The sequence below is a fragment of the Plecotus auritus genome (assembly GCF_963455305.1).
Source record: "Plecotus auritus genome assembly, chromosome: 3".
NCBI classification, from domain to species: Eukaryota; Metazoa; Chordata; class Mammalia; order Chiroptera; family Vespertilionidae; genus Plecotus; species Plecotus auritus.
The window spans coordinates 200,380,080-200,452,168 of NC_137772.1; the positions used below are offsets into that span (position 1 = coordinate 200,380,080).

The 72,089-nt window shown below is 41.6% G+C and overlaps 2 protein-coding genes across 2 annotated transcripts; both read left to right on the plus strand.

Annotated features, from left to right (window-relative positions):
• Window positions 1–12,816: 12,816 nt before the first annotated feature.
• Window positions 12,817–32,789, plus strand: ARHGDIB (Rho GDP dissociation inhibitor beta). The gene is made up of 6 exons (XM_080659617.1): window positions 12,817–13,233; window positions 22,026–22,209; window positions 22,894–22,977; window positions 25,050–25,126; window positions 28,709–28,772; window positions 31,727–32,789. The coding sequence occupies exons 2-6, from the start codon at window positions 22,032–22,034 to the stop codon at window positions 31,924–31,926; spliced, it is 603 nt and encodes a 200-aa protein (XP_080515743.1). The 5' UTR covers window positions 12,817–13,233; window positions 22,026–22,031; the 3' UTR covers window positions 31,927–32,789.
• An 806-nt stretch (window positions 32,790–33,595) lies between these two features.
• Window positions 33,596–55,761, plus strand: ERP27 (endoplasmic reticulum protein 27; the record flags this gene model as incomplete). The annotated part of the gene is made up of 7 exons (XM_080659618.1): window positions 33,596–33,770; window positions 34,150–34,250; window positions 35,873–36,010; window positions 46,414–46,530; window positions 51,241–51,366; window positions 54,483–54,680; window positions 55,043–55,761. The coding sequence occupies 7 exons, from the start codon at window positions 33,596–33,598 to the stop codon at window positions 55,088–55,090; spliced, it is 903 nt and encodes a 300-aa protein (XP_080515744.1). The 3' UTR covers window positions 55,091–55,761.
• Between the last annotated feature and the right edge of the window lie 16,328 nt (window positions 55,762–72,089).

Below are 72,089 nucleotides of genomic sequence, written 5' to 3' on the forward strand. Positions count from 1 at the left end.
CTAATATCCTTAGCTTCAAATCTCCTGGACAATCTTTGGCTTGTGCTAGCCTTTTATATCTCTTTCTACCACACTGCACATCCCTCAAATATTATGTTGTATAACTTTATCAACTTTTTCTTATTACTTTCAAAATCATGTTAAATTATTATCCTTACCTCCAAGATATTTTTACTTATTTTTTTTTCCAACTCACTATTTTCATCCTGTCCTGCCAATTTTCAACTTGTTCAAAGAAACACATTGACTAATTTGTGAGCTGGAACTAGGGATGGTGAACCTGGCCAGACCTCTGGATGACCTACTCATGCCAAGGATTTGTCTTAATCCCCCATTGGAATATGGGCTGCTTTTCCAGTTTTTGATGATTTCTGTGGTCTCAGAACCTACAAAAGTACCTGGCCTTTACTAGGTATGCCATGTATACTTGTCAAATGGGTAAATAAACAAATGAAGAAATTGGACTAATACCCTGAACATGAGAGTCTGACCCTCTGACCTTCTCCATCAAACCATAGAGAAGGCATCAGCAGGTTTTCACTTTACAAACCCCCCAGTGGCTTAGGAAGTGCCCTGCCAGCTCCTCTGCTCACTGAATCCAGTTCTTGTGCTGTGGGTGCTCTCCTGTTCCAGTAAACAGGCAATGTTCATGCCTCTCTGAAGTGTGGTTCGGGACATGCGAATCACCGGTGGGCATCAGAGTGTGCCACCAGTAACTGGCACATCCCAGTTCTGCCAAAACCACAAAGATAAACTAGAGAATTTCTCACATATCAGGCTTTTATGACTTCCCAATTCTTTCACAGTAGTCAGAAACCACTAACTTTCCTTTCTCTCATCTGGAGAACCTACTAAAATTAGGATTGTCAGATTTAGCAAGTGAAAATATAGGGCACTCAGTTAAATTTAAATTTCAGATAAACAACAAATAATTTTTGGGTATAACTATGTACCATTAAATATTTGGGATATACTTACACTTAAAATTTTGTTGTTTATCTGAAATTCAAATTTAACTGGGAATCTTCTATTTCATCTGACAATGCTAACTAGAATCCTACTATGTTAGATCTAGAGCCTGTAATGTGAGGGCCTAAGATAAACCGAATTAGTCAAATTACCCTTTGGGGGCAACACAGTGCAAACAGTAGGTGCTTTAGAATTAAATAAACATAGTTTCAAATTCCTACTCTACAAAACTGGTTAAGTGACCTTGAATAAGTTGCATAACTTCTCTGAGCTTTATTCTATCTGTAAAACGAATTTAATAATACCTTCTTTTTTGGGTCATAGAGAAGATTAAATGACATAATGTAAATAGAGTATTTGGTGAAAAGTACCCAAAAAAGAGTAACTAAATACCAGACCTTCTGGGAGTCAAGGAAGCCATGCAAACAAATCTATGGTTGTGACACAGGGTCACCTTTTCTTGGGCCAGCTGCGGAAGAACCCTGGTCATGCACCCGAGAGGTGATTATCATCTGCTCTTACTGAGCAATCCTCTGTGTCCCTCAAATGCCCCAACTATTAACTTAGAAGGAATTCTGCCCTCCTTGGATACTTTTACCCCCTAACGTTAATGCCAAAGAATTTTAAAACCACACTTGACTGCTATCTTCCCCTGATTAGACTTACTTTTTCTTCTAAGTTTCTTTTGCATATTTATATAATTTTGAAGTTGCGACTCTAAGCTTGGACAGAGTTCATGTCTAACTCAAAGTGTGATGCATTATATAAAGAACTAGAGGCCCAGTGCACAAATTAGTGCATGGGTGAGGACTCTAGGCCTGGCTGGCAATCAGGGCCGATCAGGACTGTCTCGCCCAGTCCCAATCAGGCCTGGCCAATCGGGTCCAGGCTGATCGGGGCTTGCTGGCCAGGGGGAGGCACAGGGGAAGGGACCACGGGAGGTTGGCCATCCCTGATAGGGGCAGATCAGGACCAGCCAGCTAAGGGAGGGATCAGCTGAGGGGAAGGACCATGGGAAGTTGGCCTGCCATGGGGAGGGGTCACGGCAGGTTGGCCAGACAAGGTAGGTTGGCTGCGGGAGCACACTGACCAGCAGGAGGAAGCTCCTGTGTTGAGCATCTGACCCCTGGTGGTCAGTGCACGTCATAGCGACTGGTCGACCTGTCATTTTGGTCATTCTGGTTGTCTGATCATACCGCTCACTTAGGCTTTTATGTATATAAATTCTCACAAAAAGTTACATCACAGTTGCCTGGTTAATCCCTGGATCTCCATGGCCCTCAGGATTTGCATTATGGATCATAATTGTCATTATGTTTATTGTGTGTGCCTCATGTACAATATTACTTTTAAATATCTAGGACAATCACAACCCCTAGAGTGTTTCTGTCTGATATCTGCCCTCCAGCTCTCCCTGTAGAACCTTTGGGAGGAACAGAACAAATATGACCATTTCCTACATGGAAAGTCACTCCTGTCTGTCACAGGTATCACAGAAGGCTAAACTTATCCCGACCATGCTTTGCTATGAATTCCAAGGGCATCCCTGGAGCTAAATAATCCTGAATCTAGTATCAGACTTGATTTTAACAATAAAAGGACATTTCATATTTTTGCCTCTAAAAGTATCAAACAATCCATTCCTTTGTGAAGCAGAATATATTCCTGGTTTTTTTAAAAGCAATGTTAGCCCTTCCCCTTTTGAAACTTAAAAACTACTCTTCTGCAAAAAGAAGTAAATGCAATGATGTAATATTTCAAGGCAAAATTTTGTAGGGAAGCAGCTGGGATTACACCAAGGCAGCAGGAAGCTGTAGGAAGCTACAGAGCATGGTCCTCCATAAATTCCAGCTGAGGAAAACAGTTTTAGAAGCTTCTTGGGTTAACCTTTCTGATGCTGCTATTATCACCCCAGACTTCCAGTTTCCTCAGCAATGGGATGGACAGATAGGCAATTTTATTGTTGCTGGAGTAAAAAGGGGGATGCAGAAGTACTGTTTTCTCCAGGGGAGTTGGGCCCATAAATGTCACCCAGGGTCCCACTGAAGCAGAGAGAATCAAATAATTTGGAGCACCAAGGAAAACCCAACCGAAGCCATGAAAAAAACAAAAACAAAAACAAAAATCCAGCAAGTACCTTGCTTCACATTGGAACACACAAACACTTTGACCTCAGAGGGAGCAGGGTGAGCCACCCGCACTGCACTGTGGTCAGTCATTCCCACGATGGCTCTGGCTCGCTCTCTCCAGCCTCTGGGTGCCTGAGCCAAGTATTCAAGCACATCCTGGGAGTCAAGACCTGTTTGCTCTGTGGTCATTTAGTGCTCAGATCACTCCTTTCCCAGAAAACTGTTTTTTATGGAGCCACACAAAAAAAGGGGGGTGGTTCCTTCTAAATAAATTTTGTAATCAAGGTTTGCAGGGACCGTGTAATACTCAAGTTTCGTTTATTAGCTTATCACGTGGCATTATAAGGAAGTTTGGGTGCATTTCCGTAATGTTTTCATTCCCAGCACCAATCCAGGCCCACAGGTTCAGGGTGTTCTCTTCTTCCATTCTTTGTTTTAGAGCCGTATCAACCCCCAACCCACCCCCAAAGCCCTTTGGTTGTATACCATGCTTACACTTACCAGAAGTTGAGCTGAATGTTGCTCCAAGAAGCCGTCCAGTTGCCTTCTCCACAGTAGATGAAAAGATCTTTGCATCCTGATTTATCTCTCTGTAATACCCTCATGCCATCTAATCACACCTTCATCAGATTAGAGCCCCGCCCAGATGCAAAGAAATGGGGTGAGACTGGGAGAGGCTTAGGAGTTCTCTTGTCATTGGATACTCTTACAAAACTGGCTTGGGCTCTCTCTCTCATCAATAAATAGGTATCAAATTCACAAACACACACTCAGTGTTATATCCAAGAGTGGATTTGCAGTTTGTGATTCAATATATTTTGGCCTTCTCCAGTCCCACCTTTAGTCCTTGCACCTCTCCATGCCTTCCCTTTCCTGATATGTGCTCACCCATGTACAAGATGGGGCAAAAGTAGGTTTATGGTGGTTCATATGGAAAATAAGACAATAATTAATAAATAATAATACAAGAGTAAACTCTATGTTCCACATAATCAACTGTAAAGTACTTTTGCCCCACCCTATATATAATCTCTCCTTCTCCCTCTCTCTCCCTCTCTCTCTCTCTCTCTCTCTCTCTCTCTCTCTCTCTCTCTCTCTCTCACACACACACACACACACACACACAGACACACACACACACACTAGGACATAATTTTTGAGACTTTACTGAAAAGAGAGTGAACCACAGTGCCCCCTACTGCAGTAGAGATGCTGAACATGTGAGCAGTGACAGAAATGCACAATATCTTTTCCTAATTGGTATTGTATGCATTTCCCCAGGGAGGCAGGACCACTAAGCAGAAATGACATAAAACTTGACAGAGAAAGAGCCCAAGTGATCGTTGGGAACTGGTCACTGTTAACACATATTGGAGAATTGATTGCTGCATCTTCATACCCAAAAGCTTCAGAGCGTGAAACTCGGGTTATAATCCAGTTCAGCGGACACCTGGCTCAGTCCTCCATTTGCATTAAGCCACTAGAATTAATTTGTACATCATTTTATACAGTTTTTAAATGGACCTAGCCCATATGCCAGTATCATTAAGGTCTGAAAATGTTGTCATACAGAAATTAAGTGACTTATTCAAGACTGCATATCAAGTTAATAGTATAGCTAGAAGCAAGGCCCAAGTCTGGGATCACCTTTCTACTATACAACAGCAAAGCAGACGTGGGCCAAGAAGCATGTGCTACTGGTCACTCTGGTGCCTTGCCAGTGATCTGCAGTGTGCCTTCTCTAAATTGTTACTACTTGTCAGAGAATTGCACTCCAGAAGACTACAGAGAAAGAAGGTCAATTTATCCTTTCTGGGTAGGGAAATATTCTTAACATGCAGCCCCAAGCAGATTACATGAGCATTTAAACAGCTTACTAGTTTTTTATAAGCTTTCCCCGTGTTTGGCTCTGGGTGGGTCCTTCCATGTCCTCCTCTGTGTCTCCATTCCCATTCCCATCTTCCTCTGCTCCTTCCTACACACCAGGCATATGGATATTTACATGCTTACCTGTCAAATCCTCACACATTCTTCATCCCTTTGAGAATGAAGGACTGAAATTCACAAAGGCAATGGAAACAGCAATAATGTTACACTCAAAGTGTAATAGGATCAGCACCACCTGGGCTCTGGTAAGAAATGCAGGATATCAGACCCTCCTCCAGACTTACTACATCAGAATCTGCACTTTCATACGGTACCAAGGTGATTTGTTTGCACATTGATGTTTGAGAAGTGCCATTCTAGACCCTTGTGTAGGCTTAGTTTTACCATATCTCTGCTCTGTGAAAACATTGCCACCTCTTTGAGTCTCAGCCTCCTCATATGTAAGATGAATGATTTAGCATGCCAGCATTCTCAATTTTTTTGCTGTCCTGACACTCCTGAGAGAGATAAACCATATTTATTTGTAACCGGATTTGTAGCCCAGTGATTCTCAATAAGGGGTGGAGGTGGCAGTACTTTGCCACAACTCTTGTTCCTCCAAGGGAGATCCAGGAGCGTGGAGACTGAGGGGTAGCCGGTGTATGAAAAGGCCAAGAAGTTCATTTGAAAAACTATCCTAAAGTGAATGATACAAAAAGTTCTTGAAACAGAAAGGAAATGATAACAGAAGGAATTTTTGAACATCTAGAAACAAAGAACAGTGGAAAGAGCAAAAGTATGTGATACAAGGGGAAGTATGAAAGCAGGACCTCCACCACCCTTTCAGGGCTTTGTGGAGAATGAAACATTGCTCAGACCACTGTGAAGTTCTAAAGATCTGGTCATCTTGTACCTTCAGAGGATGCCACCACTGTTCCCAGTTCCAAGTGGCTGCTCATTCTGACATTACTTAGAGGATTTGAGTAGGCTGGCCAATCAGCAGTCACTTTATACTGACTCTGTTAGAGCTCTTCTACCAGGCTATTTCATTTGTTGCTGGCTAGTAGGTGGCTGGCTTTTGGTCAGTTGTCTATCTTCAGTCTCATCAACCAAGTAATGTGGTCATATTGCTGGAAACAAGGTGATGAATCACCAAGGAACTTCTCTGGTAAAACTTTGGGTGTGCTGGACACAAAGATTTCACAGACATGAGAAGTAAACTTGCTCAGAAAACTTGCTGAGCCAAAATAAATAAATAACTAGGAAGAAGAAAAATAAATTGATAGATATAATGACATAGATAAATATTAAACAGATTTTATTAAGTGAAAGAATCCAGTCAAAAGTCTCTATACTGTCTGTTTTCATTTATGACCTTTGGAAAAGGCAGAACTATAGGGTTAGAGAACAGATTAGTGGTGGGGTTGACTATAAAGGGAAAATACAAGGGGTTTTTGAAGGGTGATGGGACTATTTGGTATCTTGCAGTGGTTGATATACAACTCTATGCATTTGTCAAAACTCATAGAATGGTACGCCACAGAGAGTGCGTTTTACTGTTTGTAAAATTTGGAGCTAAATATAAATGCTTTTTAAAAAAATTAATCTATATTCCTTAGCTCTATCATTTTTGGTTTTTGATCCCTTCTGGCAGATGGGAAAGTATTATTAGTTATATACAGAAAAAGAGTTAAAAGGCAGGTACTAAGTAACTAGAAAGTGATTAAAATTTTATCTGTCCTGTAAGCTGATTACCCAAGTGCTAATCTCTAATCTCTCTTTAGTGTTGCTTAAAATACCAGTGAGGGGAAAGATACACATCAAAGTCACATTTCCTCCACATTTGGAACCTCCTGAACTGAGCTTGCAACTCTAACTAAAGCACAGTGGACTCCAGAGGGGAAGGCACTAATGTGAAGGGAGAATGCACAAGGCTGGCCCCTCTTCCCTTCATATGCTACTGCGATAATGGATTCTCCAGAGCAAATTGTTAATCTTGAAAAAATAACATGAATTAAAAATACAGTCTTCTCTTTGAGAACATAGAGAGGAGGGAGCATTTCCTAACTCATTGCATGAGGTCAGTTTTACCAACATGAAAATTTTTGACACCAAAACAAGACAAAAACTATAATAATACTCATAATACTCTACAGTATTGCACATTTGAAAGTTGCTATGAGAAAAAAGCAACTTTCAAAAACTAAAAGTTTTCATAACAAAAAAATTGTATGTATGGTGACAGTTGATAACTAGATTTATTGTAGTGATCATTTTGCAATATATGCAAATATTGAATTATTAATGATGTTGTATACCTGAAATTAATATAATGTTATAATGTCAATTATACCTCAGTTTTTAAAAAATGAAAGAAAAAGGTGATTGAAATGGGCAAATAGCCTCCACATATGACAAGTTTGAAGGGGAAACATTTGTTCTCATGTGTAAATAAATTCTAATATATCCTTTTTAAAGTAAAAAGAATAATAATAAAAGTAGTGCCATTTATAATTGCTCTAAATAAAATAAAATACTTAGGTGTAAATCTAACAAAACATGTACAGAATTTATATAATTAAAAACTACAACGAGATGATTAAAGAGATCAAAGAAGACCTAAATAATTGTAGAGCTATACTATGTTTATTGATTAGAAGACTCTACATTACTAAAGATACCAATTCTCCTTTAATGCAATTTCTATAAAAATTTCAGCAAAGTTTTTGCAGGCAAAGATAAGTTTATTCTAAAATTTATTTAGAAGCAGAAACTAGAAATATCCAAAAGAAGAAAGTATAGTGGGAAGGAATCAGTCTTCCTAATATTAAGGCTTTCTACATAGCTACAGTAGTCAGGACAGTGTGGTATTGACAGAGGGATAGACACACAAACAATGAAACAGAATAGAGAACCTAGGTATAAACCCACACAAATGTACCGGATTAATTTTTGACAAAGGTATAAAATAAATTGACGGGACATGTAACAGCCTGTTCAACAACTGGAGCTAGAGAATGAATATCTAAACCTCACACCTCATGCACCTAAAACTCCACACCTAAATCTCACACTTGGTATAAAAACTAGCTCAAAATGTATCAGGCTTCTATGGAAAATGTGAAACTATAACCTTTTAGAAAAAAATAAGAGAAAATCTTCAGGGCCTTGAACTAAGCAAAGAGGTCTTAGATTTGCCAGCGAGAGTACAATTTGTAACAGGAAAAAGGGAATATTTTTGACTTGACCAAAATTAAAAACTTTTGCTATCTAAAAAACTCTAAAAAGAGAATGAAATCACAAATCACATACTGGAAGAAAATATTTGCAAGTCACATACCCAACAGGGGATTTGTATTTATGGCAAGGCTATGAAAACTTGCATAATGTAGTTTAATATGTCATCTATATGAAAAGTAAAGTTGGTGTCAGTAACCCCTGCAAACACATGACCATACTTCTTCTTCCCCAAGGCAATGGTATCACCAGAGGAAAGAGGTGGAGGGGGAGGGGAAGAAGGAAGAATGCGGGCAGAATTTTACTCAAATTCTGGCAGGATTCAGTCAAGCCACTCCCAGGAATTCAAGGTATGTAAGACAAAGCCCTTTCCTCATGCGCTTTATATTTGTGTGAACACATAAGCCTAATAATAATTACCTAATAATACAAGGCAGTGTTTACTAAAGTACTAAATTACATTGTATAAACAATGAACACTTTAGGAGTTCAGAAAAAACACACACACTCTTTTTTAATCAGCCGAGGGAAGCTTCAAAGAAGGAAGAAGCAATATTTGAGATTTATGCAGGCTGATTGTGAGTGCTTAAATGAAAGCAACTCGTCTTTTTCAGTTTACTATTTATGTATTTTTAAAGTTAAATTTATGAGGGTGACATTGATTAATGAGAATACATAAGTTTCAACTGATTATAACACAGCATCTGTATATTGTACTGTGTGCTGATCACCCAAAGTTTAGTCTCCTTCTGTCATCATGTATTTAACCCCCTTTACCCTCTTCAATCTCTCCCCAGCCCCCTTTCCATATGGTAACCACTATGCTGTTATCTGTATCAATGAGGGTTTTTTGTTTGTTGTGGGTTTTTGTTGTTGTTGTTGCTTTCTGGAAAACAACTCTTTTTTAGTCATGCTAAGAGTTGCTCTGCAGTAATAAAGAACAAAATGTGCTGAGAAAAATTCTATATAATAAAAGGCCAGCGACTGAAATGGTGGAATGACCAGAACGACCAGAGACCAGAACAACCACGGCCTCTCACCCTGGCTGGCTCCGCCCCCCAGTGAGCGGTTAGGTGCAATCAGGCAGAAAGGTGAGTGGTTAGGGGCAATCAGACAGGCAGGCAAGCAGTTAGGAGTGAGAGGGATGTCCAACTGCCAGTTTAGGCCTGATCCACAAGGATCCCTGCAGGATCGGGCCTAAACCGGCAGTTGGGCATCTCCCAAAAGGTCCCAGATTGTGAGAGGGTGCAGGCCAGGCTGAGGGACCCCCCCCCCCCCCGCCTCCCTCCCATGCACGAATTTCATGCACCGGGCCTCTAGTCATGAAGTAATGATGATGGGGATGATTTTCCTAGCCTGGACCATTTATTAAGCATTTGCTCTGAGGTCAGAACTCTGTCAGATGCTTCCTCATACATCTTTATGAGATGTGAAAACGCTAAAGGCTCATGCCACCCCTCTTTTGCAGATGTAAAAACTGAGGCTCAGAAATGAAAGCACTGGCCCACGGACACACTGACAATGAAAGACACAGCCAGGATGTCGGCCTGAACTGCAGCTCTTCCCTCCAGCCCAGACTGCTGTCTGTGCCTCAGGACACATGTCAGAACGACAGCTTGCAAGGCAGAAAGTCTTCTCTAAACGTTTATCGTCTGCACTTGCAGCTTGCAAGAAATACAGCCATGCAGAAAGGGGAAGACTCAGCAGTCCGCAGTCAATGTCACTTTTTCAGCCTCACGGTCAAGGTACCAACCCATGAAAGATCCGTATGAAAGATCCGTCTAGAATTTACCTTACTGTGGTATCCTTGTAACAGCAAAGAAAAGCTGAAAAATACATCAAAGGTTTGATTATTTTTCTGGAAATTCCTATTTTTCTGCAGATTTCCACATTCTGTTTATTTGCATTTGGTATTAGAGGGCTAAGGTCCTTCCTACCCTTCTTACTACCATGACAGGCATGTTCATGGTATATTGCAGAAGCTGGGTATGGGTAAGGGAGCCCCAGTCCACAGCGCACCTCAGTCAGTATGGGCTGGAAGAAGAGTGTCTGCCACTTAATCTTCTTTAAAGAGTTTCTTAATATGTTTCCCCACCTGATAAATCCATGTGAACAATGAACCACAACAGAAGAAAGTGAGAACCGGCGATTTCCTGAGAAATGGCAGGTAATCCCTGCCTTGACTGTGATGCTGGTAACTATTTTAGGAGAACATGGCAGTTGTCCTCCAATGTACTGAACCTCCATTGCTGTATCAGGAAGAGGCTCTAAATTAGCAATCCTGAATCCTTTCAAGGCCGTGGGCCTCTTTTAGAACTCAGTGAAACTTATGAATGCTCTCTTCTCCCCCAATAAACGCACACACACTCCACACATACATTCTGATTTTACAGGCATTTTTTAAGGGCTTCTGACCTTCCAACATTTGTGCCAAAAGCACTGCATTAAGAAAAATGGTGAGGAATATGGTGATTACCTGAGGGAAAGAAAGGTGGGGAAGGTTGAAGAGGATAAAGGGGGGATAAATGGTGATGGAAGGAGACTTGACTTGGGGATAGTGAATGCACAATCCAACGTACAGATGATATATTACAGAATTGTACACCTGAAACCTATATAATTTTATTAACCAGTGTTACCCCAATAAATTAAATTTTTAAAATTAATTTTTAAAAAAGAAAAATTGTGAGGACACATTGAGCTTAGCAAAAAAATAAAAAGAAATACTCCTGTTTAACTTTGTGAGATCTTTTCTCTAATCGCGTGAAAAATGACATGAGAAGCAGCACATAGATCACAAATCTCATTCCAATTTTTAAATCTCTCTTGTTTCAAATACTTTATTCCACCTGTGCTATTTGTTCATTGTCTGTCTCCTTCCACAAGAGCAGAGATTTTGTCTGTCGTCGACGGCTGTGTCACTGGTGCCGAGAACAGCAGTGCCTGGGAGAAAAGAGGAGCTCAACCAATGCTACCAAAAGAAGAAATGTGTCCCCTCTTGAGAGTACTGAGCTACAAAATTAACTGTCTTCTGTGTAAATCCAGATTTGCTCTGATCTATAATACAGTAGTCAAATGCTTTCTTTCAAGGGCTATCTTCCACCTATACCACTTTGAAATGCATTACTAAATTTGTATTTGGTTTTCAATGCTTTTACTAATTTTACTTACATACTGTTTTCCTTTTTATATTTTTACTAGAGGCCCAGTGCACAAAATTCATGAATGGGGAGAGGGGGGTATCCCTCAGCCCAGCCTGCACCCTCTCCAATCTGGGACCCCTTGAGCAATGTCTGACTGCCCACCGGGCCTAAATGAGCAGTTGGACATCCCTCTCACAATCCAGGACTGCTGGCTCCCAACTGCTTGCCTGTCTGCCTACCTGATAGCCCCTAACCACTTCTGCCTGCCAGCCTGATCACCCTCTAACCACTCCCCTGCCAGCCTGATTGACACCTAACTGCTCCCCTGCTGGCCTGGTCACCCCTAATGCCCTCCCCTGCCAGCCTGGTTGCCCCTAACTGCCCTCCCCTGAAGGCCTGGTCAGCCCAAATTGCTCACCCCTGCAGGTCTGGTTGCCCCTAACTGCCCTCCCCTGCAGGCCTGGTCACCCCAAACTGCCCACCCCTGCAGGTCTGGTTGCCCCGAACTGCCCTCCTCTGCCAGCCCAGTCACCCCTAACTGCCCGCCCCTGCAGGCCTGATCTCCCCCAACTGCCCTCCCTTGCAGGCCTGGTCCCTCCCAACTGCCCTCTGCTGCTAGCCTGATTGCCCACAACTGCTGGCCATCTTGTGGTGGCCATCTTGTGTGTTGGAGTGATGGTCAATTTGCATATTATCTCTTTATTATATAGGATCGATTAATCACCCTTGTCTCACCCAGTGATCACCTTCTCCTTGATTGTTTCTGTTCCATTGACTAAAGATAAGGTATATCAGGGGGCATCAATTTACAAAGCAAAGTGAACAAAATGCAATGCATTTAAATGACAACAAAATAAATGTCAGTCTCTCCAAATACGCCTGTTTGAGTAGTCAGCTTTAAACATGTTGAAACGATGCAAATACTGAATACTGAGATATTAGCATGAATAAGAATTTATCAATGGTGGCTGCTATGAAAATGTGTGGAGTCAATGTGGTTTGGGTGTTTAAAACCTGCTTGCTCCTTCCCATAGTTTAAATATGGCCCCTGCAACTTCTTCCCATTTAAATCACTTCACAAACCATTTCCTCAAATATGGTACAAAGTCAATTTTAGTACTTGTGAAATTCTCACAAATTCTGGGTTAGAAAAGTATGAATTAAAGAAGTTTTACTTTACTTTGTCTTCTGCATTCCTAGGTTTAATCAAAAGCAGTACTTTAGCATTTTTTTATTTAAAGGAAAAAATAGTGAAAATGACAACAAATGACATTTGGTTGCACTGCAATACAGAGCTACATCTTGAAACTATGTCCAACAAACCTCTAAAAATCTGCTTGAGGACACATTTTAAAATGTAGGGCCAAATATATGCAGTTAACGTTCATAATTTCTTAGCACCCTACATTCGTTGCCAGCAAACTCTCAACAAATCTGGCTGATAAAGGAACTGGCAGAGACCCCGCAGGAACAGACGTTAGTGATACAGAGTGAAGCCTGTGGGAATTATTGCTGCTGGTTTTAGACCAGGAGCCTCAGTAAGCGCCTGCACTGAAACGACTTGATTTGTAGCCGCATCGCTCAATTATTCATAGCACTCCCGGCTGCAGCCTCCACACCCTTGCATGAACATTCATGCATATCCATGTTCACATGGGCGGTCATGCTCCCACATGTGCCATTAAGGGACAAGAATGCTGCTCAGAGTTCGCTGATCAAGAGATATGCCGTGCAGAACAGGATTTGAGACAGCCCAGGGTTTCCTCTTCTAGTAGGTTTAAAATATTTTTTTTTTCTCAGTAACTTCCTTCCTGTTCTAACTGCCAGTAGTCAGAAGTCAGAGTTGAGAGACAGAGGCACCCCGGACAGAGACGTGAACCACATTGAATGTAAGTTGAAATCCTGGGGGGTTGGAGGAGACTCCAGGTGGGCACAGAGAACATGCTACCACCCTTTCCAGTGTATTCTCTTTTTAGAGGGGCAGTTCCTCTTTAAAACAAACTTTATGATAAGAATGCACTAAGAAGGCTGCTGGAACAGTTCTGCAGAGAAGGGGAAGTCAGAGCCAGGAATGGTAGCAATGACTCAGGAGGGACAGCGCGGTGAGGGAGGAGAGAGTGCGTGCAGCCCAGGAGACCAAATCCTGAATGTCCTGGACAAGGGCTGAGTGTACAACCCCTGGGGAGTGTCCGGAGGGGGTTTCACCAGGTGGGAGCAGGCATCTGGCCAGGCTCAGAGGCAAAAAGGCTATAGAGCCAAACTGAAACGGATGGTGCTGGAGGGTGGTGGGGTGGTGCCGGGGTGGAGATGTGTGGTTTCCTGTTTTTAAGTAGACTTAAAGAGACTGGTTGAAAAGGGGGAAAAAAGTGGTTCAAAGCTGTCAAACATTGAACTGCCTTCCACTAAAGAATGTTCTGGGGATACAAGAGAAATACATAGTGAAAGCCTCCCTTAGAGTCTGCAAGGGGATCTAACTATAAGGAGGAAGCACGGTGGATAGAATGCACTGTTATTTACTCGTCAGTCCTATAGGCATAGAATTTCTACCACTCACAAGCACCTCTTGTTAAATTCCTGCAGTGAGATGGGAAGAAAGGTAATTGCTGTTGTTGCCAAAAAAAAAAAAAAAAGAAAGAAAGAAAAAAAAATCTTTACATCTGAGAGAAACATTGAATATTAAAAGCTAGATTCTAGAAAAAATCCAAGTGGACCCAGCTAGGACACCTGGTCCATGGGCTTTCAGAATGAACTGGTCTGTCTGAGCTTGGCCAACATTAGAAGTGCTTGAAGCATGACCTGAAATACTTGTTTCCTTTTTCAAGGATGTCCCCATCGGCATGTTTTCTAAACAGAGCCTGTAATTAAACTCTAACTGTAGGATAGCTTGTGAGATGGGATGGATAAACCCTGAGCTGGTCTCCTGTTCAAGGTGGGGAAAGGCGGGCTGTTCTCACAGGAAGTTCCTAAAGTCACCCCTTCCCACAGAGCCCAAGAGCCCCTGAAATCAGGGTTAGCCTGTGGGTTCTCACTGCAGGCATGACCACGCAAGGGACATTGAGGGGTCAGCCACAGGCAGGTATCATTCTTGTTTGCCATTGCTTTGCTTTGTTCAATTTACAAGAAAACATCCCTCCCGATCCAGATATGACACAAGCACAGGAAGGAGACCATCTTACCCTTTGGTGAGATGTGTAAAATTCTCAGAGGACGGTTCAGTCTCCACCTGTGCTACACAGACCAATGCATGGGGAATGACCGTGTCACAGCCAAACCAAACCCGGCTGGCACCTTCCAGGCACTGGAATTTGTCTCTTCCTTGTTTGGGAGAGCAGGAGTTTGCTCTTAGGGAAGCACGCTCCGAGCAACATCAAGGTTCTGCTTTCAGTGGAAGCTCGGACAGGCAAGGTCAATGTGGCAGAAAAATTGAAGGCCTGGGCCAGTTTGTGGGAGCACCGTAAGTGCCCCAACTTCAGCTGACAGGAAGAGAGCGGCTCTGGGGAGGAACAAATAGGCCCGCTGAGAAACAGAGCCAACCTGTGCGGAGTGCCTTCCATGTGTCGGGCCTGGTGTTAGAAATTTTACATCTGAATCCTGGACACAGGGAGGACAGCAAGCCTCGGAAGTGTTACGTGATCCGACTAAAGTCACATACTGTTATGTGTAGGGGGTGGGGGTGGAAGCACAGCTACAATGCCTCAGAAGGACATTTTAGGAAAGGTCCCATGAGATCAATTTTCTTTAACCCCACATTCTGAGCATCCTGTTCCTGGGTCAGTGGTATCACCCCCCAGGATTCTAGATTAGAGTCCACACTGGCAAACCCAGAGATGGGTCTCCTGTTGCTACTAAAACTTCAACATCGATTCATTCAATAAGCACTCGATTGCTCTGTGCTGTGCTCCACTCTCTGGTTTCCATAGCCAGAGCTGGTAAAAATTCACGTGGGTTTTCTTAAAGGGACATATTCTAAGTGCAAGTGGTCATTTAAAAAAAAAAAAGGGCTTTACTTCTGTCTAATTTTTCATGCTTCGTTTAAAACAGTAAATATGTTGAGTTACTACAGTATAGTCTTTTGCCTAATAGTGGCTTCCAATGCAATTTTCTTTAAAGATTGCTTAAAATAAATATTTGTGAAAATGCTTAGCACAGTGACTTCACACGGTAGACACTGAGAAAAGTTTAAGGAGAATTCAATTCTCCCTCCTTTTGCATATGAATCTGTGTCAGCAGAGTATATATTACTATGAATGCATGGGCAAGAAATAATGTACTATTTCTCCCACCAAAGGAAATGTTAAAGAATTCTGCTTCCAGTAATCTGGACCTTCCTCGGGATTTATTGTAGTGTTCGTTGTATCTAACCAGGCCTTGTCCTCTCAGGCACTGGGTTGGTTCTTTTCACACAGTTTTGCAGTTTCAGATGTTCTTCCTCGAGCTGAGGTGGTAGAGAGCACCCCTGAGGACCCCAGAAAGCACCAATTCCTCCGTGGCACTAGGGAATACAGAGACTCCAGGGAGGACTCCAAAGCGCAGACAGCTCTGAGGTCCCAAGGGTAGACTTGGATGCCCTGAATAAGCCCAATCACCAAGCAGGCAGCAAAGCAGACCCAAATCCCTGACTAGCTCTGAAATGTGGGCAGTCCTTCAGAGGGGGCCCAACCTGCCACGCCCTGCTCCAGAGCTGCAGCCCCAGATATGAGGAAACTAGGGCTGAATCAGTCATCGGGGAGTGGAGATGATGGGGATGGGAGGTGGCGGTGGGGGGAGGGAGAGGGATTGGGGGGCAGTTGGAGAATGCTGATGCTTACTTCCATAGGTACTTCTCTGATGGAAATCCCCTCTGTCTGGTACTTCCACATTTCTACGCTCCCCCCCCCCCACCCCGTCTCTACCTCTTTTATCTAATATCCGTGGTCTGTGCTTCTAGATGCGTGATCTGACAACTTTGGGACACGAGTCAAGTCCCCACAGTGTTTTGCTTCAGAGTCAGAGGGAATTCTCTCCATTAGCTGTGCCTTTCTCATCCTTGCAGAGTGACCTCTGGCTTCAATTATGATAGGGAGCAAAAAATAGAATCTAAAATTAAATTGTTCATGTGGAAGTTTTTTTTTAAAGAAATGAAATAGTGACAGTCCCATGTTAAGGTTGATTCCGTTAATAAACAATCTTTGTAATTCCCAGGACTTCTTGTCTCTTCTGTACCCCTCTAAGAAACAAAATCTATTTTTAAGGAGGAAGGAGTGGACATTGTCAACACTGCAGATGGAAACGAAAGCATTTGGTGCCTGGGCAGTTAGTTACCTCTTCATCGGAGTTGAGCAACAAAACAGACAGCATTGCAGGGAAGGGAGGAGAGGAAGGGAAAGGATAGTTATTGAACATCTACTATTGGTCAGTATTGTCCTAGAACTTTTCATATGTTTTCTCCTACTCTTCAACTCCATAAAGAAAGAGGAGTGCTCCCACTTACTGGTGGTAAAACTTGGACTCAGTGAGGTTAATAACTTGCTTAAATTCTATAATAATTCAAGAGCAAACTACAGTTTGAATCTTTGACCCATCAGACTCAAAGTCCATGCTCCAGGAGACATGAAACTTACCTTTCTCTGAATTTACCTGGTGATTTGTTTCCTCTAAACTCAGAGAGTTTCACCTTTCCTTGCCCTCATATTATTTGGAACTTCATTAATGAACAGTGTGCTCTATCCTGAGATTGTTGCCAGTTCGTAGTAAGTGTATTTCACTTTCAGTACCTTGGAAATTCCACTGAATCTGCAAGTGAAAACATTGATTTGTGTTATGTCATACTCATGCCATAAATAACCATCTTAATTTAATTAGGTGTTTTAATTGAGCCGGAGGAAATGATTAAGTCTCCACCTCAGCATATCTAATCTTTGTCATTGTTTCACTGAATAGCAGGCCTAGGAGTGTGAAGTTTCCACTGTGAAAATTCATCAGCGTATAGGATTAATTATACGGAATGTAGAAAGTAGAGATAACTCAAACAGTAAGCACATTTAAAAAGCCATAATGTGAAACAGTTCACCTTAACCTTGTTAATTTGCCATTTCACTTTTCTGTGTAAAGAACCAAAGTCAAAGACAATATCAGTGAAACAAGCAAACAAAACCCTGTTCTCTGTGAATCAGTGAGCAAGCTGGAAGGTGTGAAAAGCCCAGCCAGATGTTCTGCTGCTGGGCTGGGTGTTCCCCGACCCCACCTCCACTTCCTCTTTTGCTTTTTCATTTCATAGACTTCTTTACATTAGGGAGCATTAGAATCATTGGACTAAGAAGGGGCCTCTGAGACCTTCTAGTGCAAAGATTTCATTTTGCAGAGGAGGGGCAGAGTTGCACTGAAACCTTCCGTATTTGACAAGTCCTTGCATTGCTAAAGCCATCCCTGCAGAGTGGTGCAAAAAAGCATTTACCTCTGCCTGTGCACCCCGGATGGGTTCCCAAAATGACTGACATGCTTTATAATTTGATTGTTACTCCTTAATAAAGACAACGGAAGTAACAGAGCAAAGTAGATAAAAGTCAGACAACCCACACTCTGCCCCTTACATAATATGTCTTCTTGGGCAAGTTATGTACCTGAATCCATGGAAGAGTTTCCTGCTCTGTAGTGAGGACTACGTGAGGTAATCCTCATGAAAGCATTTAGCAATGTAAGATAGTTAGTATAATGTTCATCAACAATAAATTCAATTATTCTTTAGATGATGAGATTAGATAATGGTCTATAGAATTTCCATCAAATTTTTATTTAACTTTAATAAGCACCCGAAAGAAAACTGACATTTGTGGCTAAATATACACAAATACATAGTTTGGGAAATTGTCAGCAAACTATATAAACCATTTATGGCTGGGATTTTGGAGAATCCAACGTTCCCCAGAGGTAAACTGTGAAATTTAAAATGTAGCACCTTTGGAGAATTCACATAAGTTTGAAATACAACACAGCGATGTAGTCTCTTATATACTCAGAAATAAGGTAACCGAATGCCAACCTCACTGACACTGACTTCAAGTCAGGAGTAACATGCAGATAGAGGCCTTAGAAAAGGAAAGCGCCGAGAGATGGTTTGCTCTCACCCCTCACCTCCCAAGATGAGGAAAGAGAAATCCATAGTGGTTGGAACATTTGCTTGGTGGGGTCGCAGCTAGTTAGCAGCAATGCCAGAACCAAAACCCATACGTGATAAGCTTAATTCAGTGAAGAGATAAGAATCTAAAATCAAGTAGATGGACCACAGGACTCTTCTCCTGAAGACCTGCTCCCTGGGCACCTTTGCTCTCAGTCCAGGCTTTGCAGTCATGTTCCCTCAGATGAAGGGGCTTCCTGATATCTCTTCCTGCTTCTATACACCCAACATTTTGTGTTCATGAACTTGATCCTTAGCTTGAGGCCAAGTTGTATCTTTGATCTACCAGGTCTGAGAGAGAAGGAAACTTTCTCAACTTTTTATTTCATAGGTCATGTTCCTAATCTTGGACTCCAGTGAAGTCTATGAAGTACCTCAGGGGTCCATGAACCCCTGAATTGCATGCACAATTTCATTGGTTTATTCCTTCCTTTTATGAGGACCATGACTTTTATTATATGTTTAAAGATATCTGTAATCTCCAAAATTCAATCAAACCAGCTGGACCTTTTTTAGTATGATTAGATTGTTCATCCTCCAATTCCTTTTCCACTTTGTTTTCTTGTTTGTTTATTTGTTTGTTTGTTTGTTTTAAATATGTTTTTATTGATTTCAGAGCAGAAGGGAGAGGGAGAAAGAGATAGAAACATTAACGATGAATGACAATCATTGATTGGCTGCCTCCTGCATGCCTTCCACTGGGGGTCAAGTATGCCCTTGACCAGAATCGAACCTGGGACCACTTAGTCCACAGGCCAAGGCTCTAACCATTGATCAAAACCGGCTAGGTCTCCTTCACTTTGAGGAGTAACTTCAGCATTGGTATGTGCTAAAACAGTGTCTTGTAAACAGTAGGTGCTCACCAAATTTTTCTGACTTTAATTTTGCTACAAAGGGGCTTTTCCTGAGAACTACTTCTCCAGTTTGTTATTTGCTATAGTAAGACATTTTCATCTTTTTCTAATCAGCTTACCAGAGAGAGCTGGTTTTGGATTATCTCTTTTTCCTATGCTATATAATTAACTAAATTATTTTTGTGTGGTCCTGAATGTCCTCCTTTTGACTACAACAAATTCATACAGTAACCCCACATTATCCTCTGTTCTTCTATGTCTTTAAATAAATTGGTGTCTCATTTTTATAGAACTGATATAAGTCTCATATTTACTAATGAGAAGATCAAGATCTAGATGACAGATAGATTGGCTTGCCAATGATCATCATACTGAACTGAGGTTAGCAGTTCCTGTCCCAAATAAGATTTTTCTCTGTCTCCATCTCTCTGCTCCTCTCACTCTCTCTCTTATTCTCATTTCAAAATTGAGATTCTAGGGTATAGAATCTAGAGTATTGAGATAGCCTTGAGCTAGTTAGAGGCTGGGTGGGAAGTCTAATAGTTAAGGCTTCAAGCAAATGACTTGTTAGAAGCAAACAACAAATTCCAGAAAGACCTGTCCATGGGGGCTGAGATGCCCTCTTGTGCAGATAGCCTTCCTGATGCTTCATCCACAGGTTTGTTATGTGACCTCCACCCTGAGGATCTGGCCAGGCTTCTGAGTCAGAATAAGAGAATATGTCTCATCTGATTGGTATCTTCTGGGTTGCTCTTCATCTGCCCATTAATGGTTGTCCTTAAACTATCCACAACCTACAACCTCCATCCACTGCATCCTTCATTGTTTTTCCAATCAGTCCTTTCATTTTCACTAAGTGTTGTTTGGAACATGAGCTGAGTTGGTCACTGTGTTTATTGTGCTGTTCTCTAGAAGCTCAGCTTTGAGTGGTGCTGGCTCTTCAGCTGAAGCAAAAGTTGCCATAGGAACAGGCCTACGGGTTTCCTTCCTGTACAGGAAGTGGACCTGGGCATTGCAATACTGTTTGCAGAGTTGATCAAGGCTCGTCGTGTTTGGCTTGTTATTTTACTGGAAGAGAATCAGTGAGCCAAGAGATACCATTTTCTTTCTTTTTTTCTTTTAAAGTTACCTTTTTTTGGGGGGGGGAGTGGGAAGGGGGGCACTTTATTTCCAAATTATTTTTCTTCCTGTTGCCAAGGACAGTGACGTTGAAACCAAAAACCACAACTGATTTTGGCCAGAGGTAACTTTACTGTCAGGGCACCTTACAGGAGTTTGCAGAGTCACTCAGGGTGAGAGGTGACAAGTATTGTCTTACATTGTGCCATTTTGGAGCAATGACACCTTTACCCACAGGCAGAGAAGGAGTTACCCTCAGGGTAGAGCTGATAGAAATCAGAAAATGATCTCCTTTCCCAAATATCTCCCTTGTTTGCCCAAATAGCTCCAGCCACTGGCCTGTCATGGAACCTGAAATTCTTCCAGTAGACTTTTTCCCTCTTTATGAGGACACTGCATCTCATCCACCTATGTGAACTTGGGCAATTCTCTTACCCTCTTGGATTGAATTTTCTCAATGATTAAATGAGGGGTTGGAATATGTCATCTCTAAAGTTTATTTCAGCTCTAAAAAGCTCTGACTATACATGCCTTAAGAGGAATAAATTTTAAGCCTATTCTCCAGTCATTAACACTTAAGCATGAATACTTTTATTAGATCTTTCCTCCTGTTTTTAACACAACATGAGTAAATGTGGATGATGATGGAAGAAGACAGACTCCAGGGCATGCTCAGGAGAGGTCTTGGAGCATAAGGTCACTGGATATCTGGGGAGGGGTGGGAGGTACTAAAGGGGAAGTGGGTCCAGAAAAGGGAGATCAGTGGAGGGATACAAAAGTCATAGCTGCAGTTTTGTCTAGAAAAATTTAGTCCTTTGCTATTTTGTGTCATTTCAGAAGAACAGAAGATCTTTAGATATAGAACCTAGTAAATCAACTGATGAATGTTTATAAAATGCCTGAAGCAATCAAGTGTTATTGAAGATTCAAGAGAAACATAGAGCCTAATACCTGCTCAAGAAATTATTAGCTGTGTTGAGTGGGAACTACTCAGACACCTCAGGCAGGTATCATGGGAGGCCTGCAATTTCTCATGAGTTACCTTTGCAGTATGTATTGCGTGAGTTCAGGGGACGAGTCGGTTAATGGAAAGAAGCCAACTTCCTTTGGCAAGCTCTCTACCTATCTCTTGAAACCATCATATCTAGGATTATACATGCTGAGAGCTTCGACACTAGCAAGGCTGGCTGGATTTGGAGGACTATGATAATTTCTATAACTATTCAGACTGAGGCTATTGGCTCATTATTCAGACCTGCTTGTGCTATTTTGCTTCACTTGTAACATATAATTCACAAACAAACTTTTCTTTTGTCTGTTTAATTCAGTGAATAGGAGGTACTCATTATAATACCAACAAATTCAGGCTTGGCAGGAAAAAGACTGAATGCATTATATTCTTATTTCATGAAATATAATGAGGTGAAATTAGGGGAAAATCACAACTACGGAAGTCCATTAGAGCAAAGATAATGCTAACAGCACCCTCACAAATGTTGTTCAGATCCACTAACTTTTGGCTAATGGATTATCATTCTCTCTCTCTCTGAAATAGATCAAAATGACTGAAAAGGCACCAGAACCACAACTGGAGGAGGAGGAGGATGACCTGGACGGGAAGCTCAATTATAAGCCCCCACCTCAGAAGTCTCTAAAAGAGCTGCAGGAGATGGACAAAGATGACGAAAGTCTAACTAAGTACAAGAAAACGCTCCTGGGGGATGGCCCTGTGGTAGTAGGTGTGTGTATGGGGATGGGGGTCAGGTGGAGGGTCCCAGAGAAGACATACATTTCAGCTACTTGGCAGCAGGGCAAAGGAAAGCGTACCAAGTGCCTCCAGGTTTAAATGAATGAATCGCGATCTATATGTGAATAAAGTGATGGACTGCATAATTAAGTCTTCTTTGGAGAAGAGTTGCAAGTTAGCATTGAAACAAGAAAAGATAGCAAATGGGGAGGATTTAGAAAGAATTTCAGTTTACCATTTAGAATTGTATTCTCTCCATTCTCACATTTTCTATGTCTTCTCGTTCTCATTCATACTCCTTACCTAACCATTCATCACTTCCACATACGCTGTAGCAGACTAAGACATGGCCCAAAGAGATGAATGAACATTGCCCAACTAGCAGAGTACCTCACCCACAATTACTCAGAAAATATTTGCTGTTTATAATTAGGACCTACAAGTGCCCAAAGCAGAGAATAGCATCACTGTAATTTATAAGGCCATTGTGATGAAGCATGGTAAACCTACCATTTCCACTTCTATTTCTACTTCAGATCAAGTTCTCACCTTTCTTTTTATATTCTTCCTCTCCTATTTGAAATGCACACACACACACACACACACACACACACGAAACACACACACAGAATACATGTCTCTTCCCTATGCTTACATTTCCTTTTGAATCCTGCAGATCCCAAAGCCCCTAATGTCACTGTCACCCGCCTTACCCTGGTTTGTGAGAGTGCTCCAGGACCAATCACCATGGACCTCACTGGTAAGTGGACACATCTGTGTTGTTCAAAGGGAGCTAATGAAATCACTGGAAAAACTTGCTCTTTGTCCTCTATCCCAGAAAAAAGGAAACTTGTAAGGTGAACCCCTGAGATACATGTTCTGGGACCAGTTCACAAATCCCTGCTCTCAGGGAACACAGTATTGACCATGCTTCATGACAGCCAACCTCTGTCTCTAATTGAAGAGAGTGCAGGGATAGGTACTGGATATATTTACTTGAATCGGATTTACTTCAGATTTTTATCTGCACATGATAGCAAAATTCCTATGGAAATTACTAAAAGGATGGAAACATTAAGAAGCTGTATGCTTTTGGAATTGTAATATTTACACAATCTAAATGTCAGAGACAGTATTGATCTTATAGCAGCTATAACTTGCATGAAAGCAAGAAGCAATCTAAGACCTCCTGAATAATGCTAGGAATTCCACTGCCAAATACATATTATTTTAACTTAAAGCTCTGATTCTTTTAAATAAGCTACTCTCAACCCCTCAAAAATATGTACAAATTAAGATGTTATTTTCTTTCACTTTACTGTAAACCAGAATCAAGGCCTTTCCCGAGACTTGAGCAGAGGAGAGGCTGGGAAGGCGGGTATTAGAGCGGGGAGTGGGCATCTGAGAGAAATAAGGAAAGGGCCACAGAGCTAGGAGGTTGGATAAGTAAAGGCAGGTCTTTAATGAAAAGGAAAAAAGTATCACCAAATTTAAAAAGTGAACCCTTGAGACTGAGCAATGCATGGCTCTCGAACAGGGAGGCTTAGCAGCAAAGTAGTTCCCCTCTCACAGAACATACCCACTCTTTGCCTTATATGGGCTTTTTTGTCAGAGGGAGGAAATCAGAGGCTGAGTAGATACTTCCTCTTCAACTGAAATCGTTAGAGCAGACACACAAATTCAACTACCCCCACAGTCTAGCGTCTCTCCAGGAGAGACACACGTGTTCTCTCTCTCTCTCTCTCTCTCTCTCTCTCTCTCTCTCTCTCTCTCTCTCTCTCTCACTGAAACTCGGGCCTCTTCCTGTGTGCAGTTGTGTAATGTGACCAGGTACAACTGTCATTTTGTAAGATAAGGCCTGATTGAGTGCTAAGGAAACTTGTTCTTTTTTGAAGGTCTTGCTTGATGTTATTACAGGGAAGAGTTGGTCCCTGTCCCCTTTCCCAGCACCAGAAAACCCAAATTTGGTTTTCTGTCACCAAGAAGCTACTGAGGTGAATCACAGATATACTGTATATAGTGTGCTGGTACCAGCCTGTGCATGAAGCATGTGCACACAGCAGTGCAAAACACACACACGTTCACTCCTCAGTGTCCAAGGATATAGATCCACATCGGGAAAATTACAGACAATGATTATCTTCTGACTGGGGTGAAGGGATTAAGGGCAGATCCCAGTTTTATGGAGCCCGAAGCTTTTATGACTTAAGTGTCTCTCCTTAAGAAAACTATGAAATTGCAAATGCAAATGCAAAATTAAGTACAAAAGCAAACATGTATTTTTAATGATAAAACGGAATCAAAACAAGTACATCTTTAAAAGCTAGAAAATGCCACAAACATGACCAAATCTAAAAAAATACAAGTAGCTGGTATTCTTACACAATACTTTTCCTATATTTCTTTATTTGAGGTGTAGGGGCATATTCTTTAATCATTTTTTTGTTTGGTTACATGTATGCAATGTCATGTTCAATAGAGAGACTAGAGAGATAGTCCAGTCTGTCCTCTAGGGTGGTTGATTAAAACTTGTTTTCTATTATTGAGCAATTATAAAAGACATTTTTGTACATAACTCATTACTGGTAATGCTTTGTATCTTCTCAGGGCTGTTGTCAAACTAAAACACATTTCTTTCATATCTGCCTGTAAGATTTCAGGCATTTCAAGTGTGCATATGCACAGCCACTAATCTCAAATATCCTTAGAGCTGAGGGCCATGTAGACCATGTTGCTCTGATGGGCCCAGCAAATAGCTCTGGAGCTTGAACTTCATCAACTTTTGTACCTCCTTCTGAGGAGAATAAACTCTTTCTAAATCCACTTCTACAGGGGATCTCGAAGCCCTCAAAAAAGAAACTTTTGTGCTAAAGGAAGGAGTTGAATACAGAGTGAAAATTTGCTTCAAAGTAAGTATCTTGCCCTACATGTTTGACAAAGTTTAAATCCTTACTATAATCAAAGAAAGAAAAAAATCAAATTTCTTGCATTATCATGTTGGCAAACTTTGTGTTTTCTTTTTTTCCCTTGGAGATAGATTTTCTTCTCCCCAACTCTGGGCTCCACCTATTGAGACACACCCTTTCCTCCTGCCTTTTCCCAACCAGAACCTTCTCCATTGATTTCTTAAGCCAATGGGATCCCTCTCTCTGTGAACTCCTAATACTCCCATCCATAAGGCACACACCGCTTTGTATTGTACCATGTATGTCATTTCTCCCCTATACTGCCTAAGCACCTTGAGATAGGAAGAGATTTTATATCCCTTCTTTCCAACAATTCACACAAAACTTTGTAAATGGTAGATATTTAGTGAATATTTATTGAGAGACAAATGAGTGAATTAATTAATAGGAAAAGGAAATAGAACAGCTCTAATTGCTCAATAATTATATAAAGCCAGGGAGTATGGGCCCTGATAAGTAACTGGAAATTACAATTTAGTTGTGGAGCAGGTAAGCACAAAACTGAATAGGAGATAAACTGACATATAATGAATAAATGCATGTCCCAGTGAGCAGCCAAATCAAGGAGAAAAATAACCTTGACTTTGAAAACAAATAAGTCAGAAATTCATTGTTTGCTCTCAATTGCTTATATTTGCCTTGGTTGCCCTCATTCCCACTCAGTCATACTCTCCAGGGCCTGGGCTCCACCAAGGAAAGCCCCACCTCCTTCTTTATTTGCACACCAGGCCCTTCTTGCCCCTGGGTGCAGGGTGTGACTCGGGGGCCCATGAACAATCACTCTCCACCACAAATAAATATGCCTCAAAATAGTTTCATTCTGAAAATATGTGTCAATGCCTACTCTATAATAGGCACTAAGCTACGGTTCACTCCCTGGTTTCCTGTAGTACTATTTATTACTAATGCACCTGAGAGTTTGGTAAGGCATTGTATCTAAATGTGCCTAGAATAGGTTACACAGTAGTCCAATTTAAAATATATATACACATATTTTTTAATTGATTTCAGAGAGGAAGGGAGAGGGAGATAGAAATATCAATGATGAGAGAATCATTGATCAGCTGCCTCCTGCATGCCCCACTGGGGATCAAGCCCGAAACCTGGGCATGTGCCCTGACCTGGAATGAACTGTGACCTCCTGATTCAGAGGTCGATGCTCTACCACTGAGCAACACCGGCTGGGCAATCCAATTTTTAATCATTAACAGTACTGTCTTAATCTGTCAATTTAGTAAGCCAGTTTTTATCACATGAAATGAATCATGACAGGTAAATGGTGATGTGAATGAGATGAGAAAGAAAGGTGTGGAGCATGTGCTTCTGCTCTGTGGGGAGACCAAGGAGGAAATCGGTGGTGGGGGCCTCAGTAGTCAGGGCTACACATTAAGGTGATGGAGGAGGAGGACACAAAAAGAGGGTCTCAACTCCCATCCACCTCAGGGGTGTGGCCTTGTCTCTAGAGGAACCCCCATTAAGTTGAACCATCCTATGGCCATCCCAGCATGGAGCTCCAGTTAGAAGGAACACCAGTTCAAAATGAAAAATAATTGAAAAGCAATTTAAGCCCTAGCTGGTTTTGGCTCAGTGGATAGAGCGTTGGCCTGCAGACCAAAGGGTCCCGGGTTTGATTCTGCTCAAGGGCAGGTACCTTGGTTGCAGGTTCCTCCACTGCTCCGGCCAAGGTTGGGGCTCGTGCAGGAGTCAACTAATCCATGTGTTTCTCTCACATCGATGTTTCTCTCTGTCTGTCCCTCTCCCTTCCACTCTCCCTAAAAATCAATGGAAAAATTATCCTCAGGTGAGGATTAACAAAAAATATAAATAAATAAATAAATAAAAAGCAATTTAGTTCTATGCTGATGTCTCTTGAAGAATGTCCAAGAAAGTTTGCATGTATATATATAACACCAGCAACATTTCCTGAAACCCTCTTTTTTTATGTCTCTTAGTTGCTCTCGGTGTTCTTCTCTTTCTTCCCCAAAACTTTACAACACTCTTCCAAAATTTGGCCTGTAATGATTCTTTTTAGTTTTTGCTTTTCTTTCTTCTGTCTCTTAAGGAAATGTAGTATGTCTGACTTCCACAGCTCTCACTTCCATTCACATCCCCAAGGCTTCTTCGTCCTGGTATAGAGAGACATGGGGAAGGGAATCCAGGCAGAAGAAGAGAATACCAGGAATATTCATACTTTTTTATCCATATTAAACATTAAATGGAAATTTTATGAAGCAGTAGAAAAATATGCAACTCTTTGTTTTGAAGTCCTTATTCTTATGCCACCATCATTTTTAGGTCTTATTTCCACCAGATCTATTTCCCATGAGGCCTAAGGGACCAGCATAGAGGCTTCTAGAAAGATCCACTCATTTTCCCTATTCCTATGAGCCACATGTGGGAGTCAGAGTCATTAGAAAGGTTGGGTTTTGTTATATCACAATTTCTTCAGCATGTTTCCATTTTATCTGCTTTTGATAGATTTATACGACAGATTTTACTGAGTGACAGTCTAGAACCTAAGCTGACAGTAATCACTGCAATGCTACCTCATTACAAACAATGAAGCACTGAGAGATTGATTTAATTATCCTGTCCAAAACAAAAAGGGAGCCATAATTATTGTTGGGGAGAAATTATTCAAAGATGCTTAAATTCTTCATATTGATGAACAATTAACCAAGTCTTCCAGCTAATGACGCAATGACCAATTTAATTTGTTTGTATAAACATGATCACCATATAAAATTAACAGACAACCCAGTTCAGTCCGAGGTAAAATGACTAATGGAAAAACAAAGTAATTGGACTGTTTATATTTTCATTCCGCCTTAGTGAATTTTCTTTGAAAGGCTTGGGAAAGTATCACCACCTCAGACAACGTCTGAAAATGACAGACATCCAAAATACTTGCCAGACACCAGTGGCTTTTACCCATTATTTATCTATAGGGAGGATGCTTTCCTGTGGCCCATCTTTTCAGTTCAAGACCTCAAGTTATACTTACATTACAGGAACAACCACCCCCTAGACTTGATTTTCCATTACAGCTCTTCCCCTTGTTTTTTGGTTTTCATGGGCTAGGTGGATCATTTCTCAGGTTGGGATTTTCGGATATTTACATAATATTTTCCATTGGTAGCATTGTAACCTTTCCTAAGACAAGGACATTCTTCTGGCTAGTAGAATCAGGGAGAGGGAGCTCAAGACCATTCTTTGGACCATTGAGGAAGGAGAAATGTAATGAAGAATATTGAGACGGTGTTTAAATTAACCATCCCCCTTCACAAACCCCAAAATCACAGTCTTCAATGATTAAAACCAGATAGGCAACATTGAATCTTATGAACTCCTCTCTCCAACCTCTGCCACACCACCACACTAAATGATAATAGTAACACTTACTCTGAACTCAATCTTCAGTCTTCTTATGCTCAGAGAAGACAGCTAGGTAGGACCAGGCTAGATAATGAGGAAAAATGAAAGAGCCCCTTTAATCTGAATTGCTTGGGTCCTTCCTACCTACAGGTGAACAGAGATATTGTGTCAGGCCTGAAATATGTTCAGCACACCTACCGGACTGGGGTGAAAGGTAAGTGACCTACACTTTACACTGTCCCCAAATCGGCTTTTCACTGATACTTAAAGTTCTGGTTGTTAGCAAGTTTTAGGCATGGACTCATTTAAGAATCTGATAAAAAGCTGTGGAATCTCACCCTAGGCAAAGGCACACATATACCTTTGACCTAGATGTTAATGGCAAGACCTACGTTCAGGAGACATAGTTTAGACTGAGTCAGCCACTCACCTTCGGCATTCAGCTTCTGGAATTCAACTTTATTGCTCATAAATGGAAAGAGTAACCAAGATAAGAATGAATAAAATAAAGTACATAAAAGTACTCTCAAAAGTAAAAAGTAAATAAATAAATAAAGCAGTTCACAGGTATAAAACCTGAGTGTCAGAGAAATCCAAAACAGGAAAGATGGAAAGACCTATCCACTGGCATTTTGTGTTAAATCGGAATGAGAGTTGGTGGAGTGGTGGAGGGGTGAGGTGTGGGGGACAGTGGGGAGGGCAGTGCTTAATTTCCTAAACAAAGAAAGAAAAAAATTCTTTCTGGAATTGAGAAAAGCTGTCTAATCGAAACAACTAATATAGTATTACTTAATCGGCAGTCATTCTTGACAAGTTGTACCTAAACTGTACATGCCTTGGGAACCTGTCCTCAGGTCTCTTCCATGAGTATGGGCAGGGGGACATGAAGAGTGAAAACCTGATGGGAGCACACTGGCAGTCCTTTTCTACCTTAGGGCTCTCTTCCCAGAGGTGTGAAACAGTAATGCATCCATCCCACCAAGTCCATAAACAAGGGAGAGAGAGGAATTGTCTGCTAAATCTGCATACCATAGAGCACCACTCAGTTACTCAGATCCCACAGAACATTGTTGACCGGAAAGATTTTAATTGGTCTTTCCAATACCTAGTCTCATGAAAAATATAGTTCAGTTTCTCATTTTCTTTTGGGCATGGAGACTATGTTGTCTCACTGAGGGGAGAGGGCTAGGATGTGTCTGTAGCTGTTCCTTCAGACTTATTCACAACACTTAACAGTTAACTAAACGTTGCCTGCCTGCCTGCCTGCCTACCCACCTACCTACCTGTATTTACACTTTCTAATTCCCTACTTATTTCTTAATATACATTCCAGTTATTCACCTATTAATAATGCTGGTTAGGTATTTTTACCATTTGTCCCAATTCTTACTTTTTTAAAAATTTATCTTTGTTGTTGAAGTTATTGCAGATGTCCCTTTTTCCCTCCATTGACCCCCCTCTATTTGCTCCCATCCAAGAAATGTTAAAGGGACTGCTGTAATAAGCATAAAGAATAAAAATATCAATAAATAAATACCTATCAATAATAACCTTAAATGTAAATGGATTAAATGCTCCAATCAAAAGACATAGGGTACCTAAATGGATAAGAAAACCAATTCTTACTTTTTTAAATCAAATTATTGATTTTCCCCTTGTATTCAATTTATTCTACCCATGATTTCTGTTCATCCTGGTCACCAGCTGTTACCTTATCTGCCCCAATTGATGTGTTTATTAAATGATAGTCTATAGATAAAAGATCCTTGAAGTTCATTATATAAAAAAGAAATGGAGGCCCAAAATATTATGACTTAGAAAAGAACTTAGGTCTCAACTAGTTTGAATTTTTTGGGGTTGAGATATAATTGACATATAACAATGTATTAGTTTTAGTTGTACAGCATAATGACTTGATATATGTATATATTATAAAATGATTACCATAATAAGTTTAGTTAACATCCATCAACACACAAAGTAATAATTTTTTTCTTGTGATGAGATCTTCTTGAGATCTACTCTCTTAGCAACTTTCAAACATCAATATGATATTATTAACTACTAGAGGCCCGGTGCACGAAATTCGTGCATGGGGGTTGGGGGAGTCCTTTAGCCCAGCCTGCACACTTTCCAAATCTGGGACCCCTCAGGGGATGTCCAACTGCCTCTCCCAATCTGGGACTGCTGGCTCCTAACAGCTTGCCTGCTTGCCTGATCGCCCCTAACCACCTCTGCCTACCTGATTGCCCCTAACTGCTCCCCTACAGGCCTGATCATCCCTAACTGCTCCCCTGCTGGCCTGATTGCCCCTAACTGCCTCTGCCTCACCCCGTACTCAGGACCCAGGATTCCCTCCTCCGGCCAGTCGCAGGCACCCATGACCCAGGGTTCCCTCCCTCTGGCTGGCCACGAGCACCCAGGACCTGGGCCAGCTTTACCAGGGCTGGCCACAGCCACAGGGGACCATGGGTGGGTGGCTTTGCCAGGCCACAGCCATAGGTCCCTGGGACCACAGGGTGGGCAGCTTGTCCTTCTCCCAGGCTGCAACCTGGCTGGTCCCCATTCCTCTCTTGTGAGCTCATTTGTGCCTGGCTGGTTCCCATTTCTCTCTCCCCAGTGTTGAGTGTCTGAGCAGTTCCAGCGTGAGGGCGCGAGGGCGTGAGGTTGTGACAACCATTTGCGTATTAGCTTTTTATTATATAGGATAGTCACCATGCTGTACATTACATTCCCAGGACTTACTTACCTCATAAGTGGAATTTTATACCTTTTGACTACCTGGGACTTTTTTTATGGTATAATCTGCTACATCTCCATAAAAACATTCTTCATCTCCGTTGATTTAGGGCACTGATTCTGCAATTTTTCTGATACTCAGAATCAGCTATTTTTTTAAAATACCGATTCTAGGGACCCACAGCAGGTTACTGAACCATAGTCTTTGGGTCAAAGGAAACTATAGTATTAAAAGGCACTCATATAAAAAATGTTTTTTCAAGAAAAAAAAAACAAAAAAGGTGCCCAGGTAAACCTGATGTTTAGCCAGGCTTGGACACCATTGCTCTTGGCTTTGACCCCTGTAAGCAGTGCTCCAAGTTCTCTAGTCCACAGTGTTTGTTTTTCTCTCTCAGACTCTTGCCCTAACGAACTTTCCTTTCTTCCCAGTGGATAAAGCCACATTTATGGTTGGCAGCTACGGGCCTCGGCCAGAAGAGTATGAGTTCCTGACTCCGATTGAGGAGGCTCCCAAAGGCATGCTGGCCCGAGGCACCTACCACAACAAGTCCTTCTTCACCGATGATGACAAGCACGACCACCTCACCTGGGAGTGGAACCTGTCCATTAAGAAGGAGTGGACAGAATGAGCACATCTGCCCATCGCTGTCCCTGCCCTGCCACCTGGAAGAAGCCTCTACATCGTGTTCACTGCCCTGTCCTCCCCCCTCATCACAGCTGGGCCCCTTCCCCAACACCCCTCTCATCCTCTTGTTGATGCATCTCCTCCCGCTCTCTCTCTCTTAGAGTGATCCCTAACACTGGACGCTTAAAGCCCAGGCTTTAATCCTGCCCACTCTGATCCCCCATTATGGCCAGATCTTCGAAGTTCTGTTCCTCAATGCACCATCATGAAATATTTCTTCTCTTATTCCCATCTGAGGAGTGAGAGGCCAGGAATCACTAACCACCCTTTTGCCTTGGGTTCCAGTGCTCATTCCCACCCCTGGATTGTTCTGTGGTTGCTGCTGGCTCAGTGAACGTCCCTAGCCACATTCCCTGCCACGTGGGTTCTTTTTTTCTGGGAGACACTTAAACAGCACAAGAGAGTGAGAATAAAGCAATTATCTGACCTGACTGAGACTCTCATTTCCCTGCTTTCTTTGTTTGAACAAATATGATAACTGGCTGGTTCCTTGGAGGGGGTGGGGCAAGACATAGTAGAGGAGGCATTTACATCACTGGGAACAGTTTGGGTCCCCTGTTCCTGCAATGGGCAATGAACCTTCAAAGTATGAATAGAAGAAAATCTCAATTTGTTTTATTTTATGGTATTATCATAGGACAGTTGTTTTCTGATCTTGAGACCTATGTCTCCCACTGCCTGTGGGAGTCTCTTGGAATTCCACAGTCATCTTGGCCCAAATCAGACACTGTTTCTCTCCTGTTTAAGATCTTCCCGTGGATTCCAATCACCTATAAAATAAAATTGAAGCTCCTAGGCTTAGTTCATAAGCCCCTCTGTGATCTGGTCCCTGCATACCTTTCGGCCCGTAATGATCATTTCCTTCCCTTTGGAATACTCAATCACTAATAATTCTCTCTCACATTACCTTTGCATCACTGGGCTTTGTCTCATTACATGAAACTCAGATTCCATCTTTGTTGTCTGGCAAAATTACCTACTTAGGACTCTGGTTGGGCATCCCCTGCAGGGAAAAATGCCTTCGCTAACCCCACCACTGTCCTAAATATCCTTTGTCTGCCCTCTCACGGTGCTCTATGAGTTCCTTTTTTTTTTTTTTTTTTTTTCACTTTTCATTTTATATTTAAATGATCTGTTTATCTGTGCATTTCTCACATTAACAATTTAAGCTGGGAGAGGCTAGATCAGATCATAGTTATATTTGTATCCCTAGTGTTTAGGTCAGTGGTCGGCAAACTCATTAGTCAACGGAGCCAAATATCAACAGTACAACAATTGAAATTTCTTTTGAGAGCCAAATTTTTTAAACTTAAACTTCTTCTAATGCCATGTCTTCAAAATAGACTTGCCCAGGCCATGGTATTTTGTGGAAGAGCCACACTCAAGGGGCCAAAGAGCCGCATGTGGCTCGCGAGCCGCGGTTTGCTGACCACTGGCTTAGGTCAATATCTGGCATAGAACATTGTTTTCTTATTTAAATGAATTGACTTGACTTTCTTCTGGTTGGTTTTGTGCTGAGGCCCTGTCACTAAACTTGGTCCTTTATCTCAGAAGTTGAAGGTCTCCCTAGAGCCAGCTGCAAAGTTCCCAAAGCTCTAAGAACACCACAGCCCATGAACTGCAGAGTAGGCTGCCCTGAGTCCGTGTCCCAAAACACAAAGTCCAGGGGTTGGATCAGGAGCAGAAGAAGAGGAATGGAAGTGACAACATCCAGATGCCTGTTTCTATTATTTCTCTTCACGTGCAAGCTGTCCCCAGATGTTGCTGCAGAAATTCAAGAATCCTCAGGTAAACAAAGAAAAGCAAAAGGCACTTGGGTGACCACAGGGCAAAAGTGTTGTTAGGGGAAGGAAAGGGAACAGGGTCACACTCTGAGTACTTTTCCTCCAAACCTAGAATATTCCCCCAGGAAATGGCTGTGTTGCCTGGTGGAAAAGAGAGAAGTCTGGCATTATCCTTCAGAGAGTGGCCACAAGGTGGGGTCACCCTCCATATGTTGGCAAAAAATAAAAATAAATGAAGCTTTGGAATAATCATTGCACCCCTAGAGCTCCTTGCCTTGGTGTGGAGAGAAACAGTCTAGATGCCCCTATTATTTAGAGCTGCTACTTCTCTTAGGGTGTCATCACCCTAACACCTTCTGCTTCTCTCTCTCTCCTGTGTCTAGATGGTTCCAGTGCCCCCCAGGAACCTGTGCGGCTCACGGGTGTCCCAGCTGCCATGGAATTCATTGCTGCTGCTGAGGTGGCTGTCATAGGCTTCTTCCAGGTTTGTCAGATACCCTGCTTATTATGTCTCCAAAGAAGCAGGAATGCTGGGCCTCAAAGGAGCCATGACCGCTATTGGCTGGCCAGGCAGCACTACCTTAGAAGCCAAGGGGCTCAGAGTTTGCTTTCAGTTTTTTTATTCAAGAACTCTCCATTTTTAGGCATTTCCAGTTTCTGAATTACGTCTTTCTCAAAAGTTCTGAGACTGCTGAGGAGACTCTGGGTCTCCTCATCTATGGGTGCTTTAAAACCTAAGTCAGTATCTGATTGCTGAGTCAGGGGCAGAGTCAACCCAACTTCTATCATCCAGGCAATGCACAAGTCAATAGTGACTTTCGTCTAACTCCTTACCAAATAGGTAGTCCCCCCTTCTTCTATATCTTTGTTTGCTCTGAAATGTTGAAGAAGGGTGACATTTTATACATTGAAGGTGTTAGCCTCTGTCTTCCAGAGTGGCTGCCTGGCTAATGGAAGCAGCCATAAATGAGAAAGCATCATTCCAGTATTTTTATCTTTCTCTGGAGATAACATCTGGTGATTCTCACAGCTGATCAAGCCCCCTTCTCTCTCATTGCAGACCTTGTTGTCATTTTCCACTCATTAATTCCAACAGATCATCACCCTGTGGATTCTGTGTACACAGCTGGAAATAGCTGTGAGGAGATGTATGGGGTGGCGGGGGAGGGCGATGCTAAGAAGGGAGCACATTTTTCAGTGATGAGAGCTCTGAGCTGTAGGCAAAAGCAGCCACCCTTGGAAAGGCAGGGAGGGGCAAGTGGAACTGGAGGAGTGTGCAATAACTTAAACAGCCACCAGATGCCGTCATTTGATCTGTGAGCAATCGCATTTTAAGGGGAAGTCTAGATTAACAATTGTTCATAGCCTCAATGAACTCCACACATCCTTTCAGATGAGCAGAGTACCAGCCCCCTTGCTTGACCCTGGATGCCAGGCAAGCCATCTTCTTTTCTCCTTCAGACCAGAGAGATGTCAGGGAAGAATATGTTCACTGTTTATTACCTGGAGCTGTTGTGGGCAATGTTCTTGTGACAGCAGGGAAAACAGTGTCAGCTTACTATAGTAAGACTGGACTCTGCTCAAGTGGCTTCCCTGCCCCCTCCTGCAGGCCTGGGATCCGGAGTTGGAGCAATGCGTAAACAGTATCTTTCATGGGCAATACCTCGGGCTTGCACACAGTAGAAGGAGGACTATTCTTTCACACCCTGCACAGACCTTTGTTAACAAAATTTCTAAGCTTCCATATTTATTTTTTATTTTTGGCCCTTTTCATAACACTTTCTTATTTTTGCATTTCTTTTTGCTTCCACCAGTTGTTCCTAAAACATTTGCCTTCGCAGGTATATCAGTGACAATGCTGCCCACTTTTGCAGGGCCCTGTGATTTTGAGGCCCCTCTCAGCTACTAACAAACTGCAAGTTCTATGGTAAGACCAGGCAGGAGTCCCAGGCTTAGCCACAATTTTATAGTTATCAGTCAATCCACTAAGCTCAGACTCTAAATCAAGTCTCTGATTTCTGGTATGATAAGCACATTTCAATTCCATGTTCTGTTTCCATATCTCTCTCCTCCAAAATGACCTCTGTCATTTCTCCTTGCTTTTAGGATTTAGAAATACCTGCAGTGCCCGTATTCCATGGTGTGGTGCAAAAATTCCAAGATGTGTCATTTGGAATCAGCACTGATTCTGAGGTTCTGGCCCACTACAACATCACTGAGAACACCATTTCTCTCTTTCGTCTGGTAAGTTGGGTGGGTGGCTCAAGCCTTCTCTAGGTTTTTACTCACCTTAGGTTGTAAACGCACAAGCTTGTGAGACTAGAAAGAAGTCTATGTCTTTAACACTAATGATGATGCCAGCGTCAGGGACAATGGTGACAAGGATGATGGCTCAACTCAAGCTTCCCAAACAGATGCTGTCTTAAAATGGAAAGAGGTCTGGACTGAGAGTCAGGAGATGAGATTTGTTGCTGACCAGTCATGTGACACAGGCAGGTCCCTTAACATTTCTTAGCCCCAATTCTTTCATTTCTATAAGATAAAATGGTTCAACCATATCACCTCTAAGATCATTTTGAGCTCTAAAATGTATACTTTTATATTTTGGGGAGTTAACTTACATTTGTAAAAATGTATTAAACAACTACTGCATGTCTTATGCAAGATATTAACAATGAAAGCAAATTAACTGTATTCTCTTCTCTCATAGAACTTAAAATACAGTAGATTGTAAACATAATACACAAGTATCTATAATACAAAGAGCATCATATAGATAAAGTATTATAGGGGTTCAAAGGATAAAAGCAGTGTAGATATTCTGATTAAAAAATTATAAAAAAGAAAAGTGAACGGGTATTTAACAGATAGGTAAAATTTGGACAAGGTGGAAGAGAATTCATGGCCAAAGTGGGAACAAAAATGTAACTTAGAAAACAATGATCAGGTCAATTTGATTGGATCTCAGGGTACATGTTTTGGGGAAATAAATATAAGACAGAGAAGCTTGATTGGAATCATATTGTGGAGAAATTTGAATACTTGCTTAATGTGTTTTCACTTAATTTGGTTGGCACAGAAAAGACACTAAGGCCTTTAGATCAGGGGAGTAACATGAACAGAAATGTATTTGGGCAATGTTATTTTGGCATATGGGTAGGATGGATTTCCAGGCAAAAAAATAAATAAATAAGAGTGGAGAGAAATTTTCTTAGGCTGGCTAAACAGATCATGTACTAAGGGTCTGTAGTAGAGCAATCACATTAGAAAGTGAAGAAAAGGCAGGGCTTGCAAGGATGAGATAGCAAAATGATGGAAGGCAAAGGAGGCCAAGCTTAAAGTTAAGGTACCTAGGAATAGTGAGGGCCTATTCAGAAATAGGGGTTTCTGATGTTGTGGCTAGTTGCTGAGTTTGTATTATTGGCAGAGTATCAAAGTAGAGATGACCAGAGTCCACTGGAAATGAGAAATGGTGCAAAAGATAGTTTTAAGATTTCCTTCCCCTTCTCACCTCCATCCTATCTCTTTCGCTTCTCATCCAAACCTCTCCTTACATGCAGTTAATATTCACTATCTCCAACTTTCTTTAAGCTCTTAAATACACTGCTGTCTAGTTTATACCCTGCACTCCATTAAAACTGCTTTCGTCAGCACATTTCTGTATTTCCAAATCCAATGAACACTTTTTAGGTCTTATTGTCCTCAACATCTCTGCCATGTGTGACATGTTGACCACTTTTTTTCTCTTTACTCTCTCTTTCCTTAACTTCTAGAAGCCTACTTCTCCTGGCCCTCCTCTTCTTATCTTAGTCTCCATGAGGCCTTCTCTTCCTCCATCCATACTACTGCCTGACACAATGCTCTTCCCAAGCTAGGTTATAGAATCCAAGCTTTGTGGGGCACTACTTCAACCACAGAACCTAAAAGAGTGCCTGCCGTGTATCAGGTGCTCATTAAGTGTTCATTAAGTAAATAAATATGTGTATGAATGAATGTGCAATCCTTAGGTAATATAATTCTTTCTCATGTTAGACTATTAAGTGTTTGCTGAGGATTTGAAATGTTTGATCTCTAGCCTGGACCTCTGTTGTAATTCAAATGCTTGCTGGTTGAAGTCCTTCATAAGCACTACAGTCTCAACGTGTTCAAAACTGAATTTATCATTTGCACCTGCTGAATCATGTTCTTCCCTCTAAAACTTTTTTATTGAATGGCTATGTTCATTTTATCTCTAATTTTTTTCAAATTGGGCCTCCTTTCTTGCTGAACCTATATTTTTCCCCCCTATTTCCACTTATTTCTTCTATTTAGACTTTTAGCACTGTTGGCACAGACAATTCCATAGCTTCTTAATTGATCTCCCTTTACTACTTCATAAGTAATTTCTAGATTGGTATCACCATGATGAATTTAAAATGGAAATTTGACCATGGCACTCCTTTCTTTAAAACTTTTAAATATTTCCCATTTCTTACAAGGTAAAAATCAAGATATTTAAACATCTCGTCTTTTATGACATGGCCACTAGCTGCTTCTCTATTCCCTTTTCTAGCACATTCCTACCTTGGGCTGTACCCTCTCAACACCCAACTATCCTATATAATAAAGAGCTAATATGCAAATGGTCCTCGTGCCCTTGCGCCGGGCTGGGGAACCTGAGGCTGTGCCAGGTGACCTGAAGCTGTGCCCCCTGCCCAGCAGGGCTTAATGGGGGACCTGAGGCTGCACCCCCACCCTGCAGGGCTTGATGAGGGTGGGGCCTGCCAGGTCTGGGTCTCACACGATTTCGAGGCATGTGCAGGTGGGCAGGGACTTGACTCTGGGTCCTGCAGCGCGCCCCAGACTCTGACAGGAGGGAGATTTTCATATACATTTTACTAATTTTCTTTCATCTCTGACACTTCTATTATAGAGAAAGGGCAAATAGTAATATTAAAATATTTCCTCTAATTAATTCCCTTTTAATGTGCACAAATTTCATGCACTGGGTCACTAGTACATAGTATAATGATCCAAGTTCATCGTTTCACATGGCTATTCCTCTGCCTAGAAGGCCACTGCCCCCAAGCGCCCCCTTTCACTTAGGCTTCCCAGCTAACTCCTTCTCACATTCCAGTGAATCAGTCAGGCATCTTATCCTTCAGAAAGCCTCCCTGGAATCTCCAAATTGGCCTAACTATCCCTCCGTCTTAGCATATCTCTATTTTCATTTACCACTTTGTAGTGCAGGTCATATATTTCTGTGTCTGTCTCATCTTTTCCCCCATTACTCAAGGGCAGAAACCACGACTTCTAGTTTCCAGAAGACACAAAGTGTTTGAGGAACGAACTCACCTCCAAAAGTATATCTGTGGGTGCATGAGTACCTTCAGCAGCCCTCTTCCCACCTGGACAGCAGTTGTAGGTTTGCATTTTCACCATCTTGAAAAAAGATTAAACCGAGCTCTTCTGTGAAAAGTTTTGGTAAGAAAGAGATGGAAGGTTAGGTTAATGCCTTTCATGTTCTTGTTGAACCATTCATAGTAACCCTTCACTAGGAAAATTCTAATCAAAGACAGCTTCATAAAGTACTTCTTTGCCGGTTTGCTATTTTTAGATTTTATGAAGGCCTGATTTTAAAGTCAGTGCTACCAAGATGCACATGTGAGGAAGAAAAACAAGTGCTGTTACTTCCAACGTCTCTACAGGCTTTATGGCCTCTGCTGGGTGAATTAACTCTGCTTACAATTCATTCCTTATAAAGTCTTGATGGTGACTTCCCAGAGCTGTTCCCTCTTATTTAGCATGTTTTTTGTTTATCACTAGTGACAGACCTGCTCAGAATGAACTCTTGAGACCGCTGGGGACAGGATTACTTTGTGCCATCCCAAAAACAAACACACTGGTCCTTACCCTACTCCATTTGCCGGTCTGGGAGAGTTTCAACTTGTGCCATGCCAGCTTTTAGATAAACATTTTTTTCTCAGTTTACACTTTCAAAGTTGAGTCCATATTTTAGTAGAATTATTATTCAGGAGTTTGAGATACCTTAAAAGAGAGAGAGAGAGTATCAACCAAAACTAATCTACTTTACAATGGGAAATGGGAAATGCTACACATTTACTGGTACCTACTTTTACCTTAGATTTACGTTATTATTGTTTGTTTGTTTGTTTGTTTTAGTGCCTAATTTATGATAGGCACTATGCTAGATGTTTTCCATTGTTCTACCATTTAATTCTCACAAAATTAAATGAAATAATTACTGTTCTCCTTGCATTATCAATAAGGAAACTGAAGTTCCATGAGGTTGATACAGTTGTCCAAAGTCTCACAACTATAACACCACAGACATCTGATTCATACTCTGTGCTGCTGTCTCAAAGCACACCTCTGTATGATACTACAGCTACTTTCTAAAGCACTTATTCCTGAAGAAAACTTTTGGGAGTTTTTTTGTTTATCTTTATTGATTTCTGAGAGGAAGGGTGAAGGAGAGAGAGATTGAAACATGAATGACGAGAGAGAATCATTGATCAGCTGCCTCCTGTATACCCCCCACTGCAGATCGAGCCCGCAACCTGGACATGTGCCCTCGATGGGAATTGAACCCGGGACCCTTCAGTCTGCAGGCTGATGCTCTATTCACTGAGCAAAACAGGCTAGAGCAAGCACCGTTGTTTTTACTCCTAGACTCACCTCATTCAAAAGCCTGCTTTTTTAACCACTTTCTCCTAAACCATTTCTTTGTCCCACTGGCACTACTTATCAAACCCCAGGGTTATTTATCAAGATTTAATCTAGACATTACATATTTTGTCAATAAAATTTTAGAATTTAGACACATATTATTTTGAACTGCAAGAACATATGTAGAGGTAAATTAAAATAGTGATAAATGAAAACATGATAAGACCATAATGGTTAACATTACCAGATGCTTGAAATATTGGTGCATAAAAATGAGAGACCAGCAAATGCTATCTATATTCATGGAATGCATCACTTTCCAGAAATAATGCGAGCTGATTAGATAAATATCATCAGGAAAAAATTATGTAAAATGGGACAATAACAAGTCCTGTATGATAGCCTGTGAGTGATGTATGGCAGCTTGCCTTGTGTGAGTGTGACTGCAGGGCCTCCACACAGATAAGCTACCAGGCAGCGCAGGAGAATTAATCAGCCGGGCACTCAGAGAATATCAGAAAAGTCACCTTTATTGCAGATTGCATTAGTGCCATGACACAGGGGAGTCAGTCTCCAAATTCTGAGGGATGAATGTGGCTGAAGCTTTCCCTTTATACTCTTAATTCCTTTGTCCCCAAAATATGGATCAGGCTTCCCCCATGAATTGGCATGGGGGAAGTGAGATTACGCCCAGAGGCTTGCCAGCACTGGCACCAGCCCCTCCGGGATTGTATATGGTTCATAGTTTATGGTCTCTGTAAAATGGGAGTATTCTGGGAAACAGGTTCTGCAAGGCAGGACAGGCATCACAGATAAGAATGGAGTTCGATAAGAAAGGAGTTTATCGGTAAGCAAGAGTGTATGTCAGAAGGAAGGTTACTGGCACAGATTCAGATAGCTAGCCCCCCAAATGTCTTATTTTCCCCTTCACTCCCACAGAACGTATTGTTGTCCACACAAAGACATAGTCTTGGTACTAAGACGGAATTTCAGATATTATTTGAACATTTAACCTGCTTTGGATTTTCTCCATCACTTCTATTTTTAAAAAACATATTAGCCAAACTTTGCTCCTTTGGGATAGTAATAAAAAGACAGTTAGAGGCTTTCTGTTATTCCCTTTACAGTTATTTGTTGGATACTTATGATAAGAAATGCACCTTGCCAAATAATCAGAAGGAGCACTACATAAAAATAAAGTGATAATTAATGCAAGAAGTAATATATGCCAAATAATTAAATGTTTTTCCAAAGAATATATTTATTCAACATAATGTAAGCTAAGCAGCTTATAAAAAGAAACTGAGACATGAGAGCATTAGTTTAACAAGTGACTTCTCAGTGCGATGCAATTTAATACTCTAACTGTGGTGTAAACTAAGATGGCTTTAATACATTTTATGAAAAATTGGGTTGTTAACTAGAGAAATGCACAGCAATTGAAGGGAATATTGCTGAAATACTAATTAACAGAAAAGGAATGATTAAATCCACTGGTATAATACTAGTATAAGCAGTATCTAAAACATAAAATAATTCATTTCAAATACTCTTGGGGAAAACTCAGATTTTAAGGTGGCAATCCTCTGGTTTACTGTTTTTCTTCTGGTGTCTCTTTACTTGGAGAGAAAAAATAATATGATATCTCCAGTAAAATTCTTTCCAAAAACTGGAAAAATACATAAAAGGTGTTTAGTTCCAGGGTCAGATTTTTCTTTCCAGAACATTATGCAAATAATTTCCTTTACAGAAGGGAGATTTCCTGTTTGAATATTGTTTCCAAGACCCCTACACATGAATGCTCCAGAGTTTATTAGTTTAAGAAATAATGAAATAATCAAGCATGTTTCCTTAAAAGAAGTGCTACAAACTGGATAGACTTCAGGAGGGTTTTTATTAAAGCTCTTTGCTTCTTAGAGAATGTTATCATTTAATATCTTCTACCTCCAATATACTGTGCTCCTGAAGTCCAGAAATACCTAATGTAACTGGCGCTTCCTGTTTTCCCTGTTCTGGGAAATGTGAGGGGCTGACTGGAAGAGAGAGCCGGAGGGAGGGACTCCTGGCCCAGAGCACAGCCTGTGTCAGCTGAAGTGCAGGCACCAGATCTCCAAGTTCCTAGAAAAATAATCAGGAAGTATTTAGACATATTAAGTAGTAAAAAGGCCCCGATTATAATAATGATGATGATTTTGATGTTCGTAATTAGCCAACACTTAAGTAGGAAAGACATGCCAGCTGGCAAACCCAGCCTTAAGCAGCAAAGATCTATGCGCTCATTTAATTTCACTTCTCACTCTTACTGACGTGGGAAGGAGAATGGTAGTAGGGTGGGCAAGGACTCCACCTAAGAAGACTTTTTCTCTTGCTTGTATATTTCTGCCCCAAGCTTTCTACTCAGAACTTTATGGATTTTAAAGCAATTCAAATATCTTTGGTTTTGATGTTTGTTTGTTCTTCAAAATTCTGTTTTGAAATACATTTTCTGCACCTCAGCATTCATTTGATAAACTGAAGTTGTGAAAACAGTCCCCTCCCAAAATCAGTAAAATAAAGTGATTAAAGCAGTAAAATAAAGTGGTTAAAAAGCAGTGTTTAAACTGGTTTTGGACCTTTTTAGTTTAAATAAATAGAATAAAAATTAAATTAAATACGAAAAAACTGGAAAAAAACGTTGCAAAGGTAGGAAGGAAAGATCTCTTACACCCTCCATAAATTAAGTGATTAAATTGCTATTTGAGTGAATGTCAGCATGTCTGTGCCTCAGTGCCTAACATATACAAGGCGTTCAACAAATAATTTGTAAACAAATAGATTATAAAAGAATGACCAGATATTCCAAGAATTCATAAAATTGACCATAAAGAGTGCATTGAGCTTTTTGGAGGTCCATATTGCTTTTAACTAACTCAGTGGGAAAACAGCTTGAACAAAAGAAGTTAAAAAAACAAACAATGAAGTCATCATAGGGATGACAATAAAGAACAAACTTGGACACTTACTACTCAGTGACTTTAATTTACCTTTGCTTGAATTCCCTCATTCATAAACTAAAATGATACTTACCTTTGGCTTTGCTGGATAAACTGGGAAAACATATTTTGAGGTAAAGGATGATTCTGATCCTTGGCAAGATCTGATTGGGTAGAACCTATATAAGATAATAGATGTAAGGGAGAGAAGTAAAAGGGATTCCAAGGGTTGATAATAGCCCAAAGGAACTCAAAAGTGGCCCAAACTGTTTTAGGAAACAGAATTGTTCAGGACCTAGCCCTGATTATTTTTATTTGTAGACATAGTTGCTATGGGTGATGGAAGCATTACCTTCTGTTTTTATGTGCATGAATAGACTGGGGAAGATGAATGAGAAAATCTGGGAACAATGATTGGCCATATAAAGCTCCATCTTTTGATATATCTGAGTATGGTGGAAAGGTAGTTCTAAAATGTAAATCTGGGATACTAGATCAAGTAACTAGGCAATCCCTCTACCAAATCTGGGATAATAGATCCTGTAACTAGACAATCTCTTCCACCAAAGGCAATTTTTTAAAAAGCTGGGGCAGAAAATGAGGGCTTTAAAGAATTACCAAGAGAGGGGAAAATGTTAAGACTAAGATCTAGAAGATGGAAACTCAAGAGGTAAATCCTGTATTTGGGGTGCTTTTCATCTGGGAGGCTTTTGCAAGTTCTAGAAGAAGCAGCCAAGAGACTTCGAGCTTTATTAGCATTTTTGAGACTCAAAGAGCCCTAAAAGTAAATGTTGAAGTCCAGAGCACAGAAGAGGAAGTAGGAGGTAGATCTAGTAAAATACCCTTTGCTCCACTTAGATGCTAAAGAACAATACCCTAAAGACAATGATGAACCAAGGGGTGCAGCACAGATTCAAGTTATCTCAATTCCTGAAATTAGATTAGGATTATCAAATATGAATACAAAAATATACATACACTTGCAGACATACATATAGTATATATGGTATGGCTAATCTTCTCTTAGCCATACCATAAATAATGGCTGATACTCAAAGAAAAAAAAAGAAAGATCTTAAATCAGAGAAAAGAAATTATCTTCAAAGTAATCTCAAAGGAGTAGTATTAAGGTTCACAGATGACTTCTCAAAGGAAAGAGTGGGATGCAGAATATAAAGAACTATAACTTGCAAAAAACTGAAGGAAAATTGTCAACTTAGAATTCTACCCCCAGCTAAAATAGCTTTCAAAAATAGGGAGGGTGGGGGTAAGGGAGAGAGATCAACCAAAGGACTTGTTTGCATGCATAAAAGCCTAACCAATGGACACAGACAACAGGGGGGTGAGGTCATGAGTGGAGGGGGGTGCATAGGGGAGGTAACGGGGGAATAAGGACACATATGTAACACCTTAATCAATAAAAAAATTAAAAATAAATAAAATACAATAAAGGTGAATTAAAGATATTTGAAACAACCAAAACTGAGAGACTATGTCACCCAACAGAACCATTTCATGCTAAAGGAAATATCAAAATGTGTTCTAGGCAGAGGGGAAAAATTCTAAATAGAAGCAAAGTTCAAAAATGCAGGAAGAAATGAAAAGAAGCAAAATGTAAATACATGCATGAATGTAAATGTATGTTGACTATATAACAATGATGATAATGTCTTGTGAGATTTAAAATTAAAACACAACTGGAATGGAGTTGGAAAGAGATAAACTGTGCTAAAATGTTCTAATGTACATTGTCCAAGAAGAGGGTAAAATTTCCAATTAATATTAGTTTCAGGTAAGTAAAGAATGCATATTGTAGAATGCAAACTGGTAATCCCTAAAAGAATAATTAAAGCCTATGTAATTTCCAAACCCATAAAGGGAAAGAAGGAATAATACAAAGCCCTCAACCAATTCAAAATAGGCCAGAAATGAATCAAATGAATTTGGAACTGGGAGAGCCAATGGAAAATGAATATTTAATTAAATATAGTAATTACATTACAAAATAATCCAATTAAATACAGACTGGATTTTAAAATATAACTGTGCTTTTTATAAGGGATACATTATTTTTAAACATAATGACACAGTAATATAAGTAAAATATAAAGAAGATAGAAATATACTATGCAAACATTTCCAAAAGAAAGGTGGAATAAGTATATTAATATTAGACAAAGTAGCCATTGAGACAAGCATCTTTATAGATAAAGAATGACCTTCATAATGATAAAGTTTCAACTTCCCCAGAAAATTTAAGAATTCTAAATTTGCATTAATCTAATGCATCACCTGAGAATATACAGACAGCATAACTGGCAGAATTGTAAGGAAAATGGTTAAATCTATAATTATAGTGGAAGATTTTAACATTCCTCTCTGATAGAATAAACTGGTTTTAAAAAATCAGTAAGAATAGAGATAACTTGAACTATACAATTAACCATGTGACCACAGGTGCATATACAGAATAGTACACCCAAAAACTGTAGAATATACACAATTTTAAGGACATATATAATATATAGAGAAGTTGACAAAAGATATAAAATGTAAATCTTAAGCTAGAAACTAATAACAAATAAATAACCAGAAAATCTTACTTTCAAATTACAAAATACACTTCTAAATAACCAATAGTTTAGAGAAGAAATAAGAACAGAAATTTGAAAACATTTTGAACTGAATGATAAGATAATCTATATGTAACATTTATGGATGCCTTCTAAGGGAGCTGCCTCTTCCTGAAAGCATTTCTGCTCTTCCTCAGATGACATATGGGCCTGTGATTCCCTTGTCATGAAACTGGCTACCTCCTGTGGGACATGTCTGTTCACTGTGTATCCCACAGGACAGGGTGTTCTTCAAGGGCAGGGAACATTTCCTATTTACCTTTCTGGTTTTGGAGCTGTGTCAGTGCCTGTCACGTGGTAGATATTCCAGAAACATTTGTCAATGAACGAATAAAGACAGAACAGTGACAATTATTATTTCTGTGTTATGCAGGTGGATAATAAACAACTGAATTTAGAGAGTGAAGACATTGAAAGCATTGATGACACCAGATTAAGCCGTTTCATTGAGATCAACAGTCTCCATTTTGTGACAGAATATAACCCTGTGGTAAACAATAGTCCTAAGATCCCTGTGTGTGGGGGTAGAGAGGGGGGGGTGGACTTGTCTTCGTAGCAGAGATCTTTTCTTTCAGGAGTTCTGTCCTTTGACCAATAATAGCTGCAATTCATTGAACACCTAGTTGCTTATGTTGTCATCCTTACTACACCTTTCAGGTTGAGAGCCTTGACCCTTTTCAAGAAAGAAGCAGAGAAGTTAAATGACCTATCACATGATTAAGAAGGAAGAGAGCCATAATGCAAAGTTAAGATAACTGAATCACAAACCTCTGAATTTTGCCTGAGAGTGTTCCATGAAGGCAACTCTGATCCCAGCAACACTCTAGAGTCTGAGACCACACTCCCCAAACAAGATTGCAATCTGTGCTGAAGGTCTATTTTTTCCTCTGCCGCATCAGGAACCAATACTTTTGTAAAATGCAATAAAATAAATTAATAGGCAAAAAACTTTTAAAATAAAGCCTATTGGTCACATATTTGGATGCCACAGTTACATAAAATTCCTATAAAAGTTTTTATGCACTTCTTCCCCTTTTTTGTGCCTACCTCCTGGTGGGCCAGTAATTAACAGTTCCAGGTCTGGCCCCACCTGCACGAACCCAGAACCTCATGGGTTTGCGGGTACCTAGATCCTCATGGTGGCTCAGCTTTCTTTCTAGGTTTGTTTTCTCTTAGTGTTGCATGCTGTATATAGCCTGGGTAGAGGTGTTGGTCAACCTGTCCTGATTATCTTCTGGCTGGCCTTCTAACACTCTAAGCTTATAGAATTACTTTATATGACCTGACTTTTATTTTCCCTGACAGACATATTGGAGTGTGGAGTAATAATTTCTAGTGATCTACATCAGCTCAGAATTGCTGGACATTCTCTAATAACAGTATTTTATGTGCATGTCATGATTTTTAGAACTTACAATGCCCTTTCCCACCATTCTTATTTGATCCTTACATTGATTCTCATTTGATCCTTACATTGATTTTTTTGAGGTAGAAGAGAGGGAATTATTATGCCCATTTTATAGAGCAGAACATTCAAAATCCAACTGACTTATTCAAGATTACATAGTAAGTAGAAAAGGCATAATTAAAGGCAGAAACTATAATTCATGATGCATTAGTTCACATTGTCTATTTCCATTTTACAGGATAGGAAATGGGAGTTCAGAAAAGTGAAGTAATTTCCTCAAAGCCATATGCCTAGCAATTTGAGCTTCAGAGACTGCTCTCTGCACTTGCCCCTTCTTTTCTCATGACTGGTCTGTCTGACTGATTCCTGTGGTTTTTCCATTGCCCTACACAGCCTTCAATGGAAAACACCCCTTTTCCTGTTGACTAAATTCCTGCCCCCCTCTCACACCATATTTGTCTCCATGGAGTGGTGACTCCATTTCCACTTTTGCTAAGATTTCAAACACATGCACCCAGGGAGTGTTGGCAGCAATAATTAAAAGGGCTAACTAAGGCAGGGGCAAAAGACTAGCCTTCCTGAGTTCTTATGCCCAGTCCATCTCTTATCTTAGAGAATAATACCTTTTTTTTTCTAATTTTTACATTAGTAGTGAAGGCAATCCACATCAAGAAGATATTAAATAAGAATTTCTTTAGAGAAGCAAGTTTAACTTTTATTGTAAAGTCTTCATTTCCCAAAAGTAGTACTTTTCTCACTTAGAGACCCTGCCCATACTACATAGCTATTTCTTAGCTGTTTCCAGTGCAGAGGTTTGCATCAGTAGCAAATGGACAGAAACTCACAGCCACGTGTCTGGCCTGCCATGCACTTTTAATGCGCATACTCAATCCTTGGCTTCAAGGTGAAAAACCAGGTTGTGTCTATTAGAATTAAACTAATCACTTCTGATATGTCCAATCCTTCTGCTAAGACAATGGTACCTTTTAACTCCTTAGTTTTGATTTCTTGACTCTTCCCAAGAATCATCCTCTATGTATGCTCTAGGAGGGTAGATGCATGCTCTAAATTTAAATAGCAGAATCTAATCAAACAAAAGACAATTCTTTAACACCAAGTCTCCCCAATTTAAAATCTAAGAACTGGTTTTAAACTATAAAGAGAAATTTGGGGAAAAGAACTAATTGGGACTCCTTTGTCGATATGTTGTCCAAGAGAGCTAGAGAGTCTCTATGGAGCAATGTACAGCTTCCAGAAAGATCCTACCTAATTGCTCCCCCTCCCACCATCCTGGGATTCTGCCCAATGGTTCATAAACCCCATACTCTCTCTTCCTGTGTACATGCTGGTCTTACAGCAATGCTTTCTGTATTTTAAAGGAAGAGGTGGAAGGGAATGGGATTCATTTAAAAATAAAGACACCTGTAGCAGTACTTTAGGAAAGTGAAATGAAGGGAGGCAGTGCCCTGGTTTCACCCACTCCTCTCCTCACTCTGGCTCAGGGCTATCTAATCCCCTTCATCACTGACAGCTTCCTGGTGAGTCAGCCAAAAGGGGCCAACACCTCTGATCGCCTGAAAAGCTCATTGTATTGCTGACCCAAAGTAGACTGATTCAATCACACTGAGGGTTGAACTGGTTCAGATTGGGGTTTTGTAATCAGCTGTGTATAAGGCAATACATCCTGATGGTTAAGAGCACAGACTCTGGAGTCAGACGGCTTGGTATTAATCCCAGTCCACTTTATGTGACTTTGGGAGAGTTTTTGCTTCAATTTTCTCATTTATGAAACTGGGACTTAGAGGATTAAATAAGTTATTATATGGAGAAACCTGAAAACAATGCCCAGCAAATAATAGGCACTCAAAAGAATGCACTACTAATATGTAGTCTAAGTGACTAGTATAGTACATGGTATATTTGTTGTCTATCCTATCTAATAAAAGAGTAATATGCAAATTGACCATCACTCCAAGACACAAGATGGCCGCTCCAATGTGGTCAAAGATGGCTGCCCCCATGTGGACACAAGATGGCTGCGACAAGATGGCCAGCAGGGGAGGGCAGTTGTGGGCAGTTAGGGGTGACCAGGCCAGCAGAGGAGGGCAGTTGGGGAGGGGGGAACCAGGCCTGCAGTGGAGAACAGTTCGGGGGGACCCAAGCCTGCAGGAGAGGAGAGTTGGGGGGGACCAGGCCAGCAGAGGGGGGCAGTTGGGGGGACCAGGCCTACAGGAGTGGGCAGTTGTGGGTGATCAGGCAAGCAGGGAGGGCAGTTAGGGGTGACTGGGTCGGCAGAGGAGGGCAGTTGGGGGACACCAGAACTGCAAGGGAGGGAAGTTGGTGGGGGGGGCAGGCCTGCAGGGGAGAGCAGTTGGGGGGGGGGACCCAGGCCTGCAGGAAAGGGCAGTTGTGGGGTGACCAGGCCTGCAGTGGAGGGTAGTTGGGGGGCCCCAGGCCTGCAGGGGAGAGCAGTTGCGGGGAACCAGGCCTGAAGGTTAGGGCAGATGAGGGGGAACAGGCCTGCAGGTTAGGGCAGTTGGGGAAGACCAGGCCTGCAGAGGAGAACAGTTGGGGGGGGGGGACCAAGCCTGCAGGGGAGGACAGTTGAGGGGGACCCAGGACTACATGGAGGGCAGTTGGGGGGGACCAGGCCTGCAGGTTAGGGCAGTTGGGGGAGACCAGGCCTGCAGGGGAGGGCAGTTGGGGGGGACCAAGCCTGCAGGGGAGGATAATTGGGGGGGACCAGGACAGCAGGGGAGGGCAGTTGTGGGGGGACCAGGCCTGCAGGGGAGGGCAGTTGGAGGCTACCAGGCCTGCAGGGGAGGACAGTTAGGGGTGACCAGACTGGCAGGGGAGGGCAGTTAGGGGCAATCGGGCTGGCAGGGGAGCAGTTAGGCATCAATCAGGCTGGCAGGGGAGTGGTTAGGGGGTGATCAGGCTGGCAGGCAGAAGCAGTTAGGGGCAATCAGGCAGAGGCAGGGGAGCAGTTGGGAGCCAGCAGTCCTGGATTGTGAGAGGGATGTCCAACCGCCCGTTTAGGCCCGATCCCACCAGGATCAGGCCTAAATGGGCGGTCGGACATCCCTCAAGGGGTCACAGATTGGAGAGGGTGCCGGTTGGGCTGAGGGACACCCCCCCCCCATGCACGAATTTCATGCACCGAACCTCTAGTTGATACATAATAGATTATCCCAAAACTTGGCAGCTTAAACCAGTAAAAATTTATTACACGCAGTTTCTGTGGGTCAACAGTCTGGGAGTTGCTAAACTAAGTGCTTTTGATCTGGGTGTCTTGTGCAGTTATAGTCATTGACCAGGGAGGCAATGTCATCTGAAGGTGTGACTGGGGCTGGAGGATCTGCTTCCAAGATGGTTCAGTCACAAGGCTGGCAAATCAGTGCTGGCTGTTAATAGGAGTCCTCAGTCCCTTCCCCTGTGAATCTCTCCAATATTGGGGCTGGTTTTGCCCAGAGTGAGTAATAGAAGAGAGAGAAGGGAGAAACTATGATGTCTTTTATGACAACATTGGAAGTCACACTCCATCATTTCTGCAATATGCTATTAGTTACTCCACTCAGCCTTACGCAGTGTAGGGGAAAGGGATTAGCACAGTTGCATGAGAACCAGAGGGTAAACCTTACTAACAGGCATCTTAGAGGCTAGTTGCCATTTGTGTTATGGATGAACAACTCTCATTTATGTTGTAGTTTGCCTAGTCCCTGGGTGGCCAGTAATGGTTTTTTCTTTCTCCCTCTCTCTTTCATTTTACCATATTGCATTTCAATTTGCCAGACTGTGATTGGTCTATTTAATAGCATGGTTCAGATTCATCTTCTCCTGATGATAGACAAGGCCTCCCCAGTGTATGAAGAAAGCATGCACAGATACCACAAGGCCGCTAAGCTCTTCCAGGGGAAGGTAAGTCTGCTTTGGGAGATATTCTTTTGAAAACTCAGCACCAGGACAGTAGAAAAAGGCAGATGGGGTTAGGGAAGTGAGATAAATAAGGAAAACTAGTATGGTTAAGAGATAAAATAATAACTGGGACATAATAAATCACATTACTCTGATTTAAAATTAAAGATCTTATATTTTGTACTATTTAAGACCTGTATAATTATATCTTCCATTAGTGGTAAAGTCTATTGCTTTTTTTCTACATTGAGAAGTAAAAATAAAAATCATGTATTTATTACAATATTTTTCTCCTAGCCATAATCCCTTACATTTTTAGACCCCAGGGTTTATTTCTCATATCGAATATCTATCATATACTTGGTGCCTAATGAATGTCCAGTACCTGGTGCCTATTGGATAGTAAATATTTATTTTTTTACCCTTCCCTACTCTGTGCAATTCTATTTAATATCACTTAAAAGTAAAACTTCAACCCCTTCAAAGTTGCTATATTGAACTACATGACCTGTTCAATGATAAGAACTGTATGATGATTAAATAAGCTGACCTTCTGGTGGTTGTTTCTGTAAGACTTTAAGTTTTCAATGTTATTGAATACTAGGGGCCCGGTGCACAAAATTCGTGCACTGGGGTGGGGGGGTCCCTCAGCCCAGCCTGCCCTCTCTCACAGACAGGGAGCCCTCAGGGGATGTCCTACTGATGGCTTAGGCCCGCTCCCCATGGGCAGGCTCCCCTAAGCCGCAGTCTGGCCTCCCTCTGCGGGAGGCAACCAGGCTGATCAGGGGAAGGCACCAGCCCCATCACCCTGCTGCTGCAGCCACTGCCAGCCACCAGCAGCTGCCAAGGTGTTTTCATCAACATGGACTCCAGTCCCTTCACCATGAAAAAATGACAACTTTCTTTAGGCATTTTCAAGATGTGTCTTTCATAGGATAGATGTGTCTTTCATAGGATTTGCTTTCTTTTTTTTTAGCCTCACCTGAGGATATGTTTCCATTGATTTTTAGGGAGTGTGGAAGAGAGAGAGAGAGGGAGAGATAAAGAAACATCAGCGTGAGAGGGACATTTTGATTGGTTGCCTCCTACATGAGCCCTGACCTGGGCCCCGGCCAGGGAGGAACCTATAACCTAGGTACATGCCCTTGATCAGAATCGAACCCAGACCCTGTGGTCAGCAGGCTGAGGCTCTATCCACTGAGTCAAACTGGCTAGGGCAGGATATGACATTTCTTAGCCCCTCCAGCAGCAGATCTTGTGGAAAAACCCTAGATCACCTTCTTGGATTCTTATTACCCAAGTTATCAAGAACACTACAAGAGGAGGTGTACAAGGAGCTTAGCCAATGAGCGGTCAGAAAAGGTGTTTATGCTCAAACTGGTTTGGCTCAGTGGATAGAGCGTTGGCCTGCAGACTGAAGGGTCCTAGGTTTGATTCCTATTAAGGGCATGTACCTTGGTTGGGGGCACATCCCCAGTGGGGAGTGTGCAGGAGGCAGCTGATTGATGTTTCTCTCTCATCAGTGTTTCTGACAGTCAATCCCTCTTCTCTGTGAAAAAATCAATAAAATATATTTTTTTAAAAAAAGAAAAGAAAAGGTGTTTCCTCTGCAGCCCATGTGCAGAGGATCCCCTGCATTGTGCCCACTGGGCTAGGGGGTGTGTCCCCAGCCACTGGGGGCATGCCCCCAAGCCCAGCGGCCACGCATTCTCTGGACCCGGGCCATTTGGCGCAGAAGTTCCCACCCTGTGGCCGCTTGTGCTTGGCACCCCTGGCCGCTCATCCCGGGACTTGGACCACTTGGCACCAGCGCCTGTAGGCCACTCCTGGCCGGGGGCACTCTGGGACCCCAGCTGCTCAGGGTCTACACATGGGCCTACAGGCTCGGAGTGGCCTGGGTCCCAAGGATGTTCCCGGGTAACCCGCCATCTTTGTCAGGTTAATTTGCATACTCACTCCTGATTGGCTGGTGAGCATAGCGGAGTTATGGTCAATTTACATGTTTCTCTTTTATTATATAGGACTAGAGACCCAGTGCATGAAAATTCATGCACTGGAGGTGGGTTCCCTCAGCCCAGCCTGCCCCCTCTCACAGTCCGGGAGCCCTCAGGGGCGGGAGGCGACCCAGTGATCAGGGGAAGGCGATGCCCCATCACATCTCTGCTGCTGCCACTGCCAGAAGTGCAAGCCTCGGCTGGCCCTGGTTACCTGAGCCTCAGGTGGCCCTGGGTGGCTGGGCAGCCACCATCCAAGACATGCCTGAGCCTTGGGCCAGCCCTAGGCAGCTGGGCAGCTGACATCCAAGCCTTACCTACACCTCGGGCTGGCCCTAGGCGGCTGGGGGCCGAGGGGACTGGGGGACTCTGGAGGCAGGCTTGCGGAGCGGCCAGACCTGCCTGGGGGCAGGCCCAGCCTTGCCATGTTCCTGGCAACCTGGCAGGGCTGAGGGGACTGGGTGCCACCATCTTTGAGAGTGGCAGTCAATTAGCATATTCCCTCCTTATTGGCTGTGGGCACCTCCAGCTTTGTGAGGATGTGACAGTCAATTAGCATATTCCCTCTTTATTAGATAGGATAGATAATCCTCTAACCAAAATATTATTTAAAAGATTTCTACTTTAGGTAGAGGGTTTGATTTCATCATAAAAAAATAGTTAACATTTGTCAAGCACTTGCTATATGCCAAAAACTGTACTGGAAATGCTAAATGCATCCTCTCATTTAATCTCTTCCAACAAAAGCCCATTTTGCCCATGAAAGCGCTGAGTCTCAGAGAGGCCGAGTAATGTGCTCTGAGTCACACAGCTAAAAAGTACCAGAAGCAAAATTTAAAATTTACTCTCCACTTTTAATCTTTAGGCTCTAATTAGTTAATCACTAAAGTTAATCACTGAAATATCTTCAAAGGCTGTGTTCTTAAAATTGAATCAACCTGCTCAAAGGGGTAAAATACCTAAGCAATGCAAAGCCAGAACAAAGCCATCCTGATTCAATTGAGATGTAAATTGCGTGGCACAAACCATAAATTCAGTCAGAGTAAACTGCCACAATTATAAGGTACCTCTTTTCTCCTCAGGACCTCAGATAGATCTTTCTCTTTCAAACTTCTCCAACTGCAGATACTTTTTATTCTGGTGGACAGTGGTGTGAAGGAAAATGGGAAGGTGATATCCTTTTTCAAACTAAAGAAGTCTGAACTGCCTGCTTTGGCAATTTACCGGACTCTAGATGAGGAGTGGGATACACTGAATGTGGCAGAAGTTTCAATAGAGCGCGTGCAAAACTTTTGTGATGGATTCCTAAAAGGGAAAAGGCTGGTAAGTGAGAGACTACAGGGAAGGCAAGTTGAATTTTCTTCCTTTCTATGTATCTATTATTCCTCTTGAATAAAAACTCTTTGGGCTCCACTGGATTTGATTAAGAGCAAAGGTACATGAGGACACAGTAGACAGAGTTAGGATACTTTTTAGGAGATAGTCATGGAGATAGAACTACAAAAGCATTTTGGGGAAGGTCTTGCCTATTCAAAAGAGCCGAATTCTGGATTTCACCATTCTGTGTACAATATCAATAGTAAACAAATTCTATATAGAGAGTTCATAAGACAAAAATTGCAGGTAGATTTAGGACTTCCAGGGGTGGACTCCAAATCTAAATATCGTGTCTTGGCATTTTTCAGAGTGAAAATCATGACTCAGAAGAAAAGATTCAAAAGGTGGAACTCTGATTTCTCCCCAATACTTCTGCATTCCACCAAGCATCTATTTCATGCTGAATGAAGAGGGGCAACTCAAACCTCAGGGACACTAAACAACAAAATCACCACTACCACCCACACACACCCCCCCCCACACACACACACAGCTCCATTTTGTTCCTCAAAATTTCATTTATTCTCCTTGTCCTTTCTTTTAATTTGTCTATATTCTCTCTCACTGCCCATGCAATTTTCTCTTATGCATTCATACCATGTAGGCCCAAACGCTGTAGTACCACTACGATACCACTGGGTGGAGGCTTTAAGAGAAGTACATACTGTGATACCGGCATGAAGAGACATGGCTCAAAGGAAATTGTCCTGATTTGTCATTTAATATTGAATTTGGACACTGCACATGACCTACACACAACATAGTTTCTTCTCTATAAAGGTTACCTAGGGGTTGAAACTCTACTTTCCTCATAAGCACCTGTCCTCCTCTCTAACACAGGGCCCAAGAACAAAAGGGTTTTACACACCTTTGTGGAACTGTCTTTTTGCCAGAAGTCAAATGATGTTCCCAAGGTTCTGAACTCGGCAGAAACAGACCATGTAAAACTCTTTGCTTATTTTGCGTTCCCAACTCCCCATGTAAATCAACAACTGCATAATAAATAAAAGGCAATAATGTTATAGGAAAAGACTGGCATCTCTTTGCAAACCTTCTGTAAATACCCAGCTCCCCAACTAAGCAGTAGGTACCTCACCCTTCAGTGCCTACTGTTTAGTGTCAGGCTATGAGCCACTCCGTGGGTGGGATAGGAGGTAAGTAGAGACCATCCTCTGTGAGGATTAGTATAAATGTGGCCAAATTGCTCAGACTCAAATCAGGTAACAGGTTGGGGAAGGGGTAGGAGGAGGGGGGCAGTTGGCCCTGGGGCAGGCTAGTGCTGACTAAGCATGGATTATTGCAGGTGAGGTGTGCAATCCAGCCATGTGGGAGGGAGAGCTTGGCCAAGTGTCTCTGGCTCACAGGCTGTTACTGTCAACACACAGATGCTCCATTGTTCCCAGGAGGCCCTTGACTCAGAAGGAGAGCACCTAAGTGCTCAAGGGCTGAAAACCACAGAATACTCCTAAGGACTGGTCCAAGGGAGGAACAGAGAGTGAAAGACTTGGTTGTTCCTTCAGACTCTGAGCTGGGAGTCAGCAGCTGGCAAGGACACTGTGAAAGCAGCTGTGTTCGACAAGCCTCTCAGCAACATGAGACCTGCGGAGTCTGAGCAGGCTATCCAGTCTATCCACAGGCCTACAGAAAACCACCCAAACAGTCTCTTGCTTGAGGCTGAAAAATACTCCAAGGACAGGCACATCCCAGAAGCCTCCTTTTGATCCTGAAAACCAGAGCTCTTGACATTTACAGTCAGCAATTCTTCCTGATATCCAGCTGAGGTTCCCCAGGCACACAAGCTTGTTTCTTCTGAGCCACGCTCTGTGGAAATTCTGAACAGCTGCCAATCACCATCTCCAAATAGCAACTTCGACCTCTTGTTGGTTGCTCTTCAGCCCCCTTATCCAGTTCTCTTTTCTCCTCATTCACAATCCATCTTTCGGCAATATTTTTTAAAGTTCCAAATCATTTGTTTCACTTGATTATTTCTCTCTCTTCCTTTCCTCTTTCTTGTTTAAAACGGTGAAATGCCAAACTGTTATAGTAATTTGGAAAATGCTAACAAATAAATTTTCACAAACTATATTTTGTTCAATATTGGATTAATTTTTCAATTATTATACTTGAAGTTTTGCTCCTATTATCTTGTTAACACTGGCCACATTACGTAGGTTTTAACATCTTTTTTAAAAAAATATTTTTTTATTGATGTCAGAGAGGAAGGGAAAGGGGGAGAGAGGGAGAAACATCAATGATGAGAAACAATCATTGATAGGCTGCCTCCTATAAGCTCCACACGGGGGATTGGGCTCCAAACCCAGGCATGTGCTCTGACTGGGAATGGAACTGTGACCCCCTCGTTCATAGGTCAATGCTCAACCACTGAGCCACACTGGCTGGGCAGGTTTTAACATCTTTATGTGCATTTTGCTGCTTGATAGCATTCAATAGCACTTTTATTTTATATTATCTTTTGTATGCTTATTTTCATCTTTATGGTTGTGAATTTAAGTGTTTCTTTTCATTTTATGTTTATCCAAAACTGCAAGGTGTTTTTTCCTGTCTTCTTTTCACCCAATCCTGTTCTTTATAGCTCTGGGGACTCGTAACCAAAGAATGAAAGGTCTTCAGAAAGAAAATTTGTGAAGGTTCTAATTAATTCACTAAAGGTCAGACTTAGTATTATACACTCCTCTAATTTATAGATCATCTCTGTTTTTTGGTAATATCCTCTTAAAACTCTACATTCATCTCCCCAAGACTGTATTATTATTGAAAGATTTAGATATAGCTCAGCTATATTTTTTATTGTGGAATCATTTATTGGCCCAAGTTGGAAAGACTGCCATACTTTTTCTTTCAAGTCTGAAGGAAACAGTGATATTATGCAAGAGAACGTTGTAAAAGATATTGGAAGTCTTGGAAGACTATGCTAGAGGAAGGAGTGGGAGCAGAGCCTGAGTCAGAGGACTGCGGGGAGAGTTTGTGTTTGAGTCTCACCTCGTCTGTGTATGCGGCTCTGTGACCTTGAGAAAACCACTTTGTATCTTTGAACTTCAGTCATTGAGAAGAATACAATAATTCATAGGCTTTTCTGAGACCCCAGGGTGATAATGTATATTAAATAAAGTCTGTCATTATTTTTATGTTTTATTTAATACTACGCTGCCTTCTCTGAGTAAAAGCCATTTCTCTAATTTCAGAATTTATGGAAAGAAGAGGCTTTCTTCAGGTTCTTAAAAGAATCAGACCTCCCACTTGAGATTAGTGAAGTAGTTGAGGTAAGTTTTAAAAATGTAGGTTTTCTTATTATTCAGGTATGGCGAGGCCAACAGGTCAGGAGGAAAATGCCATTGAAAAGACAGTTTTTTGCCCTAACCGGTTTGGATCAGTGGATAGAGCGTCGGCCTGCAGATTGAAAGGTCCCAGGTTCGATTCCGGGCAAGGGCATGTACCTTGGTTGTGGGCACATCCCCAATAGGAGGTGTGCAGGAGGCAGCTGATCAATGTTTCTCTCTCATCGATGTATCTAACTCTCTCTTCCTCTCTGTAAAAAAAAAAAAAAAAAAAAAAAAAAAAAAAAAAAAATTGCAGTTCCCAAGATGGGGGAACATGTGATGTCCCCATGGCACCATGGTCGGTCAGGAGGCAGAAGGAGCAGAGAGAAAATATGGGCCTTTATCGTGGTTTCTGTAGAAGGAAACATGCAGGGCGGGGTAAGCAAGATTGGCTGGTTGAGTCCTTTCATCAGGCTCTGAGTCCTGAGAGCTGCCCTGAGCTGTCTGGCACCTGGTCCTGGTGCCCAGGGCAGGTGGATGCCGAACCAGTGTGCGAGCCCTGTGAGAGTAAAAACAGTGGGTGGAAGATGGGCTATGGATTGGTTGGTTTGCATTTGAAAGACACTCACAAGCATGTCAAACTCGTGGCCAGCGGGCCGCATGCCTGCCACTGTGAGTTTGACATGCTTGAGTTGTTTACTCTCTCTAGGAATTGGCTAGCTCTGGGAGGAACAATCTCTCCAGCATCAGCAAGGTCCCAGATGTGAAGCATCAGAAGTACATAGTTAATAGAATACTCTAGCAACCACCTGTCATGGAACTCCTCCTCCAACTCACCTAGTTTGGTCATGCTGCAAAGGAAGGTATGCTGTTTTTATCAGGCCCCTATTAGTGTATATATATATATATATATATATATATATATATATATATATATACACATACCTGGGGTGGTGGAGGTAAGAGGGATGCTAATGGTGTATTGAGAGAGCAGTTTATGTATTCATACACTCATTCATTCATTTAAATACTTACTAATCAACTACAAGAGTGCCAGGCAAAATTGTCTCCTAAGAGAGCAAAGTAGGCCTTGGGTGATGAGCAGGGACATTATATTATAGAACAGGGACATTTCTGTTCTAGTGACAATAGGCAGCATAGGAGCCATCAGACTGGTTCTGGGTCATGAACGGAGAACAGCAGAACAGGGAAAGCTGGATGAAGGAGAAGGGTGCCGAGGAGAGGGGTGGGCAGGAAGCTGGCAGTGGGATGAGGAAGAGAAAGCTGGCAGAGTTGGGGAAGAGAAACCACAAAGGGAAAGAGTCTACCACAAAAGGCTAGAGGTTCATCATGAACAAACTTTATTTCACAATTGAATTTGAAACTAGCCCTATTTATTTCACCTTTCTGAAAGTATGTGGTTTTCTCAACAGAGAAAAATAAGACAGGAAATAGGGTGTATCTGGCTTATCCTCCTAGTTACAGTACTTTTACATGGAGAAACCTAGAGAGTTAGAAAAGGAGAAAGTTAAAAACTCCTTTTGAGTTTCAAACCTTAGAAGAAACTATACTCTAGAAATCAAAGAAACAAATGAATTTTAAAAACCATGAAGGTTCACCCTCATTCAAACCATTTCTATGGGAAACCAGTGTATTATTCTTTTCTTGTCATTCTGCAAGCAGAGGTCATTATTTCTGTGGCTTTAACAATGTAATATTGAGTCACACTAGCAGAGGAAGTAATGGAGAATGAAGTGTTAAGGGATTAAGCTACTTGTATAGGTTATGAAAAGTTGTGTGGAATCCAGATTTTATTGTTCTATTGTCAAAAAAAAAAAAAGTTCACCTAAGTCTTAATAGCAGGATTCAATTTCTACATTAAGTCCGCTGGTCTAAATATGGTAATGTGGTATTGGTTTAGGCTTAAGAAAGAAAAAACAGATGAGATTTGACATCATTCTAGCTCTGGTGAACTAAGAGTTTTAAAATTAACTAACATGTTATGTGAGAGGTTATGCTTCTCCAGAAGAAGACTCTGAGACTAAATTTCCTTACAGGAAGTTTAATGGGGGGTGCTCTTGGGACCTGTGGGGAAATGAAGAAAGTAGGATAAAGCTGAAGGAAAAGTTTGGCTCTGATGTAGTCACAACAAAAGCTCAGATTATCCCATGAGGATATTTGGTGCTGAAATGTCCTTGCAGAGTTGTCCCAAATTGGAGAACGGTGGCTAAGGCTTTATACCCTCACATGGAACGTCTGATGCAGGCTGCAAACAGGAAAGGTGTGTGATCACTCAGCAAAGGGCAATAGCTTGGTTGGAGGTTGGTGAGTGGGATTCAGCTAAGTGCCATCATCTGTCGACACGCCCAGTAGCAGTGGTATTCTGGTCTGAATGTGTTTGTATGTCCCCAAAATTCATATGTTAAATCCCAATACCCAATATGATGGTATTGGGAGGTAGGGCCTTTGGAAGGTGATCAGGTCATGAAAGTGGCGTCCTCAGGAATAAGATTAGTGCCTTTATAAAAGAGAACCAGGGAGATTCTTTCCTCGTCTGCCATGTGAGGATATAATTACGAGTCTGTAACCCAAAAGTGGCTCCTCCTCCTGACCATACTGGCAACCTCATCTCAAACTTGCAGCCTATGAAACTGTGAGAAATAAATTTCTGCTGCGTATAAGCCACTCAGTCTGTGATATTTTTTATAGCAACTCAAATGTGTCTTCTTTCATATGACCATAATCACTGCACCAATGTTATATAAAAGAATGGGGAAAGAATACATTCATTTTATCAAATAATAAGATGTAGCCCCTTTATTGAATTGAAGCTAATTCACAATAAGGTTTCCAGGGACAATACTAAGTGCTCATTTTCACAGACATTCACTCATTCATTCCTTCATCAAGCATTTATTGAGTACTTCTACCATGAGATAAAGATGTATCAGAAGACAGAGCAGACCCCACAAAGCATAATGTTAATTTCAGCCCTTCCCATCCTCAGTCATCTGGTTGCCCTGTAGAGGACAAATATGAAGTTAACTGAGACACTGAGGAATGATATGCAAACTTGCGAGTTGCCTGGGTGAGATCTAAAATTGGCACCTTACACAGAGGGCAAGAAGAGACGAAAAAAAGAGGAAGACCACTTCAGATTGGTAGGTCGAAGTTTTATTAAGCAAGGGAATTTACATACAAGTCTTGTCTTGGGCAGTCACAAGATGAGTAGATCTTTGCACCCACTCACCACAATCTTAAAAGTTTATATAGAAGCTGTAACTAAGTTTAATCATGTATTCATCCTTAGAATCTTACTCTCTCAAAGGTGTGTCTTCAAACAGCTTCCACAACGTACTTTCCAAAGACAGGGGAGGGAATAAGGAGACTCTAATTGCCCAGGTCCAGCTCGTAGGTCATGCCCTCTCAATGACCTCTTCCAACATGGCCTGAATTTCTAATGTTCTTAGTAGATAGTCAAGTATTTTAATGATAACAATGATGTATACTCAATAAAGAGAAAGCAAAAACTTGAACAGTAATTTGTGAGTGAATAAAAACAGATGTTAGATTTAACTTTAAATTCTGACCATAATGCTTATTTATACTGACTAAATTTCATGGACCCTATCATATTTCTTATTAAATATCACTTCCTTTTAAATCCAGAGTGAATAGTGCCTTACCTTCCTGTCACCACTTCCTGCTGCTCCTCACTCTTTCTGGCATATTCACCTTCTGCTAATAATTACCCACCCTGTGGTCCATCTTTCATACTTTCCTACCAACTCATGGCCTCTGTCTCTGCTGCTTCCCCATCTTCACCTCTTCCTAGGATGTTGCTCCAGGTTACTACTTGGGGCAGAGGTTGAAGCAGGTTGAGTTATAGTATGAAGGCTGAGCACCAAGGGACACAGTCAGGGAAAGAAGTAGCTGAAGGGAAGTGAATACATACTGAACACTACATTGAAAGTTCTGGCCTTGACCTACAACCTCTATTTTTTCCACCGTGACTATGAGAATCTTCCTAGTTCCAAAGGGCACTTCACCACACTTTGGCAAACATGCCACAGAATGAAAATGGGAAATGCTTGCTTGTGATTTAACACACACCTGCAGCCTCTCTGGGATTGACTCATCCTGGGCACTCGACGTGCTCTTTTCCCTCCACGCCACTAATGATATGCCGGGGCGGAGACGGGAAGGGCCTAGGTCAGTCAACAAGTGGAAATGTTAGGTGTTCCTGAAGGCATGTGGTTTGTGGTAAGGTATTTACATGATTGTGAAATGCAAGAATGGTAGTGGCCAATAATGTGATGTTGATTTGTAAGGTGAGGACGAAAGGGCAGAGAATAATTGTTTGGCTGGGGCCAGCTGCTGTTTGGAAAAGAATGGTAGCCAGTGAGTTTCAGGCTGAACATAATTATGGGAGCCAGAGCAAGTACTAAAATGGAGAGTTCTTAAGGACTACAGTTTTAGAACTGCCATCAGCTTATGACCCTCTCCACCTCCTCATTTTCCAATTTGCTAAATTATAGAATACTCAAGTTTATCAGGGTTTCCTCAAGGAGAAAGTCACCATTTTCCAATCTGTGTGATTCTAATTACATCTTAGTATCTTAGCCCAGCCATTTCAAAACAGCCCAAGTCACAATACACAATTTCCACATAGTTCTTGAAATGTCTAGTTTTAAGCACAAGGTTTTCAAGATCCAAGTAGAGAGAGAAATTTTAACAATAAACTTTAAAAGGACTTTGTTGCCACATAGCCAATGAATGAGTGAGGAAAGCTGTGATAACCATCAAGCAGGACCTTAAAAGGAATGCATTTGGTAGACGAACTTTATAAGTTATAGTTATTAGTCACCAAAAAACAAAATAGAACCTAAATCATAGCAAATGCTTTGTTGATTTTGGACCTAATATTAATTTTTCATGCACCTCCACAAATTCTTGACCATGTTTCTGTAAGGGGCATACTCCTTGAATAAACAGGCACTCAAAAATCCATCAAGATAAAAGGTTTGTGTGTTTTCTTTCTGTAAAGAGATAAAGCCACTAATATCTGAGCAAAGTGGTCACAGTTGTATGCAGGGAAACGCTCGAAGGGACTAAGGAATCTCCTAAGGAAAAAGTCACATCTCCAAGCAGCTATCCCTTCCATTAGAATTATTTCTCTGCTTAGCACATAAAAGACTGTCATAGAGTTTCATTTGTTTAAGACATCTTGTCTTTTATAATGTCCTAGTATAATGATTGAACATTAGAAGAGTCAGGCATGGAGTACTGTTCATCACAAAAAGGCCAAGAAAGGTTCTGTCTCTTTAGACATGGAAAACTAAATCTATATAATAAAAGCCTAAGCAACCCTAATAGTGGAACGACCAGAACGACCAGTTGCTATGATCGCACTGACCATCAGGGGGCAGACGCTCAACACAGAAGCTGCCCCCTTGGTGGTCAGTGCACTCCCACAGGGGGAGAGCCATTCAGCCAGAAACCGGGCTCATGGCTGGTGAGCGCAGTGGCGATGGCAGGAGCCTCTCCCGCCTCCATGGCAGCGCTAATAAACAATGAGTCGAGCAGTAAGGAGCAGCAAGCAGGTGGGTGGTAAGAAGCGAGGGGTCCCAGACTGCAAGAGGGATGTCCTGAACTGTGAGAGGGCACAGGCCAGGCTGAGGAACCTCCCTCCCCCAGTGCACAAATTTTGTGCACCTGGCCTCTATTTTAAAATAATGGTATCCAGAAAAGAAGCAACTCTTATGATTCCAAATGCCATACATCTCTTCAAAATTAACCCAAACAAATTAACTAGAAGCATCTTTTGTAAAAATGAAGATATGAGCTGGCCAGTGTGGCTCAGTGGTTGAGCATCGACCTATGAACCAGGAGGTCACTGGTTTGATTCTCGATCAGGGCACATGCCCAGGTTGTGGGCTCGATCCCCAGTAGGGGGCATGCAGGAAGCGGTCAATCAATGATTCTCTCTCATCATTGATGTTTCTCTCTCTCTCTTCCTCTCTGAAATCAATAAAAAAAATTTTTTTTAAATAAAGATAGGAGCATATGTACCTTCCAGTATTCGTTTATTTTACAACTTCTCTGATTTATACTAATAGAAGAAGAGGTGGGAAAGTGTGGCCTGCTGTTTGGAAAACTGAAACAAGAGAGAGGATATTTGGGTTCGAATCTGGACTTCCCTATTCAATTAATCATGTCGTCTTGGGAACATTACTGTGTCTCATTTTTCCCTACATGTGAAATGGAGTTCCTTTTAACTTTCTATCTCCTCACAAGTATATAGTAGGGATAAAATGAGATGAGGAACGGAAAGCATTCTGAAATGTAAAAATACACATTGACTTTGGCGTAGGCTCAGAAACTCCTATAAACCAGCACTCCCCAAACACACACATGCACCCCTTGTCTAGATGCCAAAACACCATACAAGGCAGCCTAAATGGGAGAAAACTGGATAATCCTCAAACACAGAATCTAGCAATTAATAGAGTTGACTCTGTGAATCTATGCTCCAATGTATATAAAATAAATTGTTCCCACATTATTTTTCCCAACCCAGAAGGGCCAAAACTGAACCTGCCCTTTGGTAGGTACTGTCGGGTAACTTAGCGATACTGTGTTTACGCTAACACTATGACTGGAAGAGGGGAACATCTAACGTCTCTGAGTCTCAGTTCCCTCCACACAAAATAAGGTGATGGGAAAAATTACTATAAAGGTTCATTTCATTTGGAATTTTGAAAATTTTAAGAAAGGGAGGGCAGACCTGACAAATTCATGCCCTGGGCCCTAGGCCAGACATGTTGACGCCCCATTGTTTCCTCATAGTGAAAATGATTTTGGTTCAGTTAAGGCCATTGCAGCCTTAATCTACCACTGGTTTGTAAATCAGCCACTCAACTCAACTCAAAAGCAGCTGATTCTATTTCTGTCTGACTTTCAATGCCAAAACTCAACCCCCAGTTTGTTTGGTTTTAATAAATTTATTCTGTTGTTTCGGACATTGTGTAAAATGGAAAAAAACAAGTCTAGACTGGTTTGAGTTCAGGAAGTTAGGGCAGGGTCTCTATTAAAAATAAACATCCTCCTCCTTGCTTCCTTTCCACTCTTTTCTCACAAATCCGCTCCTAAAAACCCTTGGAATCCGGGCCCCCACATGTGATTATTGCCTCAGATCCATGTTGAACACCTGACCCCTTGTGAATAATACAGCCAAGAATACAACAAGTTCTTAAAGGCAGCTAACAGTAATACAAGCTGAACATGACAAAAAATAAACTACCTGGACCCTCACGGGTTCTTTTATTTTCCTTTTATAAAAGTTGGCACATGAATCCCAGTGAATGAGACGTAATTTTGTCTGAATCCCGCATTCCATGTTTTTTGGCACTCGCTGCCAAATTCAAGCTTAATTAAGGATGGTGACCTTTATCACTTCCTGTCCCAACAGGATCTTCAGATTCATGATTAAATCCAGGATGGAGTTTGTTGCATCATCTCCCTTATACCTTTGAAGGTTTTTCTTAATTAATGAAGTATACAGGTGACCTGAAAAAGGAACCCCATTAATAATTATTTCTGTTTCTTGAGCAAACATGTGGAAGAGCCTGATAGAAGGCAATTAACACGGCGGTTAGGCACATAAGCACTGGGGTTAGACAGCCCGTTCTACGACTTCATCGCTGAGTAACTGGGGATAACAGAACTAATCTGCTAGGTTTGTTATGAAGATTCAATGAAATGGCACAGGTTAAGGACTTGGAGCATCACTTGGCACAGAGTAAGCATCAGTCTTATACTTGAGGAGTGTCCCAAAGTGGGCAAGATGTCACACATTTCACAAGCTTTCTTTGTTTTTATTTTTCCCGCTGTTTTGCACTAAGGTACTAACTGTTCATTCTGCCTAAAATATTCACCTACCTTCCCTAGCTGGCAGTTCCTCGTCAGCCATCAAGAACCACACTGAAATGGGTCTCTCTGCCTTCTTCAGGCCTTTGTGCTCTCCTAGCACATGGTACAGGCCTCAACTAATATAGCATTAATCACATTTTATTGCCACTATTATCACATTTTATACACACACATATAACTTTAAGAGCATATAACACACATTCAATATATAATTTAAATATCTCCGGGATGCATCCAAAAACTTGTTTCCAGTACTTTCTTTCCGCCTGATGGTCTATGCTGATCTGAAAATGTATGAACACATGGCAGTGACCAGCCAGAGAAGGCCGACCGGTCCTTCTGAGCCACAGAGAAGGCTTTTGAGCTCAGAGTTGGAAGAGCGCAAGTAGGGCCTTAAGCCTCAGGGTCAGATCTAAACAGCTCAAGCAACTCCACAGAGTTTTTCTTTTTAGTTTAGAAAATTAGTTTGGTTGCCTGCAAGAATAAATTTTCTGAAACCTATTGGTTTTCTCCTCTAAGAAACTATATGTAACAAGACCCCCGCCCCCACCTTCTACTGAAGGCCATGCCTATTAGCTGCTGCTGGGCAAATTAACCTTTTGGAATTTAGCTAGTTACCTAAAGAGCCTTTGGAAAATTGCAAGTATAGATTAGACCTGGCATTTACTGAGGGAAAATTATATCAGGGAGGCAGGAGGAAAGGTTGAAGTGTGATATAAGAAAACTCATTTTTTAATAAATGAGAGTTTATGAATAAGGAAAAGGACAAAAAATAGTGGAGGCAAAAGAGAAGAAAAATGAAAGCCAAAAAGGAAGGGAAAAAAATACTGAAACTTTTCTCATTTGAAATTAGGAGGCATAAAGCATGCGCCCTCCGAGGGGCTGGGAGATGAGGAACATAAACTACCCAACCAAAAATTTACATCAATCAAATCAACAGCTACCCAAGGCAGCCTAGAGGAGTGATGAGAGTTCAAACCTGAGTTTCCATCTCAACCTCAGCACCAACTGGTTCAAATCTTTGACCAAGTTAACCTTTCCAAGCCAAAATGGGGATAACATGCATACCTGGAAGGACTTTTATGAAAATTAGAAATAATATATGTGAAGTGTCTGAAATATAATTGATACTTAATAAAAATAAGAATTATTATCAAGTATATAAAGCAATGCAAATAAAACATGAGCCCTAACCTCAAGCAGGTCTATAAACACTAAGTATATGATACATTAAATTTAAACATATGGCTAAAACATCAAAATTTCCTGTAAATAGAAAAATTTTTTAAAGTAAAAGAGGAGAAAACTCTCAGAGTTCTGGGGGAAAGAAAGCAGTATGCTTAGAGTGACATAACAGTTGCAAAATTTACCTCCTAAAACAAACATACCACAATGACTTGACATTTTTATTAGGGAATGGATTTTTAGCCAATTGTTCCCAGACCAATTAAATATCATATCAGTGGTCATACAAGATGTAGGACTTGAGCGGGTCCACAGAAAACAGAAAAGATTTACACAGACCAAGGGACAGGCAAGAATTCCAAAAGGGAGTGATGGGAGGCAAAGGGACACAGGCGTCTGAGATGATCTCGAGCCTGTAAACGCCCCACCCTCCCAGCCCATTGAAAGAAACTCCTGACACCTTTGCTTTATCCAGAGCTATGTTCTGGAAATGTGTCCATATTCTTGATTCCTTGCTTCCTGGCACTCGCTCAGAGAACTATTGCTGATTCCTTGACTTCTTGCCACATTTTCCCATGCACAATCTGAAACTGTACCCTAGGATCCAACATGTAACACGATTCCTCTGGTTCTATCCCTTGACTCCCTTTGATAATAATTTGAACTTGGCCCTTAAATAGTGTCCTTTTCTGGTCCCTCCAGATGATTACTCAGCTTGATCCCAGGGGGCTATTAGAGCTAAGGTTCATACCCAGTCCTCAGTCCCTAGAGAGGGAATGGAAAAAGACATGGAAAATACAAGGTATTTGTAAATGAATTCGACTGAGGCAGAGTATTTGGGAAGGTGAGTGGTTAAAAACATTGGCAAAATCTTTTTCAAAATTACAGAGTTCTTTCCACATTGCCTGTCTCATAAAACACTTCATGTTTGCCAAATTATATTAGCTGAGAGGGCCCATGGCCCACCAAAAGCTGAGTGACTGACTGAAACTTTGGTTGTGAGGTTATGCCAGGTCACTGAGCTATGTAGCCAAAGTCAGCCTCTCCAGAATGGGAAGGGCTTTCTCTTGTCTCCTTAAAGGGGAGTCTAAAAGTATCTTTGGTAACAGTCATGTTTCTTACAACAAACTCAATTGTAAACGTGATTTAGCAATACTTTTAGTGTGAGTTGGAAACAACAAATATGTATCGATCGCCTACTCTGAGCAAACCATCCAAATAAACTTATGTGGTTTAACCTCTCTATATATAACTTAATTTTGTTGAGATTATGCAATATATTGTTTGGTTTTATTATTATTACTCATGAAGGAGTAAAAAATAGTAAACAAAATAAAGTGACAGACACGTACTCCTAAGGACTCATCCCCTTCATACATCCCTGAGTACAAAGCAGTTCATTCCATGGAGTACTACAGGGACATGTGTCTTGTTGTTTATTTTGAAAAATAAATGCAAGTGTTTTATTCAACACTGGTTGAAGACTCTCAAATTTTTATTGCCAAAGAACCTAAACAGACACTTTTGGAAAGATGACATACAGAAGGCCAAGAGACATATGAAAACATGCTCAAAGTCACTAATCATCTGAGAGATGCAAATCAAAACAACAATGAGATACCATCTCACACCTGTCAGAATGTCTATCATCAACAAATCAACAAACAACAAGTGCTGGCGAGGATGTGGAGAAAAAGGAACCCTCGTGCACTGCTGATGGGAATGCAGACTGGTGCAGCCACTGTGGAAGACTGTATGGAGTTTCCTCAAAAAATTAAAAATGGAACTCCCATTTGACCCAGTAATCCCACTTCTAGGAATATAATCCAAGAAATCAGAAACACCAATCAGAAAGGGTATATGTACCCCTATGTTCATAGCAGCACAATTTGCAATAGCTAAGATGTGGAAACAGCCTAAGTGCCCATCAGCAGATGAGTGGATTAAAAACCTGTGGTACATCTACACAATGGAATACTATGCTGCTGTAAAAAAGAAGGAATTCTTACCATTTTCAACAGCATGGATGGACCTGGGGAGCATTATGCTAAGTGAAATTAGCCAGTTGGAGAAAGATAAATATCATACAATCCACTCATTTGTGAAATATAATGAACAACATAAACTGATGAACAAAAATAGAGCCAGAGGAAAAAAATATTTTAGAATATAATAGAAGTAATCCTGTTATTTGCAGATTTTTAATATTTCCTACAACTTTTGTGATATTGTACTACGTTAGTACAGTTTTGGTAATCCTATCTAATAAAGAGGGAATATGCTAATTGACCATCACAAAGATGGTGGTGCCCACAGACACAAGATGGTGGCGCCCAGTCCCCTCAGCCCCACCGGGGCGGCAGGTGCATGGCACAGCCAGGCCCACCCCCAGGTGGGCCCGGCCATGCATTCGCCTGCTTCTGGAGTCCCCCAGTCCCCTCAGCCACCCAGCCGCCCAGGGCCGGCCCAAGGCGCAGGCAAGCCTTGGATGGCGGCTGCCCAGCTGCCCAGGGCTGGCCCAAGGTGCAGGCAAGCCTTGGATGGCAGCTGCCCAACCGCCCAGGGCCACCCAAGGCTCAGGTAACCAGGGCCGGCCGAGGCTTGCACTGCTGGCAGTGGCAGCAGCAGAGGTGTGATGGGGGCATCGCCTTCCCCTGATCACTGGGTCGCCTCCCACCCCTGAGGGATCCCGGACTGTGAGAGGGGGCAGGCTGAGCTGAGGGACCCCCCCCCCTCTGGTGCATGAATTTTCATGCACTGGGCCTCTACTATTATTATATTTAAAATCTTTTTTCTTGAAATATGAATTTTTATTGCATGTAATATTATTATATTTAAAATTGTTTTTCTTGAAATATTAATGTTTATTGAATGTAACATTATTATATTTGAAATCATTTTTCTTGAAAAAAGAATTCATTTAGAGTTTACTGCTTTTATTTTTAATGAATGATTTAGGACTAATTTCATATTTACAGAAAAATCACAAAGATAGTAACTACAGAGGATTCTTATATATCCTACATCCTGTTTTTCCTATTATTAACATCTTATATTAGGTTGATACATTTATCATAATTAATGAGTCAATATTGATACATGATTACTAACTAAAGTTCATACTTTATTCAGAATTCCTTAGTTATTAGTCTTATATCCTTTTTCTGTCCTAGGATCCCATCCAGAATACCATTTAATATGTGTTAGTAATGTCAGCTGTGACAGTTGAGTTTCCTGCTTTTTATCATTGTCATTCCACATCAGTTCACTGTGGGATGGGAGCAAAACCCTAAGGAAGTAGCCATGCCCAGGATACAGAATCAGCAAATAGCTGACTCTAGTTCCCTATCCCCTCTCTCTCCCCCACCAATCCCCCTTCTCTGAGGCTCCAAGCACCCTTCTCTTCCCCCAGTTCACTCAATGCTCTGCAGAATTCAACCTAGCAATGGCAAGTCTTCCTTTGAAGACAAAGGCTGCTTTCTAGCCTTCTTTACCAGAGGTTGAGATTATCCCCTAAACTAAATTGATCCATGATTAAATGTTCCCTTTACCCAGGGAGCTGGCTGGTTTTCTTGATAATTAGTGTCTAGCACAATTCCAAGCAAGGAGTGCCTTCTGGTATTGAAGGGATTGAGGACTATTATTGTGGAGACAAGGAAGTTGGGTTGGAGAGCTGGTGGACTGGGGAAGTTAATGCACCTGGCTTGTATGTGTCCCAAAGAAAATTAGAAATACAGCTTTTGTACAGCAATGAGAGGCCAGTGCTTAAATAGAGATTTGAGAGTTGTCTGCTATTGGAGGTGGCTGGAGAGTGAGGGAGAAGAGTAGAGGGCAGCAGAAAGAACTTTGTCCACAGTCAGGGACAGGGGAAGAAGTACCCATGGAGGAGACAGGGAGGGCCTGGAGCTGGAGAAGATCATAGACAAAGCAGTGGTATAGAAACCCAAGGAAGAAAGAGTGTGAGAAACTAGGGTGCAGAGGGAAAAGGGACATTCAGTGGAGGAAGCACTGGAAAAGGTCTTAGTTTCTGAGCTCAACTGCAGAGGAGGGACAAGAGGACTTGAAACCATGGGGTATAAACTGCTTGACATGGTCAACAGTGAACAGAAAGGAGAGAAATCATAGAGCGGCTACAAGTTGCAAGAGGATGAGGATAAGGTTCTCCTTGGCATCTTTGAGGGCAAAAGGAAAGTAACTCAGAGGGCGACTTACTGAAGACGATAGAGAAGAAAGGAAGACCAGTGGAAGTTAGGGTCTGGCTTTTAGTTTCCCCACTTCACTGGGATGTAAGCTAACCAAGGAAGGGATTTCTGTATGTTTTGACTTCTGCTATATTCCAGGAGCCTTGGACAGTGTCTGTCACCCCAGAGGAATATAAAAAATATTGCTGAATAGTGGAAAAGAGCAGGAATTATTAAGTCTAGGAGGAGAGGCTTTAGAATAAAGAGTAAATAATCATCTCTTTCTCTTAGACCATAGGGGAGATTGAGGAGTTAGAGGTGGGGAAGGAACTCAAGCTTGAAGCCCTAGGGCCTAGGCTGAATGAGTAGCCAGGGGAAATGAACTTCAGAAAGGCAGGCCTGTTAGGGAACTGAGGGGCCAAATCCCCTCTTGTCCCCATACAGGAAAGCCAGGAGCTGGCCTGAGACCTCAGCTGGGCACTTTCCCAGCGCTTTGCATTCCAGCTGAGTCTTATGCATAATGAAGAACGAGAACGGAAGGCTGCAGTGACATGATTTAGGCTAATGAAATACTGATTACCTGCCAAGTGGATGGGAAGTTGTTTTTCTTTCGTCCCACTTTTGTACAAAAATTTTTTATGAATGATTCATTTTGTCTCATGACTCAGAGTGCAAATTTGTGAGCTGATAACAAGAAGTTAAAACCCAGGGAGAACACATCCACCCCGCACCCCTACCCCCAATTTCCGGTGGGTTGCTATGTTCACTATCTTGATTGT

What these genes read in the sequence shown, in the direction of transcription:
- ARHGDIB (XM_080659617.1), top strand. Translation starts at nt 22,032, where the DNA reads ATGACTGAAAAGGCACCAGAACCACAACTGGAGGAGGAGGAGGATGAC. An exon ending in GGATGGCCCTGTGGTAGTAG is followed by an intron (nt 22,210 to 22,893) that starts GTGTGTGTATGG and finishes TGAATCCTGCAG; the next exon opens with ATCCCAAAGCCCCTAATGTC. An exon ending in GAGTGAAAATTTGCTTCAAA is followed by an intron (nt 25,127 to 28,708) that starts GTAAGTATCTTG and finishes TCCTACCTACAG; the next exon opens with GTGAACAGAGATATTGTGTC.